This window comes from Rosa rugosa, chromosome 6 (genome assembly GCF_958449725.1).
Source record: "Rosa rugosa chromosome 6, drRosRugo1.1, whole genome shotgun sequence".
Lineage (NCBI taxonomy): Eukaryota > Viridiplantae > Streptophyta > Magnoliopsida > Rosales > Rosaceae > Rosa > Rosa rugosa.
Window position 1 is genome coordinate 12,049,158 of NC_084825.1, and position 72,089 is coordinate 12,121,246.

Consider the following 72,089-nt stretch of genomic DNA (forward strand, 5'->3'; position numbering starts at 1 on the left):
TTCTAGAAAACAATGGAATCATGCAAACCATTACTTCGGGTACGACAATAATGTAATTCACAACTCTTAATCACAACTAGCTAATTTGAATTATATTGCAGGTACGCCTCAAATTCATCTTCTAATTACTAGATGCAAAGCCCTAAGGTGATCAATCAAAGAACTTAAACATAAAGCATCAATTCAAGTAGTGACTAAGAATTCATCATAAAGAAACTATAAATCCATCAAGATAACATCTAAGTACATAAACAATCATGATAGAGCATCATCCTAACCCTAGACAAAGATTTAGTGAAAGATAACTAAAGAAAACATAGCAAAAACATAAAAAGAATGGAAAGGGAAGAGAGGGGGAAGATGGATGAGTCGTCTCTACTATATCCTTAGGCATCTTCAATATGCTTCCGAGACGTCCTTCTCATGTGACATTCGTGCTCCCTTATATAGGGAAGATCATACTCATCTTTGGCTTTTAAGTTTCCTTGTAAGACTTGGGTTTAGATTCCTTTCTTCATTTGGAATGGGAAAACCTTGAAATATCTCTTGTACAAGTAGGAATACATGTGTTCTTTGCGTCCTCATCTGAATCTTTTCCTTGAAGCACTAGGATTGATGATCTTGTGCATCTGAACTTGAATTCTCCATGAATGTTGGTGAACTCCCGAGCAGATTTTCTGTTCTGACCTATCTTCAATCAAACAATCATAACTTCCTCTAGAAGTATCAAAATTGAGATCTGTAAAATTCTACAGAAAGTAGACATCCGTAGCTTTACATTCATATAAGGCTCATTGTCTGATTCGATCTGGTAGTTTCCCAATAATTTGGCTAAGTTGGGTGTTCTGCACAGGTAGATTCTAGGACGTGGGATTACAAATTGCCTTTCAATTCTAGTTAGCACGTTTTAGCTTATTTTCTTGTTTCTACGAAACAAATCTACAAAAACACTAAAATAACATAAATGAATCATAAATAAAGAGAACTAAACATAAAAAACAAGATTAAGAGGCATAGAAATATAGGATAATTTGAGCACATCAGTGAGTCCAGCCTCTCACCATATCGACCACACCCTTGTCCACGCTAAAAGTCTCACTAGGTCCCGACGCATGACTTGCCCATCCGACATTCTAAAGATACGCCTTCAGACGGAAGAAGGGATCACTATCAATGCTCGCAAATTATCTCCAATAGTAAGAAGTGCATGTAGTGGTGGAATACAACAATAATTACAAACCATCAACTCTTGATTAATTAACTGAAATCATTTGATATTATTACCAATCCGAATAAATTACGTAATGCATAAGAATCTTAAAGCTTTTGATTTCCCGAATTAATAGAAGTGTAAGATTGTATGCCTCTTTGTTACATCATCAATTTGGCCACAAATCATTCGTTATGTGTAAGCAAGCACTAATGGGTTGCAAAGGTGAAAGATGCAGCACTTCACTTGAGGAAAGATTCATATTCATATCCTAACTATTTGAATAGTACTCTCAAATCTCAATCAACCCAGCTACGTACACAACATCGCCTCCACTTATTTTGATTATTCAGATCTGTTTCAGTTGATCACTTTGTGAGCCAAAAGTATGCAGATAGGCACGCACTAGCTAAATAATTAATATTTTGCATTTCTTTTCAAATATTTATCCGAATCCAGATTCTTTGTTTGCTTATAAGTAGCACATTTGCATGTTTTGCACTGTACGTACGTGTATTACAACTATATGTCTCCCAAAAAATGTCACCTAATTCTGAAAATGCCCCAAACAATTATTTGTAAAAAGTACTGGTGGTATTGATTCAAAGGAGACGTTTGAAATCCCATGCGTAAAAACTGTCAAACAAATATATGTAACAAGAATATCACGATTCCTTCGATCGATCTTCTCATTCTTGTTGATCCTAATCAATGTCCAAATAGAGGACATGATGTTATAATGCTAATCCTACTCATCCAATACAAGTAATTAAATCATGAGAAGGAACAAAATATAGATAATCCATTGATATATCAAATAATGGCTTTTCAAACAAGTTTAATCTACGTGACAACCACTAGGCTGCTTAATCATATGCAATAACAATTGTTGATTCTCCACATAATAATATCTTCCTTGTCCTACTACTTTTCATGCACTTTGTTTGTTCCATATAATGGAGACACTCAACAGTCCCAAATCCATCCAAATAGTTCCCAGTGGCTTCTAATTAATTTATAGGGATTCGGGTTTCAATATTGTTTTTGTTTTTGTCAATAAATTAGTAATAGAGTTAATTTGATCTAAGTCCAAAACTCACACCCCATATTGAATGTAGTTTGGATGAATTTTTTTGTTAATCGCGGTCCTATGACTCAGTTGCCACATTAGATTTATTTTCTTTTCCATCTTGCTGACTCAACACCTAAATTTTTCATTCCTAACATACCCTTATTTAATATATTTTACACAATAAACAGTAAAAATTAATATATTAATTATAATCCTAAATTATTGCAATTTTGTTAATGTAAAATTAGCAAATTTAATATGTTGACTTTAATTTATATTATTAGTTTATTGATTGAATTCAAAAGAGCCAGTCGGTTCTCTCGGTAGTGAGCTAGGTACGTTTTGGGGGCAGTAGCTTGTGTGGTGCTATTCCAGGTTGTGGTCCAGAAGCTTTCTCCCTTGACCATGGCAATGGTGGAGGTCCACATTCAGCCGCCAGACTAGTGACCGCAGGCTGTTCCCTTGACGACTTGATGCAAGCGGGTCTGGAGAGGTGAGGTGTAGGAGATGGGCTCTGGCTAGTGGACCTCCACCTGCCTGGGCCTCTACTGGTGGTCTGGCTGGACAAGCTCATTTTCCTATCACTTTTCTTTGCTGGATCAAGCCTGTTGTGGGCTTTTGGGGAATGGCAGCAATGTAAGTTTTTTTGCTTTGAATAATTGAGCCTGGGTTGGCTCTTATCCTATACTGCTCTTGATCAATGTTGTGTGCTTATTGATGAGTGGTGATGTATACCAATAAAGGTCTTAGGCGACAATGCTTGTCATGTCGGTTGCTTTGATTAGGGTTGGATAGGTGTAGCATTTTTTACTTTTTACATTTTCATTTTCTAGTTTGGTTTATTTTGATTTTTTATTTTGTTTTTGGGAGCTCTGCTCTTTACAAGCTTATTTGTGCATCGAGTTGTAATATGAGAAATTTTTGAATTCCTCTAACTTGTCCAAGAGAGGTAGTTATTATTAATGGAACTTGATTCCGTTTCCCTCAAAAAAAAAAAAAAAAGGAACCTATTTATATTAAGACATAATTCTTCCTTGATCTTGCCTATTACGTATTTCCACCTTCTCCTCCTCCTCCTCCTTCTTCATTTTTCTACTGAATCAACTCTTTTTTCTCCTTCTTCCATGCATATCTTCTTTGCAACACATACTTCTCATTTCTTTGTTTATTTCTTTTTCTCTCATATCTGTATTTTTTCTGTGGCTTCTCCCTTCTTAGTTCGTTTTTAGGTCTTACTAATGTGATTCTTCAATTCGCAGCTACCTTTATTAAAGACTTGGTAAGAATTTTTTGCTTATCTTTGATATAAAATTGATTATGGTGTTATAGGTAAGATTTGTCCTAGAATTTGATTAGACATTTTTATTTCACATTTACATGCCTTATTTATAGGTAAGATTTCACAAGTTTTAAAAAGTTCAAGTGTAATACCCCAGAAATTCATTATTATTTTTCAAGGATTTCCCAGAATTTATTCGGTGATCTTTGGCACGAGTACGTAGTTCCAGGTTGAGGTGAAAGTATTTTAGACGATTATTCGCTCGAAATGCTTCGATTCAAAAGTTGACTTTTTTATATGTTAGGATTCTGTGAAAACTTCCTTCACGACAGTTGTAGAGCATGTCGATACGAGTTCGTGTATATGTATGTGGAACACAAAAATCGGAGTTCGTATGAAGAAGTTATTGCTTTTGGAAAAACTTTACATTTTTGTATAAAGGACGAAATTTTCAAAAATTGCAAAGAAGGACCGAATTTCCAAATTTGGAAACCCAACCTCTCTCTCTCTCTCTCCCTCTGAGCCAGAAACCCCTCTCTCTCTTCTTCCGGCCATATCCTCGCCGTTCGGCCACCATAGACCACACCACCGGGCTTGTTAGCTTCGCCTCTTCCTCCTCTGTTGATTTGTGGTAACTTCTCCACCTATCTCAGCCCCTAGATGCGGCAGCTGGAAATCCCCGATCCAAAACCCAGTTTTTGGTCAACGGCGATATCTCCGCCGTTCGGCCATCCCAAGCTTCGTGACCTGACATTTTGGAACCCTTTGAAGATGGTGATCATGCTCTCCAAGTGGCTTGAGCAGAAGTGAAGCATGGACGGACAAGCAAGGGTGATCGGAAAATTGGGCAATTTTCCGATCTAGCCATGGTTGAGATATTTTTCGGGCTTCTCTACTTTGATTTAGACTTTGTGCTAATTGTGAATGTTGTTGGGCATGTTGAGAAGAAGATTTTGGCATAGGTTCCGCCGCCCAACTCGGTGGTTGACAACAGTGCCGCCGCCGTCTGTGGAGGCCCTTTGTGGCGGCTTTCGACCACCCTAGGGACAGTTTCTAATCCTGATTTCGATCTACTCGTCGATACGAGCATTTTGATATACAACACGTAATTTTGGAGATTGCATGATTAAGTTAGGGTTTTTACAGTTTCGATTCGTTTCGGTTTTCGATCCGTGAGGATTAGACCGTCCGATCGACTTGTGGTTTTGATTGTATTGATCGTAGACATGTTCCGAAGACGTTGGATGGTCTCAGATGAGGATCCAACTGTTGGATCGTCTTATAATTGTGTTTTGTGATTTGTGTGCTGCGTTGAGACCGTATGTGATTAGGTATTTGACGACAGGGCTGGGCACGGGCCGGGTCCAATAAGATTTTTGCTGGGCCCGAGCCCGACCCTTTTTTACGGTTAGGGCCCAAAACCCGTTTTACACCCAACAAGGACCGGCCCGTTTCATTTCGGGCCGGACTTTCAGGCTTGCGGGCCCAAAATACATGTTTTTCTGTCTATTTCCATATTGTAGCCCATTCTACAAAATTTCTGAAAATTGGTAAAAAAAAAAGGGAAAAAAATAAGAACAATGAGATGCTTTACATGGCTCCATCCTCTATAATGAGTTGTTTATCTTTGATACCAACAGCTAAGAAACTAAACAAATCCTCACTGAACTTAATTAGAGAAATGTCACTTTCTGGGTTAGGACCTCTCATTTTTTTTTCCATATAAAAAAAAAATTGATACAAATAACACATCTTCATATCAGTATACAATAATTCCAGATCTAGGCATGTTAAGTAAAATCTAGAAATTCCAAGCCGTCTTTTACTCAGAAGCTAGGTAATCTTCATAGCTCAAAACCCCGCTGTTGGCCCTTTACTAATCCAAGATTCCAAGCCGCGTCTCACCTTAGTCGATCTCCCCTCTCTATCCTCGATTGCGACAGAATCATGACCCCATCTCAGAGCATCATGTGAGAACTTTAGAAGAACAAGATAGAGAAAACTCTTGTGTGGCAGAGTAAAGATCGAGTGAAGAGAGGCAAGAGAGTAGGGATAGGAATCATGAGAGAACTTTAGAAGAAGAACAAAGAGGAGAGTTCTCTCTTTGTGCTTTGTGCGGCAGAGTGGAGAAAAGAAAGAGATTAGGGTTAGGAATTATATAGTAGAAGAGAGTAATATGGTGTGGGGAGGTACACCTAAGTTCCTTTTTTTTAACTGAACGGTTCAGTCACATAGAGACACATGTCTCTTATTTAACTAATCCGGGCCTGGCGGGACTTTTTCTTTTCAAATCTCTAAGCCCGGGCTCGAACCGTTTTTTGAAAACCTAGGCCCGAACCAGGACCGTTTCACCAAAAAAAAAAAAAAGGGGCCCGGACCGTACGAGCCGGTTTGGATTTTCGGGCTTACGGGCTAAAATGCCCAGCCCTACTTGACGGAATTGTATTGAGCGAACATTTTGTGATTGTGTGGGATCTTGGCTGTTGAAGAAGACGCAGCTGGAATTAGAGGTGAGTAAATCTCATGGTGTTTCGGTTGATAAATTAGTTATGTTTTAATTTAGTAGATTTAATTGTTAGCATGCAAAATCGTATTTATCGAAATAATAATTATTTTTTTAATATATGAACTTGATCAACAATGGTTCATGGGTAAGTTAAAACAATGTTTTAATATAAAATGATTTTCGAAAAGTATAATTTGTAAAATTATAGTTGGTATTAGTGGCATCCCTGAGTGGATGACTACGTGAGTGTGTGTGTGAGTGTGTGTGTGTGTGTGTACATGAAAAATATATATCTTGGTGGAATTGGGCGTGTTGTTCATTTTTGTTGTGCGATGTGATGTTGAGGAAAATAAATGGAATTTGAAAGAAAAGAGATTTTTGGCAGTTTGAGCTTTGATTTAATTGTGTACGATTTTGATGATGGTTTTGAGATGAGAACATATTATTTTGGAATTGGTTTCGCTACTATTTTGAGGTTGTTGGAGTTGAGGAAACAATATTATGTGATAACCAGTGTGGTGATCTGTGTGATGATTTTGTGTAAATGATGTGGCTGATCTTGTGTAAAGGACGTGAGTGATTAATGTTGAGATTGATGTTGTGGTGATTAGAGTTATAAATGGATAAATGTGTATTGATTTCTAGTTTATTTCTAGTATTGAATTGTTTGTTTTCTTACGTAATCTCTTGAACTAAATTATGAGAAATTTTAAATACACACCCCAAACTACTTAATACACATCCCTATTATTTTATATTTCAAATTAGATTTTATAGGTAGATTAAATGACTAAAATACGCATCTATGTATTAGAAGAAAAATAATAATAATCATATCTTCCTTATATTATTCTATAATTATAAACACAATGAACTTCTATAAATGGCATCCTCATTTAAAACAAGAATAAAGTTAGAAACCATCTAATTTAAATTTTTCTTAAATAAATTGTAATTAAATGGGGTGAGAAACCATATAATTTAGAATTTTAAAATCAATGGCATTAAGTGTTTTTAAAACATATATCGCTTTACTCTCACTTTTTAGTTCATTTTTTTTCCTAAAAATTATGATTAGTCAATTTATTATCTAACATAAAACATCACATCACAGGTATAAAACTTTGTAATTGTTATTTTGTTTGACCATCCAATGACAACTTCGTAGTTTTTCCATTGTGGAGAAACTACTGATACAATTTTGGTTGAATGTTTGACTCAAAATTTTATACTTGATCAATAGGGTGTTTCCGTGTTTGGTGAATGAGAACTAAAATAATACAAAACCTATTTCTAAGCATCTATTTGAAGGGAACAATAGTGAATCTTTATGGTTTTCCCAATAACTAATTCAGGTAATTAATATGGTCAATTATATATACTAATCAAATTAAATAGTAGCCTTAATGTAGTTAAATAATAGTGTATTTCATGGTTTTTTAGTTTAAGGATATTTTAGGTAATTTAGGTTGTGTATTTAGTAAAATATTAGAATGAGAAATTAAATGGTAGGTGTATTGAGTAAGGAGTGTGTATTAAGTAATTAGGGGTGTGTATTTAAAACTTCTCGCTTATATGCAGAGATTACTATTTTCTGAATTGATTGATTTTAAAGTAATCTCCCTAGCCTGAACTAAATATCTGCAGGGATTACTATTTCTTTATATTGTTTTACCTTCATGTGATCACTTGAACTAAATTATATGCAGAGGTTACTATATTATTAGGATTGGTTGACTTTATTATTCCGGTCTACTATTGTGGTTCAAGCTTACTCATGCGAGCTGTCAAAAGCTTACCGGGTTTGTTGTTGCAACCCAGTGCACTATTCAATGGTGTAAGGGTTGATCTTGCAGGTTAGAGTGGTCGTGGCTGACGTAGGAGGGTTGCTGTCGCAATTGTATTTGTTCGGAAGCTAATTTTGTTGCCTTGACCTTTTTCAGACTTCCGTTTGTAGCAAGCTCTAAGGAAGCATTTACTTATTATTTTGTTAATGCAATTTAATTCGTAAACTTATGTAATGTAATATATGACTCTAAAGAATGAGTCTATATTGACATTGTGAGTCCGAAACATTGTAGTACTCTCTTTTTTAAAAAGAAAATTTTTCTGATGTTTAGGATTGATGTTTGAATCATCACGCCCAGTATATTTTGTTTGTTTATTTGATTTATTATTTGTGCTTGAAAATCAGGGCGTGTCATCAAGTTTCTCTATATCTCTATATATAAAGTTCTCTCATTATCTCCCACTTTCTCTTTCATACCTTTTATCTTTTAATTAAGTATAGGTTTTATATGTACATCTCTGTCGACATAAAAAAAAAAAAATTCTACAAGTAATAATTTTCCAAAGGATGTTTTCTTCTCTGACCTCACTAGAGGGTTTTCTCTTTGGTGGTGGTCTTATACCTGCGATTAAGCAGGGTTTTTCACCTCTCTCTCATCTTTTCCTCAGGGTTGACAACGGGCTTGCTTGGCATTTCCTCGTGTACATAAGCTATGGTCTCTTGCTTTTGGCTGCCCTCACGAATGAGGTTTGTGGGGATAGAGATCGGGAGCCAGTTTGGTTAGATTGGTTCTAATTCAGTGATCCTCAGGTTGGGAGGATCGGAGATGGGTTGATGCTTGGGGCGGATTGCTCGAAGGCACCCCGAGATGGTTGGCAATCCGCTATTGGTGATAGGGACTGGTGGGATCTAGATTGGCTGGATCGTGCTTCTCCAACAGGAGGTGGCAGACCTTTAGGTTTGGATGACAGCAGTGATGGTTTGGTGGAATGGTGGAGTTCTCTCAGCGAAGGCACTGACATGTCCATTATTGACACCGTCGTTGTTGGTCGGGACAAGGTTGGCCGTGATCTAGTGCAGAGTTTGGTCCTCGATGGTGGTTGTCACGCCCCGAATTTTGAATAATAAATTCAAATCCGAAACATGAATTAAACCACTTAATCAAATAAACGTTCTGAATTTTTTTCTCAATATAATCTCACCACAAGGTACACAAACTCCAAATCTCGAAACCTCGAGTTCATTATTACAATTCACTCTCACAAGCAATATTGTAAAGCTCTAAATGAGCATAACACACCTCACAACTTACAATTGCTGTAAAACTCTAACAATTGCTCTAACCGCACGGTCACCGTCCTGGTTCTCCTGTCCTGTAGGATTACCCGCTACACAATTTGAATAGTGTACCGGGAGTTGCAACAACACAAAACCCGGTAAGCTTTTGACAGCTAGTATGAGTAAACAAGAAAGAACTGTTGATTTATTAAATTACAAGACCACCACAAACCCACGTTACTTTCTCACTCTCATATATATATATAGACACTTATGAGTTACTCTCAATTTAGCTCATAAGATCACTCACTCTCATATATATATATATACACTTATGAGTTACTCTCAATTTAGCTCATAAGATCGCTCACTCTCATATATATATATATATAGACACTTATGAGTTACTCTCAAATTCGCTCATAAGATTTCCCAACATTTGGTAGACAGACTCATATATATATATAGACCCTTATGAGTTACTCTCAATTTCCCTCATAAGGTTACCATATATATATTGACACTTATGAGTTACTCTCAATTTCACTCATAAGGTCACTCCACATTTGGCAGACAGACTAGAGCTCTAACTGAACGTAACCACTCGTCCGGCCACAGACGTGATTACGATTTAATACTATTAATAACCACCAGCCCGGTACGAGAGCGTGATTCACTAATAGATGCCATGGTCACCTCGTGACCTAGTGATCTCCACAGATCACAACAATTTATTGTTCCTCAACAATAAAACTCAACACCTCTCACAATATATTGTTTCTCAACAATAAACTCAATACCTCTCACAATATATTGTTTCTCAACAATAAACTCAATACCTCTCACAATATGTTGTTTCTCAACAATAACTCAACACAACTCCAACAATACATATTATTTCACGTAATAATATATATACAGACATTCACACAGGAATGTCTAGTAACACCAACAATAGTTCATATGATTGCAACAAAATAAAGCAATTAATTGTATTGGGTTCGTAATATGAACCACGTGAGGTTTACTCACCTCGATAATCCCGCTGCGTCTTCAATTCAGCTCAAAATACGATCCACAATCGTCCACCAACTCAAACCGTCAATCACCTAGTCAGATACGATCTTAACTTAGCAATCATTCATAAACCACACATATACGGAAATCCAACGGTCGGATTCTAATTTAATGATGATCCAACGGTCAGATCGAATTTATACGATGATCCAACGGTCGGATCCTAATTATACGATGATCCAACGGTCGGATCAAAATTATACGATGATCCAACGGTCGGATCAAAATTATACGATGATCCAACGGTCGGATCCTCACGGATCGCCCTTAGGATCATCCTCCAAAATTATCACAAAGATCCAATGGTCAGATCTTCTTGAATCACTCTAACAAACATCTCCATAAAATTATACGAAAATCTGACGGTCGGATTCTCACGAATCGCCTTCCGAATCATTGTTTTACATTTATACGAAGATCCAACGGTCGGATCTTCGCCCATGACCACACAAAGCCACTGGGACAGTCATAAGATCATCATATCCAAATTTGAAGTAAAACCGATGGTCAGATCCTCACAGATCGTAAACCGAAGATAAAACGTAAAAACGTTAAATAGTAACGTCAAAACATAAATTCACTATTTATCAACGTTTTCTAAAATGACCTTGTAATATATCAAAACGCTCGTAAGGATGCGTAGATCATCACCTAGATAATAAAAACTCAAAATATGGTCGAATACGCCGCCACAAGCGGCGGTCAGTGGGCGGTCAACGGCGGTCAACGCGGCGGTCAACCACCTCCTCTGGCCACCAAATTTCATCCACAGCATCATCTCAACATTTCCAATCACTTTCTCAACTGTGACAAAGTCAGAAAATACCTTGAAGTAGCCGAACAATTAAGCACTCCGATGTACAGTGAAATTTTCCAATTATGCTTTCTTCCTCCATGCTTCGATCTGGGTTATGAGACTTGGCGAGCATGAAGAGCGGCTTAAGGCGCTTCTAATGGACCTGGGTTTATGACTGGAGGTGGCCGGAAATCGGCGTTGACTAATTTGCTACAGTAAAAATGTTGGCTTCGATCTCCACATTTCCGGCCAAATCGTCGTAAACAACTCCCACATGCGTGATAAGGAGGAAGAGACGAGTCTATCGATGCTCGCAGCTCGCCATTTGGTGGTCTAGAGGTGGTGAAAGAGGAGGTTGCAGAAGAGAGAAAGAGAGAGTTGCAGAAGAGAGAGACTGAGAGAGCACGGGGGAAGGAGAGAGAAAAGAAAGAAAAGTTACCTGGCTACAGTAACATTTCAAATTTATACCAATCTACCATAAACAGTAACTTTCATATTTTGCTTATAACTTTCGCATACGAACTCCGATTTTTACGTACCACATATGCACGCACTCGGTTTAATGTCCTCTACAACTTTCATGAAGGAAGTTTTCCCAAATTCCCAATGTATAAAAAGTCACTTTTTGAGACCCCCTAAATAACGTTCGTTTTTCGAAAATTAATCGTTCGAACTAATTCCACAATTCCTCCGAGCCTCGTACTCGCTCCCACTATCGTGAAATCATTTCTAAAAATCCACATAATTTAATTTGGATTTTTCGGGGTATTACAATCTACCCTCCTTAAAGAAATTTCGTCCCGAAATTTAAGCGTAAGTCAATTCCTCTCGATTAAGGTTGACCTAACTATAGAATCTCCATCTTTTCCAAATCTGTAGTAATCTACAAAGCCTCTGCCCTTTGTATAAAAATACATTCCTATGGCCACTAAATCCTTTCATCACAAACGTAAACTCACAACACAACTGCTCAACATCACTCCACATCAATTACACAAAATCATCACATGGATCATCACATAGATCATTACTTAGATCTTCACAGAGATTATCTCATAGATCCTCACATAGATCTTCACCCTGTACTGGCATACAAGCACAGTAAACACTCCCACAAAGCGTTTCGCTACTCAATTAGCATCACTCAAAACAAATCATTCTCCAAAGCACGCCAATAAAACATGTGACCCAGTGATGATGACTTGGGCTTGCTCAATCCTTGGGCTAAGCATTAAGGCTGGCCAATTGAGCCGAAGAAACCGAACCATCCACATTTCGAACTGGCCCAAACCACTTTGGGTTTAACATTTGGGCCTACTATTCGGGCCGAACGATTGGGCTTAACATTTGGGCCTACCATTTGGGCCTACCATTCGGGCCGAACAATTGGGCCTACCAATCGGGCCGAACAATTGGGCTTACTATTTGGGCCTACCAATCGGCCCACCAACTTCCAGCTCGGCTACGGTATGAAATTGTACATACCGTATATACGTATGCATACCGTACAGACCGTATATACGTATGCATACCGTACAACTGTATATACGTATGTATACCGTACAGACCGTATATACGTATGCATACTGTACAACTGTATATACGTATACATACCGTACAGACCGTATATACGTATGTATACCGTACATACCGTATACACGTCCGTATATCAAGCATATACGAGATCCAAAAATATTTGTAAGAGGTAAGGTTCGAACTCCCGACCTCGAACACGAAGGTTTTGCTCCCAACCACTGAAGCAAGAGCTGCCTTCATTAATATATGCTCACGTGTTATATTTATTATGTCATAAGCGACATAAATAAAATAACGGGGAAGGCAAGGTTCGAAACCTCAACCTGCCGCACGAAACCTTTGTCCCCCAACCACTGGAGCACAAGCTGTGCTTAATATAATGTGTACAAATTTTATACTTATTATGTCATAACGAACATAATAAAAATAAACGAGAGGCGAGGTTCGAACCTCAGACCTCTTGTACACGAACTGTACACTCAACCACTCGAGCACGGCTGCTCACGTTATTATCCATACAAATCCTTTTATTTAAACCAACTGTTTCAACTGTTTAAACAATTCGGCCCAAAACATCCAAGACTGTTGCAGAAACCCAGCCCAACGTATCCAAAACTGTTACAGAAATCCGGCCCAACTCATCCAAAACTGTTTCAGAAACTCGGCCCATCATGTCCAAAACTGTTTCTGAAACTCGGCCCATCAGGCCTCCACCCACAGCTACAGTGATGCCTTGATCCGAGACAGGCCCAAGTACGGCCCACTTGTGTCACGGCTTATCCCTTCCGTGATTTACGGCAGTCAAATCTGCTTTCGGCTACAGCTGTCTGCCACAGCGCCTCGAGATTCCCTCGGTCCCCTTACACGCTCTCCACGCGCCAACAGCTTTTCCGGGTTTCGGGGCGACTTTAATCCAACGCGTGGATTGAATCTCAGAGATCGTCCATCCAACGGTGGAGATCTGCTCACCTCGTTCTATAAATAGGTGCATCCTGGAGAAAAACTGTTCACACCAAAGAAAATAAATTTTCCCCAGCCATTCTCTCTCAAACTCTGCAGCCTTCCTCTCGAAACTCAAATCCTTTCTTCATCAATTTCAATCCTTCTCTTCTGATCTTCTCTCCCATCTAGTTGATTCAATCCCATCTTTCCTCTGAACTTTCAGATCTTCAATCTTTTCCTCCAAATCTTCAATCCTTCTTTCTCAGATCTTTTCTTCCATTTGAAGATTCGATCTCATCTTTCCTCTGAGAATCTCAGATCTCCAATCACCAGTTCAACAACTCCAATCCTTCTAACAAAATCTCCCTCAAACACTAAACCATGTATTCCTCGATTTCCACATCCTCTCACCCCATGACCCAAGAGCCACGAACTCTGCAACTAATGGAGCTCCAAACCCCGCAACAAATGGAACCACAACAACAGCAACCAACAGAGGAGGGAGGAAACACCCAAGCAGCTGGAAGTAGTGCCAACATGGATTTCTGGCGAAGCCGTACCAGGTGGATTCCTACTCCAGAACAAATAAGAATCCTCAAGGATCTTTACTATGTCAAGGGATTTAAGTGCCCAACTACAGAGCAGATTCACGAGATCTGTCTCCAGCTGAACCAGTATGGGTATGTTGAGGGTAAGAACATTTACTTTTGGTTCCAGAACGTCAGGGCTCGAGAGAAGCAGATGAATAGGTGTAATCAGGCTGCTCCAGTGCCCATGAGAACTAGTTCTCTTGGTACTGGTAGATCCATTGATCTCAATTTTGGGTCCACTGGTTCTACTGGTGCTGGTGGATCCATCGACATCAATTTTGGGCCAGCTGGTGGATCCATTGACATCAATTTTGGGTCCACTAGTTCTACTGATGATGGTAGATCCATTGATCTCAACTTTGGTTCCACCTATTCTACTGGTAATGAAGGATTTATTTACTTAAATTTTGTTTCGTATTCTTCCTCACACTTCAACACTAATACCAGTACAACTCTTTTGGCACAACAGGAGGACAAACATCCCTGCAACAACGAGGAGGAGATCACCAGGAGGTTCAAACTCTTCCTCTGTTCCCCGTGCACGGCGAGGACGTCTTTGGTAACCTGAAGGCTACTTCCGAGGAAGGTAGCGCTTTTGGTTACTATTCTGGTGGCTCAGGCGGTTACCACAGTGGCTCAAACGTTTCTCTTGAGCTCAGCCTCAACCCATCCGGAGCTGCTGACTAGGCTTAGTATAGCATAGTCCTCGTTTCCCTTTTTGTAATATAAAATCAATAAGATTGTGTGCATGTTTTCTTTTTCTTTTTTTGTTTAACCACAACAACACCAAGGATCGAACCTTGGTCACTTAATACTCTTTTCAAAACCATCGAGACTCTGCTGCACACATCTTTCAAAATGATTTATCACAAACAATCATTCAAAACCTAGCAATCAATTAAGTCACACAGAGGTCAAGCTAGTATCCTCTGAGTCAAACCAAACACAATAATTTCGTCGCTAGAATTAGGGATTAATAAAGCTAAACACTTCCTGAGTTAGCTAGGAAAAACCCACATCTTTAGAGTTACACTTACAACTCTAAAAAAAATCTCGATCACTCCATCTATCAATTGCTTCAACAAGCAATATGTACCATCTTAGCATCCACTAATCGATACTGGTACCACACTCAGTATCTCACCCACGAATCACCTCACTGCTCATTTGGTGGTAAGTCAACATCTAGTGGGTCAAAATTCTGTGATTATAGCACTTCACACTAACCACGTCATAATCCATAATCTGTCCTCACAACAGTATCTGGCCTCATAAATTAGTTATACAACCCTAGCACTCCTAGAGTTGAAAACAACGTTATTACCTAAGCTCATACATCAACACAATGTCTCTTCACAGTCAATCCTATCACGAGGTCATATCAATCTTTCCATAAGTCAACCTCTACCTCTACCTCACCGACTCATCAGAGTTCAACCCAAGAATAACATCCATCACATCAACTACAGGTAGACTAGGCAACTCAACCTCTAATGCCTCCACCTCATCCTCAACTGTCTCCATAGAAAGGTCATGTCCCTACATCAGACTCGACCTCTACCTCACCGACTCATCAGAGTTAAATCCAGAGGTTCCTATTCCTCGAAGATCACAACTCGCGGAAACTAAACTTATTCTAATACGAACTTAGTAGACAACTCTACCGTCCTACGGACTTACACGTTGTCTAGACCCCATACTAAGACATACCCAATGATTTTACCAGTACCGAAGAGTATATGATGGGGATCCGCTGCAGACGGGCCATCACTCGGGAGGTACTGATTATCACCAAATATGTACCTTACGCTCTGATACCAAACTGTCACGCCCCGAATTTTGAATAATAAATTCAAATCCGAAACATGAATTAAACCACTTAATCAAATAAACGTTCTGAATTTTTTTCTCAATATAATCTCACCACAAGGTACACAAACTCCAAATCTCGAAACCTCGAGTTCATTATTACAATTCACTCTCACAAGCAATATTGTAAAGCTCTAAATGAGCATAACACACCTCACAACTTACAATTGCTGTAAAACTCTAACAATTGCTCTAACCGCACGGTCACCGTCCTGGTTCTCCTGTCCTGTAGGATTACCCGCTACACAATTTGAATAGTGTACCGGGAGTTGCAACAACACAAAACCCGGTAAGCTTTTGACAGCTAGTATGAGTAAACAAGAAAGAACTGTTGATTTATTAAATTACAAGACCACCACAAACCCACGTTACTTTCTCACTCTCATATATATATATAGACACTTATGAGTTACTCTCAATTTAGCTCATAAGATCACTCACTCTCATATATATATATATACACTTATGAGTTACTCTCAATTTAGCTCATAAGATCGCTCACTCTCATATATATATATATATAGACACTTATGAGTTACTCTCAAATTCGCTCATAAGATTTCCCAACATTTGGTAGACAGACTCATATATATATATAGACCCTTATGAGTTACTCTCAATTTCCCTCATAAGGTTACCATATATATATTGACACTTATGAGTTACTCTCAATTTCACTCATAAGGTCACTCCACATTTGGCAGACAGACTAGAGCTCTAACTGAACGTAACCACTCGTCCGGCCACAGACGTGATTACGATTTAATACTATTAATAACCACCAGCCCGGTACGAGAGCGTGATTCACTAATAGATGCCATGGTCACCTCGTGACCTAGTGATCTCCACAGATCACAACAATTTATTGTTCCTCAACAATAAAACTCAACACCTCTCACAATATATTGTTTCTCAACAATAAACTCAATACCTCTCACAATATATTGTTTCTCAACAATAAACTCAATACCTCTCACAATATGTTGTTTCTCAACAATAACTCAACACAACTCCAACAATACATATTATTTCACGTAATAATATATATACAGACATTCACACAGGAATGTCTAGTAACACCAACAATAGTTCATATGATTGCAACAAAATAAAGCAATTAATTGTATTGGGTTCGTAATATGAACCACGTGAGGTTTACTCACCTCGATAATCCCGCTGCGTCTTCAATTCAGCTCAAAATACGATCCACAATCGTCCACCAACTCAAACCGTCAATCACCTAGTCAGATACGATCTTAACTTAGCAATCATTCATAAACCACACATATACGGAAATCCAACGGTCGGATTCTAATTTAATGATGATCCAACGGTCAGATCGAATTTATACGATGATCCAACGGTCGGATCCTAATTATACGATGATCCAACGGTCGGATCAAAATTATACGATGATCCAACGGTCGGATCAAAATTATACGATGATCCAACGGTCGGATCCTCACGGATCGCCCTTAGGATCATCCTCCAAAATTATCACAAAGATCCAATGGTCAGATCTTCTTGAATCACTCTAACAAACATCTCCATAAAATTATACGAAAATCTGACGGTCGGATTCTCACGAATCGCCTTCCGAATCATTGTTTTACATTTATACGAAGATCCAACGGTCGGATCTTCGCCCATGACCACACAAAGCCACTGGGACAGTCATAAGATCATCATATCCAAATTTGAAGTAAAACCGATGGTCAGATCCTCACAGATCGTAAACCGAAGATAAAACGTAAAAACGTTAAATAGTAACGTCAAAACATAAATTCACTATTTATCAACGTTTTCTAAAATGACCTTGTAATATATCAAAACGCTCGTAAGGATGCGTAGATCATCACCTAGATAATAAAAACTCAAAATATGGTCGAATACGCCGCCACAAGCGGCGGTCAGTGGGCGGTCAACGGCGGTCAACGCGGCGGTCAACCACCTCCTCTGGCCACCAAATTTCATCCACAGCATCATCTCAACATTTCCAATCACTTTCTCAACTGTGACAAAGTCAGAAAATACCTTGAAGTAGCCGAACAATTAAGCACTCCGATGTACAGTGAAATTTTCCAATTATGCTTTCTTCCTCCATGCTTCGATCTGGGTTATGAGACTTGGCGAGCATGAAGAGCGGCTTAAGGCGCTTCTAATGGACCTGGGTTTATGACTGGAGGTGGCCGGAAATCGGCGTTGACTAATTTGCTACAGTAAAAATGTTGGCTTCGATCTCCACATTTCCGGCCAAATCGTCGTAAACAACTCCCACATGCGTGATAAGGAGGAAGAGACGAGTCTATCGATGCTCGCAGCTCGCCATTTGGTGGTCTAGAGGTGGTGAAAGAGGAGGTTGCAGAAGAGAGAAAGAGAGAGTTGCAGAAGAGAGAGACTGAGAGAGCACGGGGGAAGGAGAGAGAAAAGAAAGAAAAGTTACCTGGCTACAGTAACATTTCAAATTTATACCAATCTACCATAAACAGTAACTTTCATATTTTGCTTATAACTTTCGCATACGAACTCCGATTTTTACGTACCACATATGCACGCACTCGGTTTAATGTCCTCTACAACTTTCATGAAGGAAGTTTTCCCAAATTCCCAATGTATAAAAAGTCACTTTTTGAGACCCCCTAAATAACGTTCGTTTTTCGAAAATTAATCGTTCGAACTAATTCCACAATTCCTCCGAGCCTCGTACTCGCTCCCACTATCGTGAAATCATTTCTAAAAATCCACATAATTTAATTTGGATTTTTCGGGGTATTACAGTGGTAGCGATGGTTGGACTACGGTTGAGGACGTCCAAGTCCCTGACCTTGCTAGGTTTTGCCCTAGTTGGGCCGTGTGGGCTTTTACAAGGAAGATGGCTGCTAGGGTTGCTCAAAGCTGGCTCTTTTGGGCTCCTTTCTGGGCCTTGGTCTTAGTGTGGGTTTTGATAGAGTGGACTCATATAATTTTTAACTTTGTATTTTTTCTTTTAGTTCTGGGTTTTTTTCAAGAAAAGATGATGGATTTATTGTTTTCTTATTTTTGAGTAGGGAAGATCGACAAGAAACAAGTAGCCTTATAGGTAGTTTTATTTCATTTCAGGGTTATTTAGTTTCTTGTTTTTGCGCTTAATCAAAAAAACTGGGTGTGGTTGGAGTATGCTAAGTAGTCTACTCGTGTGAGGGGTGTGCTAGGGTTGTGTGCTCTATGTAATGGCTTCTACTGACAGTTCTCTGGGCAAGTCATTATTGTACTGCTTGCTGAAATGACATAATGGGATTGACCTTTTCAACTCAAAAAAATAAAAAAAAATAAAAAAAGATAAAAATAAAAAAGATTTTGTATGTACATATTTGTACATTTTGACTAGATTCGTAATATATTCTACGTTTTTTTTTTCCTACTTTGTATGTCTAGGTAGGTCAAATCTCTACTATACAACTATAAGTATCTACTATATAGATAGAATTGAAGCAATAATGTTTGAATTTTTGTTCTAATGTTTTTCATCCTATAATGTAGGTATATAAGTAGTCGATATTTCTATACCTACATCTTAGGTATATTGATTTCATGGGAACACATTTAATCTTATATGTCTGAAAATTATTCATTGACGACTTGTAGATTTTGGAATTTCAATTTTAAATAATTCAGTTAGTAAATTTTGAATTATTTATCTTATTTGGTTCTAAGTGTAAAATGGACTATTAAAAAAAAGAAAATGGACCGCAACTGTTGCACAAGTACCACCTCTGGTGGTACCATCCCCTCTTCAGCCAAGTCCAACTACTCAAGGGGTTTATATGCGGAGTTTGAAATCCACAAAGCCCTCCCTACCTCCTGGTTTTGCTAGCCTGCTTTGGGAAAGCGTCTGGGGCTCTGATTCTCTAGACTCACCCGAGAAAAAGGGGAGGACTACACATGAGAGAAGCCTCTCCAAATCTGGTGGTGGATCGTGTTTTACCTGGTTCGGATGACATACTAACTAGGGAGATTGTTCCTACTTGACTTGATACACATTTACGCAAGCGTACGTATCGTTGTCAAGATAGGGAAGTATTATGCCCAAATTTATCGTACCATGGGGATTAGTGGCTAACCCACAATCCTTGGGTAATCGGAAATAAAGACACTTAGCACACAAAGAAAAACAGAAAAGAAATAAATAAAAATGTTACTGTAAGGCACCAAGCCTTAGCAATGCTCGGCTTTGATTTTCACCAAAGCCTAATCAAAACTAAGAGCCTAGTGGTTGTTATTTACAATGAGTCGAAATTGTCACCGATAATTGTAATTTAAATTTCTAATAACTAAAGTGCAAGAATTTAAATGAAAAACAACTAAATTAAATAAAGGAAAAGAAAAGTAAGAAATGAATATAAATATGGGATTGGTAGTTAGGGATGATTCCTAACCCTAATTCAATGCTCTCGATGCTAATTTGATTTACGTGCAATTTATTAAAGATGGTAGAAGCCGTACCCAAGGCTTTTCAAGGCTCAATGGCCGAAATTCCCTTTCATGGTATTCCTACTCCGGTTCAAGGGCCGTAGGAACTCACTTGACATGAATTAGAGCCGGTTCAAGAGTCACTAACTCATATCAAGAGGCCTAGAGTTCGAGGAATTAAGCAGCCAAGCTCACCATAATTGCGATCAAGCTAATCATGTAGTGAATCATGCTTGTATTTCCCACGATTATTAAATCAGGGTTCTAGCTCTAAAATCTAATGATGTCATCCCCTAAATTTTAATCTAGAAATATTAAAACACATACCCAAGAGTTGACAATTCCTAAGCATATGCATTCTAATCAATTATCACAAAACACAAGCATCCAATAATTAACAAATTCCATACATAAATTAAATTAAGCATCCATTACATCAAATTTGGGCTAGGGCACACAACCCTAACCCCTAACAAAGAAATTACTCACAACCCATAATTATGAACATCAAAGATACAAAATTCAAAGAGAAAAGATTATAGAAGTGTAGGAGAAAACAAATGTAGCCACAATTAGCTAGGAAGCTAATATGATTTCCCTTGGATTACAACTCCCACAAATACCTAAAACTTGAATCTTGTACCTCTTGATGTCTCCTTGAAGCTTGTGTGAGAAATTCTACAAATACCCAAAAAAAAAACTAAAGCTACTATGAAAAATGGAGGAAGAGGATGGGAAATAGAGCAGCCCAAAGGACTGCTCCCTTTCGTAGTGTGCGGCGCTGTTCTCCCCAGGAAGAGGAATGGGGGATAATAAATATATGTGGTCTGGGTGTGTAGAGAGAAAGAAGAGGATCCGAATCCATTTTGTGTGGCTGCTGTCTTGCACAAGAGGAGGAAGAGAGATGGATAGAGACATGTGGCAGCACGGGATAGGAGAGAGGAAAAAAAATAATAATAAAAATAAAAGAAGAAGCAGCACGTGGGATAGAAAGAAAAGGAGCTGCTTATGATATTGCTGACGTCATGATGACGTCATCACTGTTCAGATTTTTATTATTTTTTTTTCTTCTTCTTTTCTTTCTCCTTTCTTCTTTCTTTCTTTTCCCCATTTTTTTCTTTCTTCTCTTCTTCCTCAATGCACTTCCACACATTATCAGAGGTGGTTGGATTCCGCTCCCTTGATGGTGTTGACCACGGTAGACCCGCATTGACTTTTTCGTTCTTTTGTCGGAAACTTAAATTTTCTCTAATTTAATACAATTTTCTCTCGTTTCCGTAATTCCACTTATTTTCTACAACATAAATAAAAATGGATTAATTACATATTAATTGACATGGGGATTTGCTTATTTATAGTGTTTTAGATATAATTACACGCATATAAATGCGTATAATCACAACTATTGTCACATCTATTCTGACTAGCTTCTCAGCCAAAAAGGGAAGGAATTAAGAACTGACTTATGGGTGGTGCTCTGAGGACCAAAGCGTCTTCAGGTACCAAAAAGAGATCTTGTGCCTCTAGGAATCATTCCCTATGGAGAAGGATACTGTTTTGACCCTTGTTGGGAGTAATTTTTCCCCCTAAAGGCAAAAAAAATCAATGAATAGGTGGTGAGCGCAGCTCTCAAACATGCTTTACTTGATCGATTGGATTAGGAGACTCATTCAAATATTTTGATAAAGTAACTCTATCACACAGTTAGATGGGAGTATGAGCGTTCTGATTAATTATTTTGCTCTGTACTCTCTAATTTTTTTTGTATACTTCTAGGCGAACATGTATATGTAAGTGTAGCATTATGTGTAGGGAACTTATATTTATGGGCCCCTTCGTGGAAGGCTAGCTCCTTTGTAATGTTACTAGCTTGATAATAAAGTTATCGTTTCTACTAAAATAAAAATAAAAAAACATCATAACCGCCAGTTAAGTCGCTAGTAGGCACCTCCATCCTTGACCTACCAACCTTTGTTGCCAAAATCACTAATGCCATACCACGCTAGATCACCCCAATTAAAACACTAACCCGATAAGCACTACTAATGAGATCCAAAACAAAAACAACAAACTGAACTTCAATCCTCCCATTGTTAGCAACCACCAACGCCATTGCTACCAACGCAAACTAATTCTCACATTCAAATATAAGAAAAAAAGATCACTCCACCCATTGGTGGCAACCACTAAAGCCACCAACGCCAACCAATTCCCCATCCGAGTGCGAAAACCAAACAATCAACCCTCCTATTAGTGACAACCACCAAAGTCATCGTCACCAACACCAACCAATCCAATCAACCAAGCCAATGAGATCGAACACATGGCAAGACTCAAGAAGCCAAACCAAACCCCACAACAAGTCCCAAGCAATCAAGAAACAAAGCACGCCCCAAGGAATTACTACTTACTACTCTGCGATTGTACAAGTCATGCGGATTCGCATATCCATCCTTCTCAAGACCATAGTCAATGTGGCGGTGGCGGTGCCAGTTCGCACTCCATGAGAAATGTAGTTTGATGCATGAGACATGTAGAGGACAATGAGAATGCACCATCCTTATACATGCCCGAGTAACCAATATTTCAAAGAGTAACCAATGTTCCAAAAAACGCATTAAAAAAAATTTAAAAAAAAAAACAATGTTTCAGAAAAATGTGCCTCAAAGGTCTAAAAGCTTGTTTTTTCTTCTATTTCGCCTAAACTTCAATGTCAAAGCCTCAAGGCTAACTAGATCCAAAAAAAAAAAAGCCTCAAGGCTAAGCCATTTTTGCATCGTTTCGTATTATCATTCTTTTTTTTTTCCAAACCTAGCCGCTCTCTGCTAGGGTTAATTTCTAGGGCTAGAAAACAAACTTGTGCTTCCATGGATGTGGATTTGCTCAGCTGGAATTGCAGGGGGATCTGCAACGATGCAACTGTCCGAACGTTGAAGGATCTGTGTGCACAAAATCGGCCACAGATAGTTTTTTTTGTGTGAAACAAAGATTAGTCGGGAGGGAGACTTCGAAAGGCGACGTGGGGCTTTGGGTTTTGTCCATGTTGAAACCGTGCTTAGTGATGGCCAGTCTGCAGGCGTAGGTTTGTTTTGGAACGACAATGTGCACCTGCAGATGGGCACTAGATTTTCACACCACGTGGATGCGATTGTTGTTGGAGAATCTAGGGTACCATCATGGAGATTCACCGGGTTCTATGGTTATGCTAGTACCGGGGAGAAGGATCGTTCTTGGCAACTGCTAAGAGATCTCTCCAATCTCGATTCGTTGCCATAGATTGTGATAGGGGATTTCAACGAGATCCTAAACAATAGTGAGAAGATTGCGGGGCCTCTCAGAGCGGACCGTCAGATGAGAGGGCTTCGGGAAGTGTTGGGATATTGTGACCTGCTTGATTTAGGGTTCCATGGAGCTATGGCCACCTGGTGGAATTCAGAAACCCTACTAAGGTTAGATAGAGCTGTTTGTACACCTGCATGGTTCGATGTTTTTGGGCATTCAAAGCTTTTCCACCTTGCTCCGTCTGATTCAGATCATGTTCCTCTTCTGCTTTGAGCTAGTACGACCCTAATTGTTGTAAGATCCAAGCCTCATCGTTTCAAGTTCGAGGCGTTCTGGTTACAAGATCCAGATTGTGACGGGTCAGGGAGGCTTGGTGTATAGATGTTGCTGGAACTCTAATGTTTTACGTCACTAAGAAGCTTATGTATACCGGATCAAGCTAGATAAATGGTAGAGCTAGACAGTTGTAGATGCTGGGAACACCAATTTTTGAACCGGTCCAATAGGAGAAGAAGGATTTGATGGATAGGCTCCAGAGTTTATTGTATCAAGAAGAATTATTTTGGAAGCAAAGGGCTAAGATTACTTGGTTGAAGGAGGGAGACCAGAATACTGGTTATTTTCACCGAAAAATGGAGAACCGAAAACGCAAGAATATGCTGCAAGGATTGTTTGATGAGGCAGGAAATTGGCGTGAAGATGATGCTGGGATGGAGGAAGTTAATACAAGCTATTTTATGAAGATGTTTACGGCATCAGAGGTTGATTTCGTAGCTGTGGGTAGGACTCTTGCGGCTATTGTTCCTTCTGTAACTTCTCAAATGAATGAACAGTTGTGCGCTTCGTATACTTTGGAGGAGGTCCAGTTTGCTCTTTTTCAGATGTATCCGATTAAATCACTTGGACCGGATGGGATGCCTCCCCTCTTTTTTCAACATTATTGGGATCTCATTGGTCATGATATATTTGCAGCGGTTCAAAACTTTCTCCAAACAGGCGACTGCTCAAGCAAATCAACTTTACACATATCTGTCTTATTCCAAAGGTAAACAACCCTAAGAATATGTCGGACTTGAGACACATTGCTTTATGCAATGTCATTTACAAAATATGTTTGAAAGTTATTGCTAATAGGCAAAAGGTAGTTTTACCTTTGGTGATTTCTCCTTTCCAGAGTGCATTTGTTCCTGGTAGATTGATCACATATAATATTCTTGTAGCAAATGAGGTGGCTCATTTTGTGCACAATAAGAAGGATGGTAATGATGGCTATATGGCTCTAAAGTTGGACCTAAGCAAAGCATATGATAGAATGGAGTGGACTTTTTTAGAAAGAGTGTTGATTCGTTTTGGCTTTGTAAGGAGCTGGATTGATGTGGCTTTGGTGAGGGGTAAGCCACGAGGATATGTTACTCCGACTAGGGGATTACGTCAAGGAGATCCCCTGTCACCTTATCTATTTCTCCTTGGAGCTGAGGGTTTTTTTGCACTGTTGCAACATAAGCAAGCCTTTGGTATATTTACTGGGATTGAGGTATGCCCTAATGATCCCTTGGTGAACTATTTTCTTTTCGCGGATGATAGTATGCTCTATGCTCAAGCATCCTTGGAAGCTTGTTATGAAGTACAAGAGGTGTTGGAGACTTATGGACGGGCTTTTGGACATTGGTTAATTTTGCCAAAAGTTCAGTGGTTTTTAGTAAGAATGTGACTGAGGATATGCAGGAGGAGATTTTCGGTCTATTGGGGGTGGAAGTCATGGACTCACATGAGAAATACTTAGGTTTACCGACTTACGTGGTCGTAAGAAAACTTCAACTTTACATTACATCAAGGAGACATTGGCGAAGAAATTGTCTGCTTGGCAAAGGAAGCTTTTAAGTGGTGCAGGGAAGGATATACTAATACGTGTTGTGGCCTAGGCACTACCTACGTATGGTATGAGTGTTTTTCAGTGGAACAAATGTGTGCAAGATTTTAGTGGGGTAGTACCTTAGACAAACGAAAGATTCATTGGAGGAGTTGGAATATTTTATGCAATCCGAGAGAGGAAGGTGGATTAGGTTTTCGTATTCAATTCTGCTATGTTGGCTAAACAAGCTTGGCATATTCTTAATGAGCCTTCGTCTCTTATTGCTCAAATGTACAAAGTGAAATATTTTCTGGATGGATCATTTTGGGAGGCTTTACCTCGTGCGTCTCCTTCTTACTCGTGGAGGAGTATATTCTCCACTAGAAACCTTTTACATAACAGCTACTATTGGCAGGTGGGTAATAGGTCTAGCATTGCCATCTTTACTGACTGTTGGGTTGCGGCTCTCCCTGATGGTAAATCTGCAGTGTCAGCTTTAGCTATAGCGGAGGTCAGTACAGTGAGTGACTTACAGTCAGTACAGCTTAAAATGTGTAAGCCGTGAGCTATGTTTTTCACACATTTGCGTCTTATGCTACATTTAAATCTTGTTTTTTTAAAGGGCCAAAATAACATCGTTTTGGTCGATCCATTTTAAACGAAAGACAACAACTTTCTCATTCTCCTCTCTCCTTTACCCAAACCGATGTCAATCCCTTGTTTATGCAGTTGATTGGCTCTAATTTAATTTGTATGCACTTTAATGACAATAAATAGTCAATTTGTCAACTATATTATTCAAACTAATATATATATATATGTAAAAGATATCGTTATTATTCAATGTATATTTTACGCTTCATATTTTAATGAGGCTGTCTCGAGAATATCTCAAATTATGTATTAGTGTTTTAAAACATTGTACAACATAATTTCCAGAAACATCGGGCAAACATCATTAACAAACGAATCGAAACACACTCCCATGCAGCTAGAGCAAGTCAAAACCTACCTTTGATTCTTGGCGTCCATGAATATCATTGTAGTCCAAGTCTGTCGTTAGTCGTTACGGCAGAGACCTCTTTGATTCCACCCACACACCGCCCCACAATGTCGCTGACACTCCCCCACGTATCCAAGTCCTTCACCTTCACCTTCACGCATCAAAATTAATATTTACCTGATAAACTGCAAGTTGTTTTATTCAAAATCAAAGTGAAATTCTTTTAGCTCTCCTAAAAGATACTATATATGTGGTGACTCAATTCCTTTCAACCCTTTCACCAAATCATTTACATTCTAATCATATAGAGAAACGGTCATCTTTACTGTATGTTTCAACAAGTAAACTAGCATAACACCATTTTCACATGCGTTAAGTGAGAATCATCACTACAAGCTATTTTCAAGGCAGAGAGAAGCCTCAATTTCTCCGAGCAACAGAATCATCCTTTGGAAGAGCAACATAGTTAACCGGTGTTATGTTGGCCCTCCCACTTTCTCTGCGTTCTTTTGCAGCTGACACTCCATGACGGCCCGAAGGGGTACTTGTACGACGACTAATTGGGGTCCCAATCATGGTATTGGCATTGGTGCTTTGTCCCAATGGCTTCTTTGTAGAGGGCCTTGAACCAAATAGTGCCTCCTGTTCCGTCGCATGTTGTTCTTGCAGACGTTTTTGCTCCTGTAAAGATTCAACCAGAGGCCAATTAATTTTCTGCTAAATTTATCTTTGGAGGTCAAATTACGTTGCATTATCAGAGAGAGCAGCAAAAATAACAATGAATAAGGATCATCAAGATCATCAGAGGAATTAAATATCAAGATTATAGAAGATCATTCTCGAATGGAGGGCCTAAAATCACCGAGTTACAGATAAATGAGATTATATAAACTTCCCACGTGCAATGGTTGCGCTAAGCAATAAAAACAATAACACAGGCAATGAAAAGACTTGATCTAATTGTTTCATCCCCATATCAGCAAAAGGGAGAGAAAAAGTAGCAAGTCCAAGCATACCCGAGATTTACGTTTTTCCTCCTCTCTCTCCTGCCGTTGTGCAGCGTACTCTTCCACGATATGTAAAAGGGGAACCTGGAATTCACAAAACTTTGTATTCATCAGAGGACTGAGAACAAGAAAATTAAACCAAAAAAAGAGATGACAATAAAAGCATCTAGTAAACCATATTGGATCACCTTGTCGTATAAGAAAGGGACTCCTTTCTCGCTCTCCCATGCTTTAACTCTGGCAGTCAGACTTTCAATGATAGCTAGACAGAAGAGTTTTTGTAGTTGAGAAAATTTCAATATTTACTAATCTATATGCATATAATAAAAACACAATGCAGGAACTGGGCAATGATGGGTCCATTTGACTTTCTGTTCAACACACTTTCAGTTGCATGAAATTAGATCATACACTTTGAAGAAGGCAACACACTATCACACACAGGAGAAGGTATAATGAGCTATTCGGATTTTCCAGATAGAAGTGCCTCTTAAAACTTTTCTATGCTCCACCAAAAATCCTCTCACTTCTAATCAATTATGTTCATTCATCATACTCCACATTACATTTAACTTTTGCAAGCTGTGGAATCTATTGCAGCTTGCAAAAGTGGGATGTTAGGCCTGAGGAGCATGGCCATCCCAAGAATTTCAGGAACTGCACTGGTGTGTGCGTGTGTAATTGTATTAAATGTTTATGGAAAAGTTGTACTTTAAGCTTACGTCCCCTCCCAACAAACTAAGTAAATAAGCCATAGAGAACTCTTAACATTTTTCAGTGTAAACATTAACATTCCTTTAATTTCCAGCCACATCAATTCACTGAAAACTTAGGAAAATCTATTACAGGCAAGTATTCCTAGCATCTCTTTGTACCAAGAATACAACAATAACCCAAAACTCGTTGCACACTTAATAATGCATCTACTAATTGGTTATGAGTTCTGACGGCATAAATAAAAGACACACTTGAAGTTAGTCAATCACTCAGCCTAGTTCATCTCAGAAAAGGAGACCAGATACAAAAGGGAATCATCAAGTTCTGAAAATTAGGGTTTAAATTGGGAAGGATCCAAAGGTTAAGGGGTCTGTTTCCCTTAGATACCCATGGCTGGGTATTTCCTGTCATTTTAACACAGCTTCTAAACTAAAGATCTAAGTAAATGGAATGCTCCATACTCCGACTGCCATCTCTTCATTTGCTTCTCTAAGCAATTTTCAAGTACTACCAGTGTTTTAGCCCATACATGTAATTTTTTATATTACATTTCGTGGTATCATCTCATGTCTTAACCAAATGATGTTTGGCAAAACATTTTTTACTCTATAAGCTCATAGCCCTCTATGCTTCAGCCTTAGAATTCAATAGGTCCTAGAAGCATGACACGCTTCTTCAATGGATGGGAAAACAGTCATAAATAATGTGTGGTTCCTGTGGTTGGTACTTTACAATTAAAAATAATCGAAGAAGAGTACTTTTCTAGAAAAGGTAGGGATAGGACATTGCTTCCTACTCAGTGCATACAGTGATAGTTTCATTGGACAAAAAGGTTAACTTACGTAGAACTGGAATTTTCAAGATGTATAAAGTCAACCAAGGAGACAATTCTCCAACATGCACTGTAAGCATATCCCTTTCCCGTTTACAATATATTACGAAGGGAGTCAATAATGGCTTCATACTTTCATCCTAACATATATTTCCAGTCAGAACTGACAACCAGCAAGCATGTAGATAATTATCAGTTATTCCAGTTATCAGTTTTTCAGGAATTTGCTTTTCTGCCCAAGGTCACACATGTAAAGCTTTGCCCACATTACACAAAACAAATAAGTATGCTGATCAATAGTTCTATGCATATACTTATCAGTTATTCCAAAGTCATCAGAACAAACAAATTCTTGTGAATACACAACATACCTAGACTATGGACATAAAGAGTACTACAAATTCTGTTATACATCAATGAAACGGTATAACCCTAAGTCTGCAGTAAGAAATACCAATATATCAATATAAGAGAAATATACAAGTTCCCCAATCAGGCGACATATGGAGTTATCTGATAATATACATCTAAAATGGCATACTCTAGTACCAATCAATGACTAGCATTATATAAAACCTAACTATTTTTATGACCAAAAGAAATTATCAACACAGTTATAACTCACAAAAGAAAGGGACAAGGAACATCTGGAAAACAGAAAAGGCATTACTGTTATATAACTAGATAAGAATTAGTCATATGAATGATTACAAGCTTACATGGTATTTTTCCAACCAAAATCCGGGCTTTCTCAGCACGCTTCAAATTTTTGTGTGCTCCTCTTCCTGCACTATATCGATTTTCATCCTGGAAGGAAAAGAAAGCAGATATTTGAAATAATTAAAAGGAGAGAAACTAAAAACTACAAATATAAAGGTTAACAGCTAATGCTTCATAAGTCAGAGGAAACAAATAGATGTACCAAACTAAAAATATTAAATTGTAACACTTTCTCAAATATTTTTACCTTTTCATACTCATCAAGCCACTTATCCTCCTCAAATGCAAATTTGCATTTCTCTACCTTATCCAAAATATCCTTTCTGCTTAAAGCTTGCTCTTTTGCCTTTACAATCTGATCATCCATGCTTGAAAGCAGATCAGACAAATTAACATTACCTGTTAAGATATATCCACAACATAGTCTCAAGGGCAGGTTCAACAAATAAATTAGAAAATCATTGTTAAATATATAAGATGCCTGAAAATAGATTAGTTTTAGGACCAGAATCTATGAGGCTGCTGAGAATCTGTCTAGCTCCATCACTATCTACATCCATGTGGACACCTCTATAAATTTCTTCGAGCTCATTTTGCCTCTTAAAGACCAACTCCTTCATCTTGCTGGCTTTCAAAACATTCAACCGCTCGACTTCAGCCTCAGTCTGGAAATAATCATTAAAGTTACCAAGTAATTAAAATTACAGTGCTCTTTAGTGCGCATGAGAAATTACATGGGACATTAAAGATAGTAATTTGCACCTGCTCAATGACATCTAGAGAAAGGCATCCATGCCTTGACAGCTCTTCAACTGAGGAAGAAATTAAGCGCGTAACATGGTCAAATTTGTTCCGTTCCTCAGTTGGTGTCTCCATGAGATTCCATACTTCTATCAGCTTGCTTCCAAGCTCTTGTAGCTACAGTACAAGATATACGAGTAAGAGGAATACTGACAGATGGAAAGTATAAAAAGCTAATGAAAACTGTCCATAGAAACAGACAGCTCTGCAACAGTATTCAAGCCACAAGTATCAAGATCAGAACTTTTAAAATGAAATTCTCAATTATATAAAATTTCATCATTTATAATGGAAGGCTTAAATCCCAGGTTCTACTAATTTAACTAATAACTAGTGAAATGAGGTTCCTAGTCACTAATTTCAGGATAAACAGTTCAAATGACTATGAAATTGGCCTAAATTTTCTTTTTTTCTCTTTTATATCCCAAGCAAAGGGGAAGAAAATTAGACATGCAAAATACTACTTTATTGGCCAAGCTCACATCTCTTGGTAACTATGAGTAGTAGATTTCAACAGTCTTTCAATTCTCTATAAAATTTCATCGCATCTGTGGGGTACCTTGCAACTTCAACAAGATAGAAACCAAATGCTGACAAGGAATGTGATTAGTAAAGCTTCAGGTCTATACATCCTAAACAGCTTCAGACACAATGAACAATGATGTAGGGCAACAAAAATAGGTGCAGTAACACCATTTAACATATATTTGTAATGTTTCAAATCCAGCATACTAAACCTTGGGTTTTGGAAAAAAAAAACAAATAAAAGATAATAATTAAAAAGTTTACAGGAAGATACTGATGACAGCAAAATCAGGACATTGATATAACTGTAGTAGAAAGAATATACTTGAGTGCTGGTTTCCACAATACCAGAATGGTTAATTCAGCAAAGTCACGCAATAGGAGCTAATGAGAGAGAGAGAGAGGTACAACATTGAGTCACCTTTTGCAGTCTCTGCTGTTTCTCTTGCTTCAGCGAGTTGGTCAGCGCGGTCAATCTAGCAAGAGTGTCATTGCTGATGCTCTTGGAATGAGCGGCGGACTGATCACTCAAGCTTGGGTGGACTTCTTCGAGTGTCCTAAAGAAATCAATGGACATTACAACTGAGAGGTCATGGATGGTATTGACGTGACTATTGACCTTCTGTAAACGTAAAGCCTGCACCAAAAATACATCAAGTGAAAACCCAATTACAAACACAAGAACTGAAATTTCTGACTAACTAAGCAGAATAGACTCAGTACCTTTTCTTTGTGAAGTTCGTCAAGGTGGGACTTAAGCTCTCCCAACCTCTTCACAGTCAAATCACGCTCATCGACTCCGGCATCCTCACAGGCATTCTTAGCCAGGCCGTTCCCGGCTATTTCAGACGAAATCCTCGCAATCTGTGTTTGAATTACCGAAAAGTCCCTCACCCTTTCCTGCTTCTTCAAGCTCAGTTCGTCCAAAACAGGCTTCACGGCGGATACCTGGTCCCTGAGGGTCCCTCTTGCCCTTGGAAACGAATTAGGTTCTCCGAGAGCGGAGGCGATGGCGGCGATTTGAGCTTGGCCGTCGGCTAAGGACTTGTGCAAATCAGCCCTGTACTTTCTCGTCATTTCCACCTTCTTCCGATAGATGTCGAGGCACTCTTGCTCGAGTTGGAGAAGCATGGTGTCCCTCTCACTGTCACTCTCCCCAATTTCGTCCCAAATGATCTGCGAAATCCCCAAAATCAAAGATGAGATTCAAAATTAGAGGGCGTGGAAAGAAGAGAGGGGCGGCGGAGGAGTGTACCTGTAGTTCATGGAGGAGAGAAGCGCAGGTGGTGCGGGAGGGAGAAACGGGCGGCGGCACCGCCGACATTGTGAAGGAGGCGACGTCGTTTCGGAGGAAAAACCTAGAGAATTGGGGGAGAGAGGAAATGGGTCGGGGGCGTTAGAATCTGGGTTTGGGAAATGTGTGTGTGTCTCTCTCTGTGTGTGTGTAGTTGGATTTGGTAGATCCCTAATTATCACGGTGGGATAATGTTTAGAGTTCCAAAAGGCAAGTACGGATTTATCGGTGGTTTTGGCGCCAAAACCATCTCCTTGCTTTTTCTTTTCTTTTCTTTTCTTTTTGTTTTTGGTTACAAAATCTCCTTGCTTTTTCTTTTCTTTTTTTCCTAAATTCTAATTTATTTTTGGGATCTTGACCAAATGCACCAAAATTGGCCAAATTTATCCCACTTACCCCAGCAACAGATTTTTATTCTCACTAACCCAATTTAAGGAGAAATAACAAATTTACCCTCAGCCTAATTAAATAATTACACAGATGCCACTCAACTCCTCTCTCTCCATCACCGACGCCATCTCTCCCTTTCTCTCTCTCTCCTCCGCGCCCTCTCTCTCTCCTTTCTTTCACCGGTGATGGTAGTGTAGGGTTGAAGATCAAATCCCTGCACGAAGCTTTATTCCAGCCTCTGGCTCATATTTCTCTCTCAGATATCTCTCCAGTACTGAACCTCAGCCATGTACGATAGGGATCCATGGGGCGGCCCGCTGGAGATCAACACGGCGGACTCGACCACCGACGACGACCGCAGCCGGAACCTTCAGGACCTCGACCAGGCGGCGCTGTCGTCTCGGCCGCTCGACGAGACGCAACAGAGCTGGCTGTTGGGCCCCACCGGGGAGCAAAAGAAGAAGAAGTACGTGGATCTGGGATGCGTCATCGTCAGCCGCAAGATCTTTATCTGGACGGTAAGGACGATTCTCCTCTCCGGCTTGCTCGCCGGACTGATCGTCCTCATCGTCAAGACCGTGCCGCGTCACCACAATGCCAAGCCTCCTCCGGACAACTACACTCGCTCTCCACAAGGCTCTCATGTTCTTCAACGCTCAGAAATGTCAGTTTATTTTTGAGTCTGGGCTAATTTTTTTTTTTTTTTTTTGAAAAGTTTGAGTTGAGTCTTAAATATTGGGTGGGGATTGAATGCACGTTGTAAAATGTGGCAGAAGCCCAGAAAGAATGAAAAAAGAAAGAAAAAAAGGTTTTATTGAGGGCCAATAGACGACTATTGGGGGGCAATAGACATCTATTGCGGGGCAATAGATGTTTTAAATTGATGTAATCTTTTTTTTTTTTTTTTCGTTAATTAAAGTTTTATTTGTCTAATTTTAGGAAGATTAATTTTCATTCCGACAAACGAAAGTTCTATTGGGGGGCAATAGTCGTCTATTGGGGGGCAATACATGGCTGATAGTCGTCTATTGGCCCCTAATAGACATCTATTAGGGGGCAATAGATGTCTATTGGGGGCAAAAAAACTTTCCGGTGAGATTTTCAGCAAATTTCGGTGGGCGGCAGCCGGTGACCGGATTCCGGCGGCCGGTGACCGGATTCCGGCGGCCGGTGACGGGCTCCGGCGAAGTCTCCTATAGTTTCTCTCTCTTCCATTTTCTCTCTCTCTCTCTAAGTAACAAAGGGGTGAGGGGTAAAATGGTATTAAAAAAAATTAAAAACAAAAAAAAAATCTTAATGGGGTATTAGGGAAGACTCCCTTAGAGTGTATTGGGTAAGAGGGAATTAAAAAAACTTAATGGGGTAAGGGGGAAAAAAATCCCTAGAAATGGGGTAAATGGACAAAATCCCTTTATTTTTTTCCTATTTATTATTTTTCAATTTCTTTTCTTTTCCGTCCTCTATTTTATTTGTTTTAAACTGCTCTTCTAACTTTGATATTTTTTTTTTTTTTAGTTACAAAGGGGACCTAAGGGCAAGTTCACTCGTTGGGTCACCAGATCACCCACTATTCACTACTTTTTAGTGTTAATTTCGTGCCCTGGGTCACGAGCACAGTGTATTTCGTGCCCTGGGTCACCCGGTACAGTGTTCTGGGTCACCATGGTGACCTGCACAGTGTATTTCGTGCCCTGGGTCACGAGCACAATGTATTTCGTGACCCAGAGAATGAAAATATACACTAAAAAGCAGTGAATAGTAGGTGACCCAACGGGTGAACTTGCTCTAAAGAGGCCCAGAAAACAGAACAAAACTAAAAATTAGCTAAGCATGACCACTAGAAGGTCCGACACCAGATCTTCTAACTCTAGTAGCTCCATCAAAATCTTCAAGAAAAACATTAGCAGCATGAACAGGAGGAGCATCAAATTCGATGACTCCATAAGCATGATCAATGCTATTCTTAGCAAGGCAATCTGTCACCATATTGCATTCACGATAGATGTGCTTTAGGGAGAAAGATTGAAACTTCTTGATCAAAGCATTGCAGCAATCAATCAGAGAGCCAAGAGGATGGATAGAAACATCACTATCAAGACTAAGTTTCACCAAAATTGCAGAATCCGACTCAACCTCGATCTTAGTAATATGACAACCAAGAGCTTGCCTAAGGCCATAATACAAACCCCATGTTTCTGCATCCAAAACCTCACCAATGCCCAGGTTTACTTGAAACCCTTTGATCCAATCTCCAGAGGGAGATCTGATAACACCACCAGCACCAATTTTGCCAGACAAACTATTTCTAGTACCATCAACATTCAATTTACAAAACCCAATGGGAGGTTTTAACCAATTGAGTAAGTTGAGATTATAAGCCTTATCTAAATCCACCTTAGTCTGAGCATTAATCCATTCAGTAGCAGCAGAAGAGATCAACATACCAGGGTTTGTAGGAATTTGAAATTGAGCATCAAAAACAAACTTGTTTCTCCACTTCCAGATATACCAGCAAATAAAGACAAAGACTGAGCACCACTGAACTCCAGCGCTTGTTTTAGTAGTGCAGTGGAGATGAGCATTTAACCAACCCTCCCAATCCATGTTAAAGGTGTTCCCAACAGATTCAGGCAAAGAGAAGGAGTTCCATATACGATAAACAGCAGGACAATCTTTAAAAAGATGAGATAATGACTCACTGGCTGTGTGACAAATAGGACAAGAGTCATCATGAGTAAGATGTCTTCTAGCTCTCTGCACATTAGTCAGGAGCTTCCCATGACAGAGCACCCATAAAAAAGTCTTCAGCTTCGGGGGAATCGGCAGTCTCCAGATGAATTTCCAAGGAGAGTTATTCTCAATATAATCATTAAAAAAGATACCATAGGCAAACTTTACAGAGAAAGAACCATTCGAAGTGCAACCCCAAATTTGAATGTCATCTCCACAACCATCAAACCTAGGAGGAATGTGAACAATTTGATTAACAATACCAGAAGGAAGAAGCGAGAATAGCAGGTCAATGTTCCAACCATTAGCATCCCAAAAAGAGCATAGAGTAATATTGCTATCAATAAAGGCACCAGGAAGAGCATAGTGTATGAGTGGTAGAGGAGGCAGCCAAATATCAGTCCAGAATTTAATTTTCCTGCCATCTCCAACTCTCCAAATAATTCCTCGTTTCAATAAATCGGCTCCATGGGAGACACTTTTCCATGTACTGGAACAATCCTTTGGATAGTGGTAATCCTTATCAAAGAGATCATCATTTTTCAAGTACTTTTCTCTATAAATTGAGGCCCACAAACCAGGGTCATTTTGCAAGATTCTCCATCCAGCCTTAGCTAGCATTGCCTGATTCATATCAGTAGCTTTTTTGACTCCAAGACCTCCAAGAGATTTAGGCAAGCAAACAATATCCCAGTTCACAAGATGCACCTTTTTCTTGCTCTCTAAATCACCCCAAAGGAAGTTTCTATTTATTTTGTCCAAATCATCACAGATTGACATAGGTAATCTAGCAGTTTGCATGGCATAATTAGGAATAGCAGCAGTCACAGACTGAATTAGAGTTAATCGACCAGCTAAGCTCAAATTTTTGCATTTCCAAACCGAAAGTCTACTTTGAACCTTATCAAGAATACTGGCATATGTATATTTATTGACTCTTGAGTGAATGAGTGGCATACCAAGGTATTTTCCCAAATCAGAAGTGAGAGGAGATCCACAAATGGAACTGATATCAGTAGCAATGTCATTATTAGTATTAGGAGAACAAAAAATAAGAGATTTTTCATAACTCACTGCTTGACCAGATAACGAGCAGAAAATATCAAGGCATTTCTTGAGTATGCAGGCCCGTTCAACAGTAGCTTCAGAGAAAAACATGAGATCATCCGCAAAGAATAAATGGGAAATTTGAGGTCCAGATTGGGAAGCTCTCACAGCTTTCCAAGCCCCAACATTAACAGTCGACTGAATTAAGTGGGATAGCTTTTCCATACACAAAACAAAAATGTATGGTGATAGAGGATCACCTTGTCTAATACCTCTCTGAGCATGAAAAGAGTCAGTGAGCTCCCCATTGAAGCATATCTGAAAACTAGTGGATGAAATGCAGCTCATAATCAACTTGCTTAAAGGTTCAGGAAGAAGAGTTTCATATAAAACAGATTCAATAAATTTCCAGCTAAGTCTATCATAGGCTTTAGAAAGATCTACCTTCCAAGCAAAGAAACCCTTATGGCTAGTAGATTTTCTGAATTTGTAAAGGATTTCCAGAGTAATCATGATATTATCTGATATATGTCTTCCTGAAACATAGCTGACTTGATTGGGACTGATAAGCTTCTGCATTAAAGGTCTTATTCTTGCAACAATAATCTTAGAAATAACCTTGTAAATTGTTGTGCATAGACTGATAGGCCTGAACTGAACCATATTTTGAGGACCAGTAACTTTAGGAATTAAGGAAATAATAGTATGATTCAAGCCAGCAGGGATAATGCCAGAATTGAAGGCATTTTGCACAGTAGAAAAAACATCAGCTGAATAAACACTCCAAAATTTTTGATAAAATAATGCTGGAAGTCCATCATAGCCCGGAGCTTTCAGGCCACCAATAGAGAACATGGCTTTCTTAACTTCATTCATGTCAACAGGAAGGCACAAATTACTCATATCAACATCATCAATGTGAGGGACAAGCCATGGAATTAGGTATCTTGTATCAGAGAAAGTAGACTCAGAAAAAAGATTTTGAAAGAAATCGACACCAATATTCTTCATAACTCCAATTTCAGTCTGCCAATGACCATCATTATCATAGAGCCCCTCAATTTTATTTTTCCTTCTTCTCACAAGCGTAGTTAAATGAAAAAACTTGGTATTTCTATCCCCTCCTTACAACCACTTATCTCTAGACTTTTGTTTCCAAAACAAGTTTTCTTGATCCCTTAAAGTTTCATACTCTCTAATAAGTTCACTCTCAAGATTGATGAGAAAAGGATTACTATACCTGTCAGTAGCTTTCTGAATGCCACCAATGCGGGCAAGAAGATGCTTTTTCCTTTTAAAAATGTTGCCAAATATATTGATGTTCCACTGCTGCAAATCATGGGAGAGGTCAGTGGTTTTTTTAACAAAGTCTCCACTATAGGATTTCCAAGAGTCAGCAACAAAGGTAGAAAAGTCACAGTGAGTTAACCACATCGCTTGAAATCTGAAAGGAGTGACCCTTCTATTAACATAATTATTAGAATGTAATTGTAGCAGAATGGGACAGTGATCTGATTTCATTTTAGGAAGATGTCTGATGAAAGCCTCAGGAAAATGAGTTCTCCAATCGCAAGTACAGAAAGCTCTATCCAATCTCTCTTTAATTCTGTTGTTAGACCAAGTGTCGCAAGAGCCAAGAAACCCCATATCAATAAGAAAGTTGCTATCAACCCAATGCTTCAGACCTCCAATTCTACCAGATATAGTACCAAAGTTCTTGTCAACACAAGAATAGAGCTCATTAAAGTCTCCCATGAAAATCCAAGGAAGATGATGAGTGAAGGCTAGACGTTCCAAATACTTCCACAGATTACTTCTTACTGAATTGGTAGGGCTAGCATAAAGAGCAGTAAGCATCCAAGCAGTACCATTTGGTTGAGAGATTTTAGCTGTGATTGACTGACAATTCATATCAATAATGTCGAGTTTCACCTGATTAGAACTCCAAAATAACCAAATGCCACCAGAAAAACCATTAGCTTCAACAATTTTATAATCAGTAAAGCCAAGAGATAACAAAGTATCCTTAGCTTTAGAAAACTGAACACGAGGCTCACAAAGAGCTAAAATGTCAATAGAATGTAGTTTAACAAGATCAATAATATCAGACCTAAACTTCTCACTTCCAGCACCTCTAGAATTCCAAAAAAGAATTTTATGCATTGAGCAAAGTAGGGAGAGTGAGGGTGGAAACCCAAATCATTGATCAGCCATATCCTCCACAATGGAGGATATGATAGTGTTTTCAACAAGAGTCTCTGAAATATCAGTTTGAGCATGCTCATTAGCAAGGGCAGAACAAACCTGACCATTACTAGAAGTACCTTCTCCAGATGAGTCCATAGCAGTACAAGAAGCATTGATAAAATTATTCTCAGGAGGACAATGCCCAAAAGATGCAGCAATATTAACCTGAGGATGAGTATCTTGTACTGACGAACTAGAAGCATTGGAATTAGATTTACCTGTATTGCTGTGGTGATTTGAAATTTTGGTCTTTCTAACTTGATATGTGATGGTCCCTTTGCTCGAAGCATGACTAGAGCCACTCCCTATATTGAACCTTGGCAGAATTTGTTTAACAGGTGCCTTACCATTAGTAATGTCTTTCAAAGGTTTTTTCTGGTCAGTAGTGTTCTTGTTCTGGGGGATGGTCTTGGGAGGAATCACATGATTCCCAGAATCAGTAGAAGCCTTTTTCATCTTTTGTTGGACTTGTTTCCATTTGCTAACCACAGTAGGCTCAGGAGTTCTATCATCTGCAACTAAGGTTTCAACTGCAGTAGGCTGTTCTTCTCTCAAAGCACCATTATCCCCTTCAGTATAAGTCTCAAGAAGAGCATATCTAGACCCAGATTGAGTAGGCATTCAATTAGTAGGAACTTTATTGGAATTGACCTTTTTGTTCTTGTAAGACATCAACATCCATGGGCCATGACCTGCAACTTTAGCTTTCACTTGAGATTCAACCCCTGTATCCATATCAGAAACTAGGCTAGAAACAGTAGTTCTAGTAATAGTATTATGACTCTTATCAGGTTCAGAAGTAGTAGCAGCAAGAATACTATTTGCTGAATCAGAGTTTACAATTCCAACATTCCCCTCAGGATTGGTAGTATCATCAGTTGGGTTAGGAACAAAATGAGGGCAGCTAGCCTTGGCATGCCCATAGCAGCCACAATTAAAGCATATAAGGGATATACCTTCATAGACAACACCATATGCAATTCCTTCAACTTCAACAAATGGAAGTAAGGGCTTCTCTAAATCAATTTCAATGCAAAACCTCGCAAATTTACCTCTAGATTGTGATAAAGTCATTTTATCAATCTTCACCATATCACCAAGAATTTTGCTAATACCAGAAAGTGTAAATTGCTTGAAGTGTCTAACAGGAAGTCCCAAAACTCTAACCCACACAGCCATTTTATTAATTTTCTCAGTATTAGGATTGAAGTCAGGTCTCCATTGTTGCACTACCAGAGTCTACCCAGCAAGAATCCAAGGACTACCAAACAAAGCCACATTCATATCCTCTTGCAAATTGAATTTCACAATGTAAAAATCATTAGGAAGATCAATTAAATGCCAGGGACCTTGGGGATTCCATTTTCTCTTCAGAGCATTATACATGTAGCTATAGGCATTAGTAGCATTGGGTTTCCCCATAAGTTTGATTATAATAGCACACCTCCATTCTAAATTCAGCTTATCATTCACACGCTGTGAAAAACTAATGTTTGGAGCAATGGTACTTGGAGTGATATGGTAGTCATCCTCAGTCATCTCAAAGTCTTCATATACAACTTGTCGCAAATTATATCATCAGATCGGAATCGCTTATTTAGGCTTGGAGAAACAAAATCTTCTCCGCCACTCCCCGGTGGGAAGGCGGAGAAGGTGAAGACTGGTGGTAACGCAGTCACCAAGGCGGAATAAATCGAAGGAGAACCGGCGATAAGAGATCGGAGAAGAGTTAACGGTCAGTAGCAAAGCCAATCGGATAAGGAAGGAAGGTAGGCGCGTGAAGCGCGTTCACATAGCTCAGTGGTTTTCTAACTTTGATATTTTCTCTATTCATGTTACCTTATTATTCAAAATAAAAAATAAATTAGAAAAATACATGGCTGCGGTAAGATGATGATAAACAGTTGACACTGTGGCTTCAACTCACCTATAGAAAAAAAAAAAATCAGAAGGCATACCAATGCCAAAGAAATAACACTAACTGATGGAAAACTTCCGTTAAGTTTTTCTGCCTTAATTTTCTTCTTCCTTTTCCTCTTCTCTCTTTTCTTCTTGGCAGCTGCATCTTCCTCATCTATTTTGGCCTCTATGTCTTGCCGGCACAGACTCACTTTCATGAGGTTTTTCTTCAGTTGTAGTTGCAGCTTCCTCTACTCTCTTGGCCTCTATGTCTTGTTGTTCCTCATTTTCTGATTTTTCAAGAAGAAGATAAAACTTATTATATCCCTCTTTTCTTATGGCTTTGGCTTTCTTGCTCTGTGCTTGATTTTTGGTCTTCTTAGTTGCTTCTGCATTTGCGCATTCTGCTATGCCTTAGTAAGCTTTTTTCTTCTTACTTCAAATTTATCATCATCGACATAATTACTGTTCATTGTCTGGTCCATAGTAGTCCTTGCCTCAGAAACTACTAGGCTTTCCTTTGTATTCATCAAATTTGCAAATTGATTGGCCTCGGGGACATTGTTGATATTATTTTCTTCCTAAACAGGAACACTAGTAGTCACAGTAGTAGTACTAGTACCAAGAACAATTGCATCAGCATTTAACTCTTCCTGCTCTTCTTCCCTAATAACCTCATTTCCCCTTGCTTCAAATTTTTTCACCATCATTACTCTTTGCCTAGTCAACAGTAGTCTTTGCCTCGGAAAATACTACAATCTCCTTGATGTTCATTACATCTGCAAATTGATTGGTCTCAGGACTCAGGGACAATGTTGATGATCCAAAGCACCAAAATTGGCCAAAATTATTCCACTTACCCCAACAACAGATTTTTATTTCCAATTACTCATTTTAAAATAAAATGACAATTTTACCGTTCATATAATTAAGAAACTGCATCCATGCCACAGCTGCCACTCTTTCCTCTTTCTCCTCTCTCCACGCCGCCGGCCTTCTCTCTCTCTCTCCCCCTCCCTCCACGCCGACGATGGCACGGTGCTCTCTCTCATCCTCGTCTCCTTTGCCACCGTACATCTCTTTCTCTGCCAACGACACCTTTTTTGCCCCAAAACAGCAACTGAGGCAATGAGGCCTCTGGTTTCTCTGTGAACTCATACTAAGCCGGCGAGATTTCGTGCGAGTCAAGCAGAGCTTCGGTTGGATCGGAGAGTGAGGTGAGGTCGAGTTTGAAGAAGAGAAGCTTCGGCAAAACCGAAGCGCTTTCTCAGAAAGTTACTCGATCGAGTAATGGAGGAAATGCGGTGAGGAAATCGACCGCCGGAGACAGCGAAGTTAAGGGGCCACAGAGCTTTGGATACGACGCCGATTTCGATTTCAAACTTAGAATCGATCATAGAGCAGAGGCCACTGAGCAGTTCTGTTATGACGACGGCTCCGACTATTCTTCCAGCCCCTAGTCTGCAACAGACGAAGAAAGGTGAAGGGGTGGGTACCCAGATCATTTTTTGGGTGCCCAAACAATTTTTTTTTTGGGTAAAATGGGGGCAGAAGGCCTGAAGGAAAAAAAAATTATCGGGTGGCAATAAATGGCTATTGAGGGGCAATAAACGTCTATTGGGGGGCAATAAATTTTTTAAATTTATGTAATCTCCTCTGTGTTTTCCTCAGTGTCCTAAAACTCGGCCGCCCAGGCCGCCTAGGCGCTGGGCGACGACCATCCGATTTGATTAATGCCAAATGGGTGGGATTGGGCGGGATGGACTTGGGCGGCCTCCTAGGCGGCCTGGGCAGCCTACTAGGCGCCTGGGCGGAGACGGCCAGGTGCTAGGCGGTCGAGATGAGTATTGAAAATTGTGGAGTAGAGTTGTTTGAATTGGACTATCTAGGAGGGGGTTCAGGAGAAGATGACTTCGGTGGACCTGCAGAGATTGACGGCTGTGAGGGCTTGACGGAGAATGGTGGCGTCGCGAGTGGCCAGGTCGGGACCCAGAGGAGGAGGTCTTTCTTATTATTTCCACTCAGCTCGAAGGATAGGCGCTTAGTGAGGTCCTCACAGTATGTTGATGATGGTGGAGGTGTTGCAGTCGAAGCCCTTGAAGGCTTTGCAGACATGGACGTACGGCATCGTTGTTGGATGAGGTCTAGAGAGGGTCGTCATTGTTGTTGGCTTGTTTGCAGATAAGAATAAAAAATCAAATAAAATATTTGAGTGGATGAAGATAAGGAAAAAAGTGAAGAAAGTTTATCTCATGAATGGTCTTTAGTGGAGGAGAGGCACGTGGGATGAATGGCCAACATACATCCAGAAGGTCCAGGACCATCTTTTTTTTTTCTTGGATAGATGGAGATTATAAGTTATAACACACTCTATATATTCTTTTAAGTCATTTTTTTTTTTACGCTTTAAGTCTTGATATATTCTTAATTATGTAAATAAATGCTATATGTTGTAGAGAAACTGAAATTGAGAGAAATTCGCTGTGTATTTTCATTGATAACAGGGGCCTCTTTATATAGAGGATTACAATGCATAGAGTCTGAATCATACAAGGAAAGATAATCTCTAGATTCTTCTAATTAAACCCTATTACCACTAGGTCAAGTAACCTAGAGTTTGGGCCAAACACAAATTAGGGTTTACTTGAACACTCCTCCTTGTGTTGCCCAAACGCGGTGCTTCTCTCGTTGCCTCGTTAAAAACCTTGCCGAGTAACAAAAACCCAGTGGGACAAAAATAACCTCGGTCGAAGGGGAAAAAGAGCACAACACACCCTTCACGTTTCGAGACGAACATGTAGACATCTCCCCCTGATGTCTGCGCCTCCCCCTGATGACTACGATCATGGGAGTTCAGATAATTTCCGCAAGCCAATTCTTGCCACATGTTTCTCGAACGTGGATTTGGGCAATGACTTAGTAAACAAGTCTGCCACATTGTCCTTAGATCGAACCTGGTTCACTTTGATCTTGAGGAGCTTCTGTTGTTGCTAATTGTAGAAGAATTTGGGTGATATATGCTTGGTGTTGTTGCCTTTGATGTAGCCTTGCTTCATTTGTTCAATGCAAGCAGTATTATCCTCATAAATGCTTGTTGGCTCATCTGTGGTAGACTTCAAACCACAATTGCTTCGAACATGCGTAACTATGGATCGAAGCCATATACATTCACGAACTGCTTCGTGAAGAGCAATAATCTCTACATGATTCGAAGAGGTAGCGACTAAGGTCTGCTTTGTAGACCTCCAAGATATCGCGGTCTTTCCCATGGTGAAAACATAACCAGTTTGGGAGCGACCTTTGTGTGGGTCAGAGAGGTACCCAGCATCAGCAAAACCTTCCAAAACACTCATATCATTTTGGGATGGGGAGAGGGAACGCAATCCACCATGTGTAGCGTCCCTGGCACTTGATAGGTCCGGATCCATCTTCTCTCTGTAGGGATAGAACAAGCCCATATCGATCGTACCACTTAGGTATCGAAAGATATCTTTAACACCAGTCCAATGGCGTCGTGTTGGCGCAGAGCTATATCTAGCTAGCAAGTTCACAGCGAATGAGATATCTGGTCTTGTGCATTGTGCTAAGTACAATAATGCGCCTATTGCACTTAGGTAGGGCACTTCTGCCTCTAGCACTTCTTCATCGTCATCTTTTGGACGAAATAGATCCTTCTTTGGATCAAGACTACGGACGACCATTGGGGTTCTTGAAGGCTTAATCTTATCAGTGTTGAAACGCCTAAGCATCTTTTGGGTATAAGCTGATTGATGAATCAGGATACCATCTCTACGGTGCTCAAGTTCTAAACCGAGGCAAGACCGTGTTTTCCCAAGATCTTTCATCTCAAACTCGGATTTCAAGTGTTCAGCGGTTTCCCTTATTAACTCTTTAAGGGTGCCAATTATGTTCATGTCATCGACATAAACCGCTACTATTGCAAATCCGGAACTTGTCCTTTTTATGAACACACATGGGCATAGTTCATTGTTGACATATCCCTTTCCAATCAAGTAGTCACTTAAACGGTTGTACCACATCCGTCCGGATTGTTTCAATCCATATAGTGAGCGTTTCAATCTAATTGCAAACGCGCTCCGTGGTTTAGAGCCACTTGATTTGGGTAACTGAATTCCGTCTGGAATCTTCATGTATATCTCTGTATCTAGATCCCCATATAGATACGCAGTAACCACATCCATAAGCTGCATGTTCAGTTTTTCGAAAACTACCAAACTGACAAGGTAGCGGAACGTTATGACGTCCATTACGGGAGAATAGGTCTCCTCGTAGTCGATTCCAGGGCATTGTGAGAAACCTTGCGCCACAAGGCGAGATTTGAACCTTACAATCTCGTTTTTCTCATTACGCTTTCTAACGAATACCCATTTGTGACCAACTGGTTTGGTGTTGGGCGGTATTGGCACAACTGGTCCGAATACCTTTCTTTTCGCTAGAGAATCAAGTTCTGCCTGGATCGCATCTTTCCATTTTGGCCAATCAGCTCTACGTTGGCATTCATCAACGGAGTGTGGTTCGATGTCATCGGTCTCAATAATCTCACGCGCCACTGAATACGCGAATACATCATCAATGATGATAGAGTTTCTTTCCCACGTCCCATGTACACTAGTGTAATTGACATAGATCTCTACGTTCTCAGGGATAGGTTCTGACATTGAGGCGTCCCCCAATGATGTCTCTTGGACATAACCATAATCCGGAACATTCTCATGGGACGGATTTTGAGTATCGATGATCAAAGGATTTGTTTGTGCCTCATTCGCTCTCTTTCTAGGGAGAGTATCCTTCGAACCAATCGGTCTACCGCGCTTTCTTGCGGGACCTGCGGCCATAGATGCCATATCATTGCCATGTTGGGCAATGGCGCCATCTCCTGGTGTCACAGGAGAGGCGTGATGTCCAGTATTTGGGACATCGATCCTTGCAGGCACGTTTGCAGCAGGTATGTGTGATCTCGTCACTTTGGCAACATCAGAAAACGCATCAGGCAGAGTGTCTGCTACGTTCTGGAGCTCGATTATTCTTCACACTTCAAGTTCGGACTGTGCGGTACGGGGATCGAGATGAGACATAGTGGGGACAGACCACGACAATTCCTGTTGTTCCTGTTGAACATATGTGTTCTTATCTCCCCCTAACGATGGGAAGACTGTCTCATCAAAGTGAGAATCCGCAAATCTAGCGGTAAAGAGATCGCATGTCAAGGGTTCAAGGTAGCGGACGATCGTTGGAGATTCATATCCAACATAAATGCCCATTCGTCGTTGTGGACCCATCTTAGTACGCTGTGGCGGCGTAATAGGCACATAAATGGCACACCCAAAAATGCGTAAGTGCGAGATGTCAGGCTCGTACCCAGTCACTAGCTGTAACGCAGAGTAAGATTGGGTTGCAGTGGGTCGTAGACGAATTAGCATCGCTGCATGCAGTATTGCATATCCCCAAGCAGAAACAGGAGATTGGTGCGCATAACCAATGTCCGGGCTATCATCTGTAGTCGTTTGATAGCAGCTTCTGCGAGACCATTTTGGGTATGAACATGGGGAACTGGATGCTCTACATCAATCCCCAGTGACATGCAATAGTCATCGAATGTTTTCGATGTAAACTCCCCAGCATTATCAAGTCGAATTGACTTAATAGGATGGTCAGGGTAGTGAGCCCGTAGACGGATAATCTGGGCGAGGAGTTTAGCATAAGCAGCATTTCGAGTGGACAATAGCGCGACATGTGACCAGCGTGTCGACGCATCAACCAATACCATAAAGTATTTAAAAGGTCCGCATGGTGGTTGAATTGGTCCACAGATATCCCCTTAGATTCTCTGTAAGAACGGAATGAGTATTTTGGGATCCTTTGCGTAGGACGGTCTCGGTCCTAATTTCCCAAATGAACAGGCTTTGCAGAAAGAGCGAGGGGCCTTAGAAGCAACCAAGGAGGATTTTGGTTGGGCCTGAGGGTCTGTAGCGCTATTAGAAGCAAAATGTGTGACTACATCTCCCATCATGGCGTTCGAGCCATGGGAATTTCTGTTTATGGCGTCATGGCCATTGGGAGGAACAACCATGGCGTCATGCTCATGGTTGGCGCCATTGATGGCGTCATCACATGGGACTTGGAGCGTCTGTAGCGCTATTAGAAGCAAAATGTGTGACTACATCTCCCATCATGGCGTTCGAGCCATGGGAATTTCTGTTTATGGCGTCATGGCCATTGGGAGGAACAACCATGGCGTCATGCTCATGGTTGGCACCATTGATGGCGTCATCACATGGGACTTGGACGGCCCTATGGCGCCCCAAGACGGCTGCAGCGCCAGATGCTGCAATTGTTGCGGTCTTGCTAAGTCCTGGAATCAATTTTCGATTCTTGCTTCTTCTCACTCTGAAGAATGGATGTCCTTGGGAAGTCTTTAGTATACGGAGCATCAAATCACGACCAGGATGTCCTAGTCGGTCATGCCAAAGCCAATATGTGTCTGAATCCAAGAGATCTTCTCTTATGACATTATTGGATTCAATAGGTCGAATTGTAGTGACATAAAGTCCACTAGATTGACACATAAGCTTCTCTAAGATGCGCTTTCTTCCGCAATCATTAGAGGTAATGCAAAGGAATTCTATTCCGTTCTCACTATGCGTTTCCGCATGGAATCCGTTGGCTCTAATATCTTTAAAGCTCAATAAGGTTCGATTTGCCTTAGGAGCATAGAGAGCTTCAGTGACTTTAATCAAGGTGCCATTGGCCAAAAGAATTGGGCCATTCCATGTCCTTGAACTAACCAGATGGCCCAGCCATCGTAGTCACAGATGAATATGTAGGCAACATCTCCAAGAATAATTGCATATGTCGTAGAATGGTGTGCGTAGTCGCACTATCCGCAAGACATTGAAGTTCATCCATTCCTAAAATAAAAGCTCGTAATTAAAAAAAGGAGTCATAAAGAAAAGAACTCAACTTTTATTAATAAGCCAACGGGATTACATCATCGTTTCTTTAACCAAAGGAAACCTAATCCAATAAACTAGTTAATGCAAAACAATGGTAGTCGTCTAACTCCTTTCGGTAATTCCAATGTAAATGTGACTAGGTGAGTAGAGAGATGTCGGTGGAGCGAGGCTCACTTAAGTACCACTTATCTCAAAACCTTCCTAGACATCACACTCACATTGAGTACGCCTACTTTGAAGAAAGACTAATAGCATTGGCATCTACTACAAAAAATAATATGGCAATTGCCTACATCTCTTGGAAAATAAAAAGACTTAATCAAAATCGCCAGTTTCTGGGTCTTGATCCTTGTAGTCTTCTACCCTTAGATCGAGATCTCCATCTTGATCTTCTTGTTCCATGTAATTTGCCTCCCTTGCTTCACGATACATCTTGTATGAGTTTGCAACGTTCTGGGATGCAGTACACTTCTTTGCCCAATGTCCACTGGATCCACATCTGAGACAAGCATCATTATGGTCAGGTTCCCTTGATCGAGGCGCTCTGGGAGCGTTTTGTAGACGGTTATTCCCTTTGGTGGCGTTACCACCATAACCGGAGGCTTGGCCTCTCTATCTCTTCACACGTTTACCTCCACGGTTCCGTGCACGCCTATCTTGGCGGTTTCCTTCCTCTTTAGGGCGAGAATATGGACCAGAACGTCCAGAATTATCCCTACTCTTAGGGTTTCGCTCCTTGCGTCCTCCCTTGGAGGTGCGACTATAATTAGACTCCGGATTTGACTTCGTTCCCACGGGTCTAGAGTTATAGTTCTTCACAAGTATGTTGTCGTGCGTTTCAGCTACGTTCAAGGCACCAATTAGCTCATGAAATCTTGTGATGCGTCTAGCATTGACATCAATCCGATAGCTTTTAGCCATCATCAATGCAGAGACGGGGAAGGTGGAGAGAGTCTTCTCGATCAACATCGTATCAGTGATGTTCTGTCCACAGAATTCCATCATAGACTTGATACGAAGAGCTTCTGAATTGTAGTCAAGTACAGAATTGAAATCACAGAAGCGGAGGCTATGTCATCTCACTTCTAAGTCTGGAAGCAGGGAATCACGGACGTTGCCAAAACGCTGCTCGAGTTCTACCCATAGTCTTCTTGGGTCTTCCTCATTGAGGTACTCATTTTGGAGCGCGTCATTCATGTGCCTTGTCATGAGAATGATGGCTTTAGCTTCATTCGCCTCTCTCGTAGCTCTATTTGCTTCAAAAGCAGCAGCTTGTTGAGGAGTACACACGTCCTGACTTGGCTCTTGGATCGTACTCAGAATTCCATCAGCCTTAAGATGCTGGCGCACATCACGGACCCACTTGTGGTATCCTGCGCCTGTTGTCTCTAGTGGAGCGAATCTCAACTTGTTCAGGTTACTCATCCTGAAAAACAACAAGAAAATAGGGTTAGTTTCGGAGCGAAAAAGGCTACCACGAAAAACTATAAAATTTCTGAGCGTAGTCGCTTCCAAGAAATTAGGGACTTTCTGAGCGTAGTCGCTTCCAAGAAAATCCGATTCCAAGAGGGGTTTTGGATTAGATCGAAACGACGATGTATGTGGTCGATCGTTTTCTCAACAAACTCTAAGTTTGGAGGACTCTACAAGCTCCAAGCTTGGAGTGAGCACGAACCCCCACAGTTCGGCTATTGGTCTCCCCTATGAAGAAGAAAGGGGGGTAGAAGAAGGGATGTTGGAAGTTCCCGAGAAAAGAAGAAGAAATTGAAAAACTTCAAAAACGGGAACTTTTAGAAAAGTTTACCTTGAAAAGATGCCGGAATTCTTGACCGGAAAAGATGACGGAGGTGGCCGGAAAAGGATTGCCGAAGGTCGCCGGAAAAGTGGCCGGAAGTTGATGGCAGGAGGTGGTGGCCGGAGCTAGGCAGGGTGGTGCAGGGCTTGTGCGGGGCTGCTGCAGGGGGCTTGCAGGAGCTGTGCAGGAGCTATGCGGAGGCTGTCGGCAGGTCTCGGCAGGTGCCTGTGCAGGGCTGTCGGCAGGTCTCGGAAGGGGCAGGCACACGGGTGCGCAGGGCTCGGCAGGTGCGTGCGGGGCTTCTCGGCAGATGTCGGCAGCACTCGGCAGATCTCGGCAGGTGATACGCTAAAAGTAAGCGCGCAATTTAACCCTGCATGTAGTTGTTAGTATAGAATAAGTAGGGATCGTTCTAACCGGGGATTGAGGGTACACCTGTAATTGCAAAAACAATTAATTAATTAGTAAAAGTAAAAAGTAATTTACAAAGTATTATATTTACAAAATTATATACAAAAGAAACAAGTAATTGAAAATGGGGGATTTAGAATTATAAAATTATAAAATTAAATAAATTAAATAAAGAAAACGTAAAAACATATATACAAGGGTGGAACGCAAGGAACAAAGATCAAAACCATATCCATATGAATGAAATCCAATTACAATTCCTATAGTTGATTTTCTATGTCATGAGAAATAAGTTGACCATGTGAAACGTTAGAAAGCAAACGATTTCCCATATTTTACTTTCCTTCAATATTTAATCTAAGTGAAAGCACCTCAATTAAACCTATTGAACATGCAATCATAGTCTAGAAAGCTAGCTACTCAAGAACACATTCAATGCATGAAGAACAAAGAAAGGATGTCAACCAAAGTGCACAACCTAGTTATGAATAAGTTCACCTATTTGCAATCCTCCTTAATTGATTTCGACTTTTGTCCAAAGCCTTTACTACTTAAATCTAGCTCCAATTACATGCATATATCCTAAGTTGGCCACCAAAGAACACATACATATAAAAGTTTTCTGTAATCCAAAATCAATCAAGCAATCTCACATAAGCAACATATAAATCAACATAAAGAAATCACCAATTTATTTCAAAACATATAAACGGGCTTTAAACTTTGCCCTTAACGTCATGTTAACTAGAATTCATAACTCTACGAATCAAACAAAGGAAAAGAAAAGCAAGTATGAAATACACCGTGAAAGATGGATGACAAAGCCTTGAGACGAAGAACTTGAAGATCCTTGAAAGCAAGCAATCTTTTAGGGACGACACAAGGATGGATGGTGGCTAGGATCTTGATGTATTGCATGACTTCTTCCCGTCCTTGGTTGAGACGCAGAGCTTCTGAAGACTAGAAAATGGAGAGAATTTTTAGTGTGTAGAATTGTGGGGGGGGAGAGGTGTGTTGTGTTGTTTTAAAACATCTAGCATAGGGGGGTTTATATAGGGGAAGGGAAGGCTTCATGAATTTAATTTCCAAGGAATTTTCTGGTTGCACCACACAGCTCCAACCAATGAATTAATGCCACGTCATCTCTGCCATGTCATTCAACCAATCAGGAAGCTCCAAAATCAATCCCTAATCTTTCCAAATATATTATTGCTGATTTTCCCAAGATTTTATCTGATTTTTCTCTTAATTTTCGGCCAAAATAATCTTGAGTGAAAATAGGAATGAATCGGGACTTGTTTTGGACCTTTTCTCCCTTAAATCTCTCCATGGCTTTATCCTTAACATCCTCCCCTTGATTTTCTCTTGATTTCCACATTAAAATTTGTCACACCCTAACCCGGAATCTGCAAATATTTTTTTTTTTTTTAGTTCCGAGTAAGGGTGTGAATAGCTTTTAATTGTCAAAGATAAGAAACACTTTGGCAAATAAAAACTATATTGAAGAAATGAGAATCATAGGTGACTTGGTTTAACTCTTTATTACATAAGTAAGTACTTACAAGAGAAACAAAAGCAAGCTTAGGAAACAAGCTTTATTGTACAAAGATAAACCAAAACAGTAAACTAAAAATTTATTTCTCCTTCTCCTACTCCCAGATTTCCAGAAATTAAATTCTAACCCTCAAGAGCATGATCTGCACAATATCATAAAAGGGGTGAGCTTAAAGCTCAGTAGAGCAAACCTCATACATATAATTAATGATGATGCAAGACAGAAAATAACTCCTTATACTCCAGTTGTTAGTAATCTTGTACTAATCTCGGTCACCAGTGTCTTCTTGCCAAACATTAGATCGTTTTATCAATATATATTGAAGGGGCTTCTCTCCCCAAGTGTATATACCATTGGCTGACATTGCTGGTCCCTTACGAGTATTAGACTCAACTACACAACCATTTTCACTCTCTCTTCAAGCTAGGATCAGATAAAACAACATGATAATGAACTAAACATATATTTTACACAATATAAACAATCTGATCAGTAGCAAATGTCACTCAAAATCATATCAATAGACTGATATAATCAAACTTGAGGTTCCCCAAAACTTCCCCTACCTTAAACCTGGTTTAGTAAAGCTGAGGCTTTGTTTCCAGACCTCTCAAAGCTTGTTTTCTGGACTTTGCTGACTCTAGAGTCTCTAAATTATTTTCTGCTATGTTTTCTAACTTGTGTTTCTTACTGCAGGTAAAGGCCTTTTTATACTAGAAGATGTAATCATGAGAACCTATATGTAGACTAGCCACCTCCTGTTTAGCTCAGTCAGTTAGATAACCATTGGGAGCAGCTTATTGCCAGCTCCTGCTTAGAAAAAACATCTGAAGGTTATCCCAAACTGCCAGCTCCTGCTTTGAGCTTGTTGCCCAAGTTTTAAGCTGCTCTAAGAGCAGCCACTTGTTGCACACACTTAATTTTATGTCTGCAGGTTCTTAATTGTGGTTAGAAGTGTGTACACATGTGTTTCCAATAAGCTACTAGGTGATTCAGCAGTTAAATAAGACAAATAACATTCCAGATTATTTTTTTCTTCTTCTTCTAATATGTTTTATTCTGTGCATGCATTGCAGGTTTTAAAAGCACTTCCAGCTAAAGAAAAAAATCAAGAAGAAGGAGCATAATAAGCTAAGCATTTGCTGGAAATTTTGGTACATTTGCAAGAAGTAATGGCAGCAAATCAAGGAAACTATAAGTACAAAACATAAATAAGAAATTGATGTAATGTGACATTTGGAAACATGTATTAATGTAAAAATAGTACTTGTAGCTATCTATGTAATCTTCTTGAAAACATGCATAATCTGTACTATTTTTTTTCTTTTCTTTTTTCTTTTTGACAAAGAATGTAAACAGGTAAATGTTTGCTTTTGTTTGTAAGAAACACTTGTGTTCTACTCTAGCATTTTGTTAACAAAAGCTAGTTGGTTTTTGAGTTATAAAAACAAAATCAGCAGGGATCAAGTAATTCATCATTCATGACCCCATACACAAAGCTAGACCTCTATATTTGGCCCTTCTTTTGCCAAAACAAATAAGTATATAGCTATAAATAGTTTAGACGTAGAGTAAACTAGACTAATTAACTTAAATAGAGTTCAAGTCTTCACAAAATTGCAGATTTTATTCTCTAATTTCAGCCAACATATCTTGAGGGAATTAAGGAACGAATCTGGACTTGTTTTGAGCCTTTTCTTGTTGCACAATCCCTTGAAACTCTCCCTTGATTTTCTCAACGTAATCTCCTTGATTTCCACATTATCTCCATCATTTCCCATGCAAAAATCAGATTTAATCTCCCATAATATCTTCAAGCCATGTAGTCTCCTAATGCCTTCAGGTTTCCTAGCCTCATCAGGATTCCTGCGTTGACTGGGATTCCTAGTCGGACCAGGAAAACTCTATTTCTTCATTTCAGCTCATTTCTGCATCCATTCTGCCTTTAAGCTCATTTCTTCTCCATTTATTCGATGTACCTAGAAAATAGAAACTAAATTAAAAATGATTAAGTAAAGGAAATAACTAAGCAAAATATGGGGAAATAACTAAGCAAAATATGGGGAAATAACTATTAAAACATCGCATTAAAATGCTCCTATCAGCAGGAGGTGTGCAGGGCTGTCAGCAGGTGCAGGCACAGGGGTGCGCAGGGCTCGGCAGTGACTCGGCAGGTGCGCAGGGGGCAGGCACAAGGCAGGGGCCGGTCCGATTTTTCCGATGGCCGGTTCAGGGGTTTTCCGGCCGGTTCCGGACTCCTTGGGATTAGGGCTTCGATATGTGGGGCGGTGGTTGCAGGATTTTGAAGGTTACGAAATTAGGGTTTTCAAGGTTAGGGCTTCGTGCTGATAACGTGTTGTAGAGAAACTGAAATTGAGAGAAATTCGCTGTGTATTTTCATTGATAACAGGGGCCTCTTTATATAGAGGATTACAATGCATAGAGTCTGAATCATACAACGAAAGATAATCTCTAGATTCTTCTAATTAAACCCTATTACCACTAGGTCAAGTAACCTAGAGTTTGGGCCAAACACAAATTAGGGTTTACTTAAAATTGAATAAAAATTAAAAAATACAAATCCGCCTAGGCATCTGGGTTCTAGTCCCCCAGTCACCGCCCGACTAGCGCCTAGCGATTTTTCGAACCTTGGTTTTCCTTAATCAAAGTTTTATTTGTCTAATTTTACTGAGATTACTTCCCATTCCGGCGATCGAAAGTTCTATTGGGGGTAATAGACGTCTATTGGGGGGCAATACAGGTTTATTTAGGGGGCAATAAACCTCTCCGGCCATATATGAGATCTCCGACAACCTCTTTGGTGACTTCCGGCGAGGTTTCATAAACCTCCATTGCCTATTGGTGACTTCCGGCCCAATAGATGTCTATTGGGGGGTAATAGAGGTTTATTGCCCCTCTATTGGAGGGCAATAGAGATCTATTGGGGGGAAATAGACGTCTATTGGGGGTAATAAACCTTTCCGACAACCTATGAAATCTCCGGCGACCTCTTTGGGGACCACCGGCGAGGTTTTCAGAAAAGTTTGGTAGGTGGCAGCCGGTGACTGGATTCCGGCTAAAGTTGGCCTGAATCCGGTGACCAGTGACCTGATTCCGGCGAAAGTTGACCAGAATCCGGCGACCAATGACCGGTGACGAGGCTCTAGCGAAGTCTCCTATGGTTTCTCTCTCTTCCATTTTCTCTCTCTCTCTCTCTAAGTAACACATGGGTGAGGGTAAAATGGTATTAAAAAAAAAATTTATTGAGTATTAGGGAAGACTTCCTTAGAATGTTTTGGGTAAGCGGGAATTAAACAAACTTAATGGGGTAAGTGGGAAAAAAATCTCTAGAAATGGGGTAAATGGACAAAAACTCTATTATTTATTTCCTAATTTTGTTAACGATATCATGGTCAATCTGTGACCTTTTATTGATGTTATCATGGTCATTGTGGCCTTTTGTTCCTAGACTATGGTCAATGTGTGACCTTTTGTTTGTTTTAGTTATTCTATATTATAAAGATTATTTGGAGTTCAATTATTGTAATAATATTTTTATGTTTCAATGAAGTTGACAAGTTTAAGATTTACTGCATTAATTCATATATCATATTCAAAAATACTTGTAAGCATGACACAATGAATCAACGTTAGAAGAAAACATATTATTAATCATTCATGTATTTAAGCTTAATTAAGCCTGGGTTCAAGAGGAGGGAAAATGTGAAGGTTTTGGAGGGAAATTTGGGTTATTTTGGGGGGAATGGATACTGTAGGTTGGAGATAGTGACATGGATGAATGAGATGACTAGGCTAACTGTGTTGACTATTTTATTCCTGCAAATGTGTGCCATATCAACTAATTTAACGTGGAATTGGACAGAAGTACCAAATGGGGTGACGGAGGAATAGTTGGGCTACCACGAGATTCTCTAAAAAATTGTGGGTACCAAAAATTGCATTTCGTGATTGTTTGGGTACTATTTGTGGATTTTACCCTATATTTGATTCACAACATACAAGAGCAACCTTTTTCTTTTTTCCATTTTTGAAAGCATGCTTGTATGGTGTTATTATCACAGTTATATGATTGCCATATGCCGGTAAGAATAAGATGCCATAAACACATATTTAAAATGAAAATAGTACTGAAGTGTCAACAATAACCAAGTAATGAACTGCTATCGTAAAAATACTTTATAATAACTTTTTTTTTTTGAAGGAAAGACGACAGACTATATTAAGTGATAACAGAGGGTTACATAGAGCGATGCAAAAGCATCGAAATAAAGCAATAAAGCAAAACGAGATGCACAAACGCATCTATAATAAGGAAGAAACAATAAAGGATAATAAGATGCACAGACGCATCTAGAATGAAAGGTAACCAGGATGTGACTTGATGTCGAACGACATCGCTGCACTGCACATGTCACAAAAGCAGTGTAAATGTAATAGTAACCGTAACAGTAACCGTAACCGGTGATATGATCACCTAGGAGAGGTGATTCGCCCACCAGGAGTTCGAAAGTAACCGAGGGTGTCAGAAACTCGAGAATTAGCCAACGAACTCCTAAGAACCAGAACCAATACCATATCAGTATGAGCAGCTGTCTCGGATCCAAGATCCGGATTTGTAAGCGACCAGGATCCCAAATACGGATCCAAATCCGACCCGAGCCCCAAGTCAAGTCTGCCAAAGCAACCTTGACAAAAGCCCAAGCCCATTTGAAACTGATTAGGGCACCCAAGCTCATGGGCACCCTAACATCAGCTCCTCTCCGAGCAAACAGAATAAGCCCACAAGTTACCACCTTAGGCAAACCAATAGGGCCCAAGTCCAAGTCAGCAAAATAGACCAAAGCCCTAGCCCACTTAGGGTTATCCCTGCCAGCCAAAGCCGAACTGCTTGTGATCCTGCCGCCGCACCAAACTGCCACCACGCCTCCGTTCTCCCTGCACCATGGAACCAGAGATCTTCTGAGCTCCGTACCACCAGATGACCCACGTAAAGAAAGGACGCCGTCATCCACCGTGCCTTCAACCTGTGGGCAACGAGGGTGTGAACCGATCCGTCCATCCAAACCAGCGTCGACGTTGCAGAAGTCAGACCACCCAAACAGATGATCCATTTGCCGGCAGACAACCAAGGGCCGTCGAGTAGCTAGAAAACGTCCTCGATGGGGGTGCTGCCATATGTGGAGAGAAGACCCAAAAAGAGGTTGACCCGACCTGATCTTACAGTCCGATCCCTGCCGCCATGATCGAATCGAAACTGCCTCCCCCTCTAGCAACTCACCTTGATCTTTGAGCCTCGCCCGCCTTGGCCTAATCGAGCCACCTCCATAAAAAGGTAGAAGATCCGGTAGAACACAAGCCATCACGCCTACCAGCAATAATGGCACAGAGGAAATCTGCGACAGAGAAGACACGGTGGTAGCCGGTCTTGATTTAGGAGCCCCCAAAGAAGACGCCGTAGATGCACTCCATACAGGACGGAGAGAGGTGCAGAGAGGCCAAACCCGAGGGCGGCGCTCTCCCAACCCTAGCAGAGCTCTGCTAGGTCGAGACATTTAGCGGTTAGCATGTTAAATACTTTATAATAACTATAGAAACTTTAAAGTTTTTTTAGCACAACATGAACTTGAAGTTGTTGAAACTCTAGCCACTAGAGAGAAAAGAAATAAAAATAGCCTATTTTTCTTGTTTAGCAATGCCTCTTTGCTTCGTCGAATGGACAACCCTTTTGAGATGTGCATGGCACCAGTTTAACACAGTTGTTGTTGAAAGTAATTTTCAAATGGAGAGTGGAATATCGACGAAGGAGCTGTTGAGATCAATGGATCTACAAAGTGCAGTTTGCGATCTGTACAGAGAAATTCAAGAAATTTGTGGACATGTGAAAATAGGCGTGGGATGGGTGGTTGAAGTTGCAGATCGTTATCTGCTAGGTGTTCGAATCTAGTAATAAGATGGTGGCTTCTTTTCAATTTATAGTTATCGTTGGTTGAGGTTTTTAGTCAACCACAGTTTAGTGCATATCTCAAATAAGTTCATGTACTTTCAAGTAAGGGTTGTCATATTTATTATGGGTGCTTGAATTTGGGTAGTTGGTCCTTTGTCAATAGAACCTAGTTTTTTGCCAACTTAAAGCCATGTATTTCATTACTAGTCTGTGTTGTTGTGATCGAGAGATCTCGGGATGGTCAAGCCAATAGTTCTCTATTGTGGTCACTTGTCCTAGTTATTACTGACTACTTTGGTTAACGTGGCTCTTTCAATTAGTCAGTCTCTCCTCTTTCGAAGGCTTTGTATAAAAATATTTATGTTTTTTATTGGTTGTTATCCCTTATTGGCTATATGATTATTGTCAGTGTGCAATTTCAGTTAAAAATGAAAATTTTTTGAAAGAAAAAGGTGATTGAGTATGATTACGTAGATGGCCATAAAAATCACATATGGGGGTCTATCGAAGAGAAGAAAAAGAAGAAGAAGAAAAAAAAAACTGAAATAACTCCTTAGGATTAGCTCAGATGGTGAGGGATGAGAGGATTAGAAATTAGGTTAGAATTAGGCTATGGAGTTCGATTTCCCTTCAATGTAAAAGACATTTCACTAGTTCCGTTGAACCTGCCGTGTTTGAGGATTTCATTATTCCGGCAACAAATAAGACTGACAGATTCATCTTTCAATACGGCAGGGTAATGATGAACTCAGAAAGAACTGTCACGTTGGCTACCAATAATGGAATTAGCGATTTCCATGTCTGTTTAGAGTCCAGAACACTGACCATTCATATCTTTCTAACTAGCTCATTCACAGGTTATCATGAGATCGAAAGCCAAGTTTCGGAACTCATTCCACATCCTTTTCAATACTCCTTCCTCCTGAAGCTCTAGCCAGCAAAATCAAATTAAACCCTCTGACCTTTATGCTCTAGACACTACTCAACACCCTAGCTCCACAAAAAAACACATTTTAAAGAAGCCCTTTTCCACCAGCTCACCTCTCCACAATCAAGGGTAAAGTAAATGATAATAAGATCTAAAAGCAAATTCTGAGAAACAGCAGTTTATGGCCCTTCCCACTGATAGAAATGAGAAATAAATTTAATCACCTAAATCATCTCTAATAATCTATCTTCACTATTTTGGATAAGGAATGTACAAAAGAAGATTACTTTGAGAGGTAAGCATTATGACATTAATAAAAGATAAACATGATCAAAATTCAAATGAAAGCCACTAGTCTTGTCTCAGGTCTTATGTTGCAGTAGGTGCTTCCAAACCTTTCTCATTCTCACGTCCCTTATCTGAAATTTTCTGCTCCGAGGGTAAATTCTTTCTGGATTTCTTGGTACCTTCAACTTTCCACATATCCCAGACTTTTGTTTTGGGTGGAGGTGTGGAATCTCCAATTGGTGCAACTAACCCTGGCTTTCCATCATCAATAACTTCATCAATCAACCCATAATCCCTAGCTTCCCAGGGATTCATGAAATTATCACGGTCTGTGTCCTCCTCAACCTGCAATGACGGAAGAAATTACAAATAGAGTTTTAAACTCTCTTAGACTAAATATTACAATGACAGAAATCTGATCTGATCCCTAACCTGGTCTAAAGGCTTCCCTGTGATTCTTGACAATATTTTGTTCAATTTAATCTTGTGGTATGCCATTTCTCTAATTCGTATACCCATTTCTGTTGCCTGATTCACATGTAAAAACCACCAGTCAATGTATAAACCATATAAACAAAAATTTATACCTCTCATACTCAAAACTGTTCCTCTTGGAGCAAGGGAGGAAAGGATAAAAAAAAGAAGAAAAGCTGATGATCAAACTCCTCAGTGACAATTAATGCACGTATTAATTATTTTGAAATTGAATACAAAGTTTTTTTGCTGGAAAAGAAAAAGTAATACAAAAATTAACCATAAAATAAATAAAAAACAGTAAAGGTCTTCTGATATATAATCAAAGAAAATATCTAAATGGCTGCATCATTTTCTATGAAGCATTGCCTTGTATGACTTGATGAGCATTGATTCAAGTACATTTTCTCATACATAATTGGAAAGCCACCAATTAATAGAAACATCTAGTGAAGATAGAAAGGAAACACAAGTTCAGGTTCAACATGCATTTCTGGTTTTCGAGTCTACCAATGAGAACAGTTCAATAAAAAAATTAAAAAAAAAAAATGAGTCCACCTACTTAGACAAGTAAAAAGAAAAAAAAAAAAATATATATATATATATATATGTACCAACATTTTAGCATACTTGTGGAGTCTGACACGTCATGAGAAGTGTCAAGTGTCTACAGTAAAGTGTCCTAAATAGACATGAGGGACAGCTTTAAAGTCTGAGCTCATAATTGCTCTTGCTCCAGGCATCAATTAATCCCAACAGTGAAGCTCAAGGTGATAGAGGCATCACCTGAACAATAGCAAGGGGAAAACTCTCCACTCAAAAACCAAATCCTCACAACAATCCAATGAATAGTCATTCTGCTTTCGAAACTTGAATGAATGCAACCTGAGTATTGATGAAGGCGTGGCACCTTGGCAATATCCTCAACTACCTTGTTCTGTCTCTCTTTTCCTCCCTTTATTTGTGTTTCTCATAGTTCTCTGACTACAGTAGCTATAAACTTTCTTTCTCCCTAAACTATCTCTTAAAATTTGTATCTTTCAAAGCCACCATAATCACACTGACACCCACAATTGCTTTGTCCTCTATCATGCATAATTGGCATAACTGCTCAAACACATGAGAAAAGCAAATATATAGATGGAATGGACTGGGGAGGAATCTACAAAAAGGAGATTAGCTAGTGGCTAGAATCTTGGATTTCGGGGTTTGAATGAGTTTGTCAATTATTGACAGGGGATTTGTTGTTCCAAAATCGGAACTAAAGACCCTTCTTTGAGTGGCATATTTTGTTCTTACAGCTGCTAATAGGAATCATTGATGATCGCTTCTTATAATCTTATTATGTAATAAAGGGAAGAGTGTTCGCTAATTGGTGATGTATATGTAAACGTACGACGAAATCAGTAAATCAACCTTCACTGCGTCGTCATACAGAAGGGGCTTTTGGAGTTCTATTTTCTCATTGCTGGTCAACCATGGATTTTTCAGGGGTTTCTGTTATGGCACCTTTGGGATCTTAGCATGTATCGTGTGTATGTGAGGAACATCCAAACTGATTTGCCTTGCAACAGATGACCTTACTCATAGGCTTCAAATATATCTCCCTTGGGCAGTCTTATTAGAAAACTCATCAAATAACAAGATACCCTTGGACTCTTGGAGAAGGTAAAGAAATTGTACTTGCACTAAAAGGACTCAAATAGAAATTGTACATAAAAATAACAGCAATTTACTTCAAACCATCAAATATTGAATGAAGCTTAAATTTTATACTAATCAAAATGCATTTGAAAAGGTTAAATCCCCCATAAAATTGACATGTAATAAGGTTTTAATCCCCCACAAATGAAAATTAAAATACACAATATAAGCAGAAAGTAAGCACTTACTTTGCCTCCAGCAGTTCCAAGAGGTTGATGGATCATCACTCTTGCATTGGGCATGCAGTACCTCTTTCCTTTTGAACCGGAAGCAAGGAGAAATGCACCCATAGAAGCAGCAAGCCCCAAGCAAACAGTTGAAACATCTGCCTTGCACAATTTCATTGCATCATATATTCCCATTCCTACACACATCCCAAAATTGGTAATGAGAACAAAAGAAGGCCCAGAGAAATTTTAACAGAAAATACTGGATCCAACAGAAAGTCATATCTCTAGAACTGGGCTGAAGGCTGGTGCACAGCCGAGTTTTCCCAAACACAAACAAAGCTATATTACACGCGTATACTTCAGTAGTTCACCAAAAAGATGCACAGCACTTCACAATTGTTTGTTCTATTGCCCTTATACCTTACAATTGTGGTGGAAGTTGATTATGGACATTGAAGCTTTTGGGTTATTCCAAAGGGGTGTTCTGAGCTGTTGATTACTTTTTCCAGATCAAAAACCCTACTAAGGTACCTGATGCTGGCAGTTTGTTGAGGTTTATGGAAGGAGTGCAATCTTTTAGCATTGTAGGGGGTGGAGTGGAAGAGCTTTGGGATAGAGTCCGATCTGGGTCTACTGTTGTTTTCAGGGATTAATTATTCCTCTTCTTCTATTATGATGAATCTGTTGTGAACTGAGGCTGGTTTATAGTGCATATCTGTTTCCTAGCCTCTCTGGAGTTCTTTCTAGAACTTTTCTTAGCTCCAGGCTGTGGATTTCTTATCCACACCTGGTATATATTTCTTGCCATCTGTGACCTTCCTTAATTGAGTCAAGACCAATTAACAGAAGTTCCAATACATTGAATACAATAATCTCACCAAAAATGGAGAAAGAAAATAGAAAAAAAAAAAAAAATTGATACAAATCCTAGACTTGAAATTCATGCTTGTTTAACCTCAGTAGCAATATTGAAAGTATCTGCTACTAAAATGGTTTGCAGAATTAATGATCATGTCCTAAAGTTCCTCAACTGAACTCTAAAGGAAAGTATATAGAAGATGACATGGTTTGGATTACAAAGAGAGCTGGAAAGCTAAAGTAACTAATTGCTAGAGAAATCTGAGAAGCTCGTAGGATTTATCATCAAGTTTCTGTTAATTGCTGCATTACAAAAGAAAGCCTCGGATGTCCGATCTAATGCTTTTGTATTTGGATAAGGCATACATATTGCAGTAATACTCCGGACATTACTATGTGGGAGAAATTAAGATAGAAAGAAGATTGAAACAATTTCTCTAGTAGAAAGTTCTAGTATCTAAGGCACAAAGAAGTTCTATAAGGCATGCAGCCACTCACTTTCTTCATTCTGAAATTATATTTATCCTAGAGGCCTTACCAAACATCAAAGTATAAATCAACAAGTACACTTCTCCTTTTCCTTTCTGCTCACTAAAAGTCATGTCCTTTTCCTTTACTTGAAACAATGCTCTTAACAGGTACTACTCTTCCCATGGGCAATATACCAAGCTAACACATGTACCTTATGGGGTACATTAGCATTCCAGATTGCAGTAGAGGGACAAAGTCAAGTAAGAGAAGGGTTGTAACTAATGAAGACCTGGACTGTATTGAACCAATTTCCTTTTCAATCGTTTTGCCACTTGACAGAGCTAAATCCTTTTAGGGTGTCGAACTTGATGCACTTACGATACTTTACCATCAAATTCAAAGCTCTTATACATGAATGGCTGTGCGGTTAAGTATGCAACTATTCAAGTATGGAGAAGGATGATCAACCCAACTGAATTAAGGTTTGACCACAGGAGAAAAAAGAAATGGTTGGAGTGTCCAGCATATACCACTAATAAAACTGAGACATATTCTCTAATTCATTTCTTACAATCATGTCCTTTCTCACTACTCTGACTTGTGTTCTTTCCAGTGCACCTTTACCCTGTATTACAGCATCAACTTGAATCAACTCACTTGTTATTGCTGGTGCATCCTAGGATCTTCTGTGCACCTGAATGAACCATCTTAAACCACTATCTTCACTTCAATCTGCTTGTGAACATCCATACAAATGCATTTCAGCTATTCTTGTTCTATTGAATCTTAAACATCTCAAAAGTACACAGAGGAAGGCTGTCGATGCAACTTCCCTAAATCATCTTCATTGAAGCTACTTAAAACCTTGGAGAACCTATAACAATGGCAAATCCACACAAGCGGGCTTCAACATTGACCCTCGTTAATAAAATCTAGCTGATCCAACCATGCTTTGCATGCTCAGATACAATGATAAAGGTCATAATTGGAACTTATCATGCAAAGGCATTTTGCAAAGTTTCTTCCAAAATCCCAAGTGTTATACCTACTGAAGCTCAACCCCAGCAACTTTATTAAATTGATCAATAGATAACTATAAGTCGAGCATTCCATATATTGCTTTACATTGTTGGAAAGTTCTTCTTTCGTACGACACTCTTCTTTCTAACATTTCCTCATGTAAATATATTGCAAAAACAATATATCATCCTGCATTTAACCTTTGTGCTTTGTTGATGCGAAAGCATGGTTTCATGGCAATACCATTTTCCTAGTCTACTATTTAGCTTGCATATCATCCTAAACACAAATTGGTACACCTACTAATGTCAAAAACCATTTACTTCATTAGTAAATTCTAAAAGCTCCCATATCAAGTGAAAAAAGAAAAACTCAAAGAGCAACAAACAGGAGAGGAATAAGTATGAAACACGTCGAAAAGACTCATAAAAACATACCAGCAGTAACCGAGCCACCAGGCGAATTGATAAACAATGTAATATCCTTTTTGGGGTCTTCAGCATCCAGAAATAGCAGCTGGCTTATTATCAAATCCGCCGTCATATCATCCACCTGCCCATCATCAAAGCTCAATGAAACAAAACCCATAATTCCATCTTCTAACAATCCAATTCAGCTTCCAACAAACACGAGAGCACAAAAATTCACAACATTTTCCAAAACCCATTTCAAGAATTCAAATGAAAATGAAACCTGAGAACCCAAGAAGATGATTCTCTGACGGAGGAGCATGTTGGTGGTATCGAGCTCTTCGAATCTGGGGACGCGTGGAGAGGAAGTAGTAGTAGTAGTAGTAGCAGTAGTAGCTGCGAACTGAAAATCCCAATTTCTGGACAAGGTGGGTCTTGTAGGCGACGAGGCTTTAACCAAACCGACGCGCTTCCTCCTTGTTGTTCTGCTGCAATCGATGATACTAGAAGCGCTATTGCTATTAAGACCATTGCTGTTCACAATGGCCGGTTGGGTGTTGAAGCAGAGAGGCCTTGAAGCTGAGGCTGCGTATGTCATCATCCTCCCGTTTTTTTTTTTCTTTATCTGGGTTTGTCTCTCAAATTGGGAAGGAAGGAGAAATGGGGTGAGCTATTAGGCGTTGTGAGCCTGCAGAAAAGCACAACCAAATGGGAAGATAGGTAAACGAGGTCGTTTTGGAACGGAAGTAAGGGAATGGCCACGTTGAACAAATGGAAAAAATTTACATAAGGGAGATCTGTGAACAAAATGAGAATTCTGCTCTGGAATGAAAATATGGTGTGGTTTACGGTTAAAAAAAAAAAAATGGCACTTACTCACTTTCTATTAAAATCAAGGTTTCAAATTTCTCTGAAACTGTCGAAATTTCCGTAATTTTGAAGTATCGAAACAAAATTCATATGCTATATCATTTCCGTCAAGAGTGTCCCGAAATTTTCTGAAATTTTCCGTACATTTCTGTGAAATTCTTAATTTCCTAAATATCTACACACACAAAATATATAAAATTTTCACCTTAATTTTGTCCAAAATTTCTCTGAAATTTCTGTGAAATTTGTATGTCACCGACAATGAATTTTTTAGTTCATAGTTTCATAGAGAAAATTTGAAATTTTGATTTTTTTTTTTTCTTTTGCAATCAAGTTGAATACAACAAAAAACCTTTTTGCTTTTATCTACTACAAAACAGAATGCTCTAACCACAACATGATTCCTTTTTTGCTTCGTCTCAAATGTCGTATGCTTCATACAATAAAACATCATATTGGGTAATTCTACAACATCCGATATATAGATTGCATGTGGGAAGATATCAACACATATACAATATCTATGTGATGAAGTACCAAAATCATTTCTAAAATTCATGTACTTGGGAGCAGTATTGTATGATACTAAATAGAAGCAGTTCAACCAGCTAGATCGAATCATATCGTAGTAGCTTTTATATTCCTTTTGTTGTACTTGTTCATTTTCATTCACTTGGTTTTGGTATTACGTGCCCCGCACCAGCCCCGTTGTAATTTTCTAATTATTAGTAAAAAAGAGGTGATGGCCAAGCCTCCCACTGGGTTCCAATCATAAATAATAATAATAATAATAATAATAATAATAATAATAGATAAAAACACGTTCACATTATCTATATACAGCACATTTATAATTACACATAAATAAAAACACTAGTTTAGCAATCGACTACAGTACTAGTTAATTACTCGTCCATATTAAATATCACAATTCTATTATAAATGTATAATTTTAGAGAGTTTATATTGTAAATAGGTTTATTATAGGTTAGTTTAGTCTATATAAAAGTTTCGTTCAAATTATCATTTTATAAATGCAATTAATGTGATTTCTTTATTTTTAACCGAAATTTCCACCAAAAACGAAACTTTCTCGGAAATTTCCTTAAATTTGAAGTACCGAAACCGAAATTTGAATCCTTGATCAAAATATATTCCATACACCCCTCCAACTTATTTTTATCCCCTTTCACACAAAACTTTTTCCTTTTCCTCCTAACTTTTCAATTCACTTAATGTTATACCATTACTACCCCTTTTTACATTTCACCATCGTAATCTATTACTATGAACAGTATTTTCAATTCTAATTTTAATGACAGAGCGAGGTGGGCCCATATCTTGAAGTTGTTTGTTTTGATAGCAATTACAGTTAAAATTCATCCTCTATATTCGAAGGTAAACAGTTAATTTTCACTATTTATAATTTCATTCATTCTTTCCAGACTAGATTTAATTGCTATTTTAACAAAACTAGCAAAGAATTAGCAGAAGAAAGAGAAAAGTTGAGAAAGTTAAAAGATTTTAGATCAAGACTTAGAAGAGGTACTCCAGGATACTAGGATATTATCTTCACAGTCCAAAAAAAGAATTTATAAAATAGAAAAGGATATCGAAATATACTCTTGAAGATGAATAAAAACCTCTTGATTATTTGAGCATGGGTTAGATCCGCAAATCACTGGTATCAAAGCTTGCTGAAAAAGCTCAACAAGAATCCTCAAATGGGAACAATGTCTGAATTAATTATAGAGAAGTTGAACTCTCTATTAAAACTCTTTGATGAGAAACATCAGAATCTGATAGAAGAATTATCCAGATGTCAAGATCATCTAGAAAAAATACAAGATATAATCTTCCAATTAGAAAAATTAGAAAACAAACTAGATTATATCAAAGATCTTCCTAAAAAGGAAGAAGACCAGCTAACAAGTGTTAGTAGAAAAATCAGTGAACATAAAGAAATTTTGGATTCTATGAAACATTTACTGAAGGATAAGAAAAGGCCTCTAGTAAAATCCAATAAATCTAATGGGTTCAAACCATAGAAAAACCTGAGAAGAATCCTATTGCAAATATGATTTTTCTAGAACCTACTACAAGTTTGACTAGTATCAAATATGAAAAATCAAAACACTTAGTAGCAAGAGATGTTAAAATGATGAGTATCTTTGGCAAAAAGAAAGGAGTACAACTCCTAAATGCTGAAGAATTCGAATACAATGAAACAGAACAAGAGGTGAAAAGCTCTTCAATTCTAAAACTAGATTTCAAACAAATCTATAAAAGAGAAAAATTTGCATTGATGAATAGCCACCACTTCAAATTATTGGAATTTACAACTCCATCCACAACAAGAGAAACAGATCTCTTAATAATCACTCCTGAAGAAGTTGCTAGAGCAAAAGCAAAAAATTATCAATTTATGCATATTGGAGCAGTCCGAGTAGGCTAGGCATAAAACTACTTGCTTGAGAAAGCATAAACTGTTCAGTTCTATGTGTCTTACAAGACAATAGACTAACAGATTTTCAACCTAGTCTGTTGGGAACACTTGAAGCATCTTTATGCAATCAAGTGGCATATTTCAGCTGCTTCCCAAATTTCTCAACAAACTTGAAAGATGCGCGCAACTCACTGTCTCAGACTGAGAGTCAAGACAGATGGCATAACAATGAAAGAAAATATGCAAGAACTTACAATAGTTTATAGAATATACTATAAACTGATGAGTGCCACATTAGAACCTAAGACAAGGATATCAAATATCCTACGTCTTACTACTGGATTTCTCACCAGCCAAAAAACCATTTGCAACAAATTCACAAGGTTAATTGGAATGAAGTAACTTTTCCTATCGAATTGAAGTTATCTAGTCCAAAAAAACCACCAGAAAGTGCTAAAGCAGCAATTTATGAAAGCAGAAAGACTGGAGATATCAGTCTAAAATTTGATGATCACAAAAAAAGTGATATATGTCCTGAAAATATCAGGATAAATAGAAATTTCAGAATATGTAACAACACTAGAGAAGCAAGTACTAGCGGCACTAAATTCGTTGTAGAAGAACCAACAGATCCCATTACTGAAGAAGAACTAGAAGCTGATCTAAATAGACTAGCAAATATGCTTAGAGCAGAAAAGCTCTATGAACACTATGATGAAGCAAAATCTTGCAAAGATACAACACAATTAGAGCATCTAATCGACGAAATAAAAAATTTTAAAGTAGGAAAGGTAAGAAAAGTCCTTCCCTATCAAGATATAGAAATGGAAGACGGAGAAAGCTCTAATTCCAAAACTTTCATCACTAGAGAAACGGGAAAAACTAAAACTCCCTATATAGAAAGCACCTACAGGCAAAAAGGAAGAAAGAAATTCTCAAAGATTTGTCCCAGAAGACAATATGCCTAGGGTACCAATTACGAATTATGGTATATGGCTAAATCTAGACAAAACTCTAGATAAAAGAAAAGCTATTGACCAATGGGTAGATAGCCTTATGATGGCTGCTACACTCACCCTTGGAAAATTTGAACCACTAGATCTTCAGGTGTATTTTGAAACTACTCTTACTGGATTTGCCAAAAAATATTACTTGTCTTTCAAAGAAACCACCTGAGGAAGAGACTGGTTAGAAGAGATTAAAAAATTCAAAATCACCATATGATTTTGCAGTACCCCGTACGATCAATTCTATGGAGATCTATCAAACATAAGTGAAAGGCTAAAGAAGCATTCCAAATCAAACATTTATGTTCTCAAAATCTGCGACATGAGATACTTTGAATAATATCTAAATGAATTTCAAGAATACTACTGTACAATAGGTGAACTAGAAAACAATGATCTAGTAAATCTATTACACAAAAAACTTCCTGAACCGTGGAGAATAGCTGTGAGAGAAAGCATAGCTAAAAAACCAATTGAAAAATTTTCAGTTGGAGGAATTGCCGATAAAATAAGGCAATTACTAAAATAACAATGCAAAGCAAATCTTAAAGCCAAAATGGCCAAGAAGCAACTCAAAAGAGTTGCAAACTTCTGTTATGGAATACTGGATATGCCTACCATCTGGGGATGTCATGAATCCAAGTTTCGTAAGAATAGAAAAGAAAATATTACTAAAAAAGATTAAGAAAGAATGAAAACAAAAAGAATTGGAAGTTTAAGAAAAGCTCCAATTTTCAGGAAACAAGATAGAGATCCAAAAAAAGAAGTTCTTCAAAAAGAAAGAAAATCATCTAAACAACCATCAGAACAAACCAAGAAAGAAAGCATGCAGATGCTGGTTATATAAAGTTGAAGGACATTATGCCAATGAATGTTCAGGAAAAAAAAAACTACAAAAGCTCTATTTGAAGATTATGAGCTTATAGTAGAAACAGCAAATATGAAAGGCTACGAAGTAGCTTATTCTGATGAAGAAGATGACGACATGTCAGTTTACTTTGCCTAGTCAGAAGAAGAAGAATCCTCATCTGACTCTGAAAATGATTCTGAAATAGAATATTTAGAATCTAGACAGATGAATATTCTTAAAGTAAAAAACTGGGAAGAAAGCAAGACAGAAGAAATAATGTCTTCCTATCAGGTTAATCCTGGTACATTCGTTTGTGACAATTGTCTATGTCATGAAAATAATGGACTTCCTATGTTTTGTGAAGAGTCGAAAAAGACCTATCACAAAGAATGTTTCATAGCTGAAGTAAGAAGAAAAACAAAGAATGGCGGTATAAGCCAATTACAGAACAAGAATATGAAGAATATTTTAATGAAAAGAAAATTTAGAAGTTTTAGATCATAAAACTACTGAAACAATTATTCTATCTTCTCCAAAAATAAAGGAAGAAAATATAGAACTAGTTGAACTAGAAACAATCCAAAAGAAGGATGCAAACCATTTGTACTATAAGAACAGGCTCAAGATGAGCTTCAACAATCAAAGGCCATCTCTACTAGTAGATACAGCAACTACATAGAGATTGTATTAAAATATCATCTACATGCATTTGTAGATAATGGGTCAGGATTCACAGTTGCAAAAAGATTTGCAATTCTAGAAGAACTCTGGAAAGAAGATGATAAAAGAAAAGCTACGGGTGTTCAGTTTGACGGGAGCCAGTTTACCATGAATAAGGTAGCTAAAGATGTTCACATCACCATCAGTGGAGGAACATTTATCATTAACACTATTTGACAATCAGAAGGCCAAGGAGCAGATTTTGTAATGATTTCATTCTCCAACAGAGATTTCTTCAAGATGAAGAAGCTATAGGCTTCAGAAAATGAGATAGAATGTTTGGGCGGATAGACTTACCCTAGCAAAAAGTGTTGTAGGTCCAAACTTTACTGCTCAATATCAGAAATCGCAACGAAATAGTGGTGATTATAAGCCCAAATTTGAACCAGTACTACAATGCAAACAACAACAAGAACTACTTGTTGAATAATTTTCTGATGAAGAAAAAGGAGAAACTAGTGATGATGAAGAAACTAGTTTTATACATGAACATAACCTCAAGCACTTTCAAAATAAGCTTGAAATCCAAAAAATCCCTATGCTTGGAAAAATTAAGAAAATGCTTGAACAGAATATAGATGTCGACCCTCAGAAATTTTGGGAAAAAGACCCAGTGGTCTGTGATAAGATTACATGATATGAATGATATATGTCATGTTAAAGCCATTGCTTAGTACAACGAGGAAGATAAAAAAGAATTAAGAAAAGATATAGAAGATCTCCTGAAAAACAGATTCATTTGACCATCTACTAGTCTTCATCATGCTCCAGCATTCTACGTAAGAAACCATGCAGAAAATGTTAGAGGAAAAGGTAGAATGGTGATTGACTACAGAGACGTCAATAAGAAGACTGTTAAAGACGGTTACCAAATAGCTCAAGCAAGAGTCTTGATCAATCAGCTCAAAGGAGCTAAGGTCTTTTCAAAACTCGATGCAAAGTCGGGTTTTTGGCAAGTCAAGATGCATCCAGATAGTGCTCATCTCACTGCCTTTGGAACACCACAAGGTCATTAGGAATGGATAGTAATGCCCTTTGGCCTAAAACAAGCCCCTTCAATCTTCCAAAGAAAGATGGATGACATCTTCAAACATGTTGTTGAACTTTGTGTCATCTATACTGATGACATACTGGTCTTCTCAAATAGAGAAAAACACATGAAACACCTTCATGAGGTTGTTAAATTAATAATTCAGCATGGAATCATCTTAGGAGAAAAGAAAGTCTTCTTTATCCTATATGAAGTTTATTTCCTTGGTATAAATATCAAGAATGGAGTGATAAAACTCCAACCCCATATCCTCGAGAAAATCTGGAAATTTCCAGACAGAATTCCTGATACTAAAAATCTAGAAATATTTTTAGGAGTCATTAACTATGGGAGAGATTTCATTCCCAAAATCTCGGGATTAACAGCAATTGAAAAGATCTGCAAATTTTGTAGTGGCAAGTTCTGCCCTGTAGAACAAAATTATCCTGCAGGAGAAAAAGAAATCTTGGCTGTCAAGAAAACAATTTTGAATTATCCAGCTTTTCTAGGAAAACGTTTTACTATACACACCGATTGTGCTAGAGTAAAGAGTTTTAAAAATTTTAAACTTGACAAAGCTGCTGATAGATGAAGATTAGCAAATTGGCAATTATTTCTTAACCAATATGATTATAATGTTGAATTAATTGCAGAAAACAAAAACGATCTTCCAGATGCCCTAACAAGAGAAATGGCAATGTTCAGCCGAAGGGAAGGCGATGAAGGTCGCAACCCCAGAAACCGGAGGACCAAAAAAGAACTTGAAAGTGTCGAGGAACCCAAAGAAAAAATCCTTAAAAGGTTTTTGCTAAGTCCAAAAGGACTGGTCACAAGTAATCAGTCACAGGGTAAAGGATTGGCTAGCCCATCTTAAAGGCAAAAGGTAAAGGCTCATCAAGACTGTTTAAGGTTGTTGCTTTGCCAAAAAGCAAAATAATTCCATTTGGAGTTATAAACGTTTTAATTATGAATTAAATTTTTTTGAAGAACCTGTGTTTAGAACTGGCAGAAGATTAGCATATTACCAGAAGCCCATTTTAGATAACCATTTGTATGCTTTTCAGGAAAGAAACAGTGGACTCATGTTTCCAGCTTTGTATTCCCTAGCTGAAGAACTTCAGGAAAATGCCAGACCACAGTTTGACGAATTTTTTGAAAATATACAGCAGAATGCTGTCCATAATGAAAAAAATCTAATATCTTGATGATCTTGAAAGTGCTAGAGTTTCTATTTTAGCATTATAAGAATCATAATGGTTCGACTTTCATAATGTTATTGGAAGTGCCCACTCAAATCCTCCGCAAATTCTCTTTATTGTCCCTGGACCTTATGTCAGAAGATATGTGGTTAATGTTCAGAGTGAACATCCTCAAGAACATAAGCTCTGGCTTGTTGAAAATGGT

The 72,089-nt window shown here is 39.0% G+C and overlaps 3 protein-coding genes and 3 long non-coding RNA genes across 6 annotated transcripts; 1 reads left to right on the forward strand and 5 right to left on the reverse strand.

Moving 5' to 3' along the window:
- Window positions 1-8,976: 8,976 nt before the first annotated feature.
- Window positions 8,977-13,477, reverse strand: LOC133718005 (uncharacterized). Its single transcript, XR_009850061.1, has 3 exons — window positions 11,038-13,477; window positions 10,167-10,243; window positions 8,977-9,244 (listed from the first exon to the last, which is right to left on the reverse strand). It is a non-coding gene; the product is annotated as an uncharacterized LOC133718005 (long non-coding RNA).
- Window positions 13,478-15,539: 2,062 nt separating this feature from the next.
- Window positions 15,540-18,577, reverse strand: LOC133718618 (uncharacterized). The gene is made up of 3 exons (XR_009850417.1): window positions 17,979-18,577; window positions 17,108-17,184; window positions 15,540-16,185 (listed from the first exon to the last, which is right to left on the reverse strand). It is a non-coding gene; the product is annotated as an uncharacterized LOC133718618 (long non-coding RNA).
- Window positions 18,578-26,628: 8,051 nt separating this feature from the next.
- On the reverse strand, window positions 26,629-32,610 carry LOC133715831 (65-kDa microtubule-associated protein 5). The gene is made up of 10 exons (XM_062142490.1): window positions 32,388-32,610; window positions 31,856-32,308; window positions 31,554-31,769; window positions 30,569-30,724; window positions 30,312-30,471; window positions 30,054-30,205; window positions 29,806-29,893; window positions 27,726-27,799; window positions 27,547-27,621; window positions 26,629-27,211 (listed from the first exon to the last, which is right to left on the reverse strand). Exons 1-10 carry the CDS (start codon window positions 32,454-32,456, stop codon window positions 26,951-26,953), a joined length of 1,704 nt encoding a protein of 567 aa, XP_061998474.1. The 5' UTR covers window positions 32,457-32,610; the 3' UTR covers window positions 26,629-26,950.
- A 5,108-nt stretch (window positions 32,611-37,718) lies between these two features.
- On the reverse strand, window positions 37,719-38,756 carry LOC133716229 (uncharacterized). Its single transcript, XM_062142948.1, has one exon. The coding sequence runs from the start codon at window positions 38,754-38,756 to the stop codon at window positions 37,719-37,721; it is 1,038 nt and encodes a 345-aa protein (XP_061998932.1).
- A 13,563-nt stretch (window positions 38,757-52,319) lies between these two features.
- LOC133718619 (uncharacterized) lies at window positions 52,320-52,952 on the forward strand. Its single transcript, XR_009850418.1, has 2 exons — window positions 52,320-52,461; window positions 52,551-52,952. It is a non-coding gene; the product is annotated as an uncharacterized LOC133718619 (long non-coding RNA).
- Window positions 52,953-58,562: 5,610 nt separating this feature from the next.
- Window positions 58,563-64,460, reverse strand: LOC133717584 (ATP-dependent Clp protease proteolytic subunit 3, chloroplastic). The gene is made up of 5 exons (XM_062144304.1): window positions 64,046-64,460; window positions 63,790-63,904; window positions 61,022-61,197; window positions 59,088-59,183; window positions 58,563-59,000 (listed from the first exon to the last, which is right to left on the reverse strand). Exons 1-5 carry the CDS (start codon window positions 64,361-64,363, stop codon window positions 58,737-58,739), a joined length of 969 nt encoding a protein of 322 aa, XP_062000288.1. The 5' UTR covers window positions 64,364-64,460; the 3' UTR covers window positions 58,563-58,736.
- Between the last annotated feature and the right edge of the window lie 7,629 nt (window positions 64,461-72,089).

Bases quoted from the DNA above. Each gene is read 5' to 3' on its own strand.
- LOC133715831 (XM_062142490.1), bottom strand. From the start codon at position 32,456: ATGTCGGCGGTGCCGCCGCCCGTTTCTCCCTCCCGCACCACCTGCGCT. The intron at 31,770-31,855 runs GTACTGAGTCTA...TTTTTGGTGCAG, and splicing joins ACGAACTTCACAAAGAAAAG to GCTTTACGTTTACAGAAGGT. The intron at 30,725-31,553 runs GTGACTCAATGT...CTTGTACTGTAG, and splicing joins AACAGCAGAGACTGCAAAAG to CTACAAGAGCTTGGAAGCAA.
- LOC133716229 (XM_062142948.1), bottom strand. From the start codon at position 38,756: ATGCATAAAATTCTTTTTTGGAATTCTAGAGGTGCTGGAAGTGAGAAG.
- LOC133717584 (XM_062144304.1), bottom strand. From the start codon at position 64,363: ATGATGACATACGCAGCCTCAGCTTCAAGGCCTCTCTGCTTCAACACC. The intron at 61,198-63,789 runs GTATGTTTTTAT...GGATGTGTGTAG, and splicing joins TGGTGGCTCGGTTACTGCTG to GAATGGGAATATATGATGCA. The intron at 59,184-61,021 runs GTAAGTGCTTAC...CATGTGAATCAG, and splicing joins TTGGAACTGCTGGAGGCAAA to GCAACAGAAATGGGTATACG.